Source organism: Emys orbicularis, chromosome 2, assembly GCF_028017835.1.
Source record: "Emys orbicularis isolate rEmyOrb1 chromosome 2, rEmyOrb1.hap1, whole genome shotgun sequence".
Classification (NCBI taxonomy): Eukaryota; Metazoa; Chordata; order Testudines; family Emydidae; genus Emys; species Emys orbicularis.
Window position 1 is genome coordinate 3,055,020 of NC_088684.1, and position 59,553 is coordinate 3,114,572.

General features: G+C 49.5%; 1 protein-coding gene across 1 annotated transcript; it reads right to left on the reverse strand.

The window, feature by feature from the left end:
- Positions 1-724: 724 nt before the first annotated feature.
- Positions 725-31,803, reverse strand: LOC135875189 (uncharacterized). Its single transcript, XM_065400183.1, has 10 exons — positions 31,719-31,803; positions 30,354-30,636; positions 27,028-27,188; positions 26,288-26,573; positions 20,620-20,780; positions 19,863-20,163; positions 15,225-15,385; positions 14,496-14,799; positions 8,694-8,814; positions 725-763 (listed from the first exon to the last, which is right to left on the reverse strand). The coding sequence occupies exons 1-10, from the start codon at positions 31,801-31,803 to the stop codon at positions 725-727; spliced, it is 1,902 nt and encodes a 633-aa protein (XP_065256255.1).
- Between the last annotated feature and the right edge of the window lie 27,750 nt (positions 31,804-59,553).

Below are 59,553 nucleotides of genomic sequence, written 5' to 3' on the forward strand. Positions count from 1 at the left end.
CCTCCTGCTCCCTAGCAGACCCCGCTGGTCAGCGCTTCCCCCTCCCTCCCCATGCCTCCCACCCACCACAATCAGCTGTTTTGCGGCATGCAGGAGGCTGAGGGGGGGAGAGGGAGGAGTGAGAACGCGGTGTGCTCGGGGGAGGGGGCGGAATGGGGCAGGAAGAGGCAGGGCGGGGGTGGAGCAGGGGTGGGAAGAGGTCGGGCATGGGCAGGGCAGGGGTGTGGCCTCAAATGAAGGAGTGGAGTGGGGGCATGGCCTGGGGCGGAGCCAGGGGTCAAGCACAATGGAAAGTCGGCACCTGTGGTTGAAGTGATGGAGGAATGGACAACAGGAGCCTCAGCCCCAGGTTGGGAGAAGGGGCAGGGGAGCCAGAGAGCGGGTTGTACTCAGAGGGGGGAGCAGGCTGGGGAATGGGCAGTGGGCGTTGGGAGGAGGGAAGGGCTGGAAGCAGCAGCAGAAGAACTGGATTAACCCAAAGCCCATCTGGGGTTTGGAGCCGAGGCCTCTCTGGCTTCTGTGGGATCAGAACCACGTTGCCTGTAGGGGCAGGGAAGGGGAGGGGAGATATGGGTGATGGAGACAAACGACAGGAGAGGTGCAGGAAGGGACCAGTAGAGTTTATTAGGGGACAGCGGCTTATTCCACATCAACCCCCTCTTCCCTTGCCCCCAGCACAGGGAGAGGTGCTTCCTCTCACCATGGACTGTGTTACTCCCGCTTTCTAGCACGTATCCCCCAACTGGGTGTCGTAGACCTCGACCTCACACAGGGTGAGATACTCCGCCCTGCCCGGGATGGTGAGTCTGACCTAGTGGCCCTCCAGCTGAGGGATCCTGGTGTGGTGTCGGTGATGGTCCCGCAGCTGAAAAGAGCAGAAGACAAGAGCGAGAGGCTGAGATTAGGGAGCACAGGTGAGTTGGCAGCAGGGCTGACGACCCTTTAACTCTGAGCCTGCAGAGGCTAAAGCACAGAGTGAATGACAGACTGTAAGAGACGGGGGTGTGTCCCTGTTCCCGTCACAACCAAATTCCAACTAGAAATAAGGTTCACATTTCATCAATCAGGGTCATTAACTGCTGGAGCAGATTACTGAGGGACACAATTGATTCTCCTTCTCTTGCAGTCTTTAGATGAAGACTGGACGTCGGTCTAAAAGATACACTGCAGCTCACACTAAAATTATGGGCTCAGGGTAGAAAAAATGGTTACTTACCTCTCATAACTGTTGTTCTTGGTGATGTGTTGCACATGTCTGCACATAGTCTGGTCCTTTCAATATAAAATGCCAGAGCCCGCCTGATGTCCAAGAAGAGCAGGCTCTGCTCCTCCCTAGTGGTGTGAGGTTTAGGGTAAAAGACTGGCAGAAAGACCGGCTGGCTATAATGGAATTGGGACACAACCTTTGGACGGAATTTAGGGTGCGGACGAAGCTGTACCTTGTCCTTAAAGAAATCTGTATAGGATGGTTCCACCGTAAGGGCCCAAAGTTCTGAAAAGTAATCGCCACCAGAAAGGCTGTCTTGTCTTCCATGAAAGATGTAGGAGTGAGCATGTCTCCATGGGTTCCAACGGCAGCCCCGTCAGTTTTGAGGGGACGAGGTTCAAATCCCATGGAGGGAGCGATTCACTCACTTGAGGGAATGCCCTCGCCAGACCTTTGAGGAAGCGAGTTACCATTTCATGTGAGAACACTGACATATTGTCGACCCTCGGGCGGAATGCTGAAATGGCCGCCAGGTGGACCTTTATGGATGAAAGGGCTAGGCCCTGTTCCTTCAAAGATAGGAGGTAGTTCAGGATAAGTTGGACCAAAGAATGCATTGGTGGGACCTCACGACCAGACAACCAGAGAGAAAAATGTTTCCAGCTTTGCAGAGTGAGCTGTCCTCGTGGAAGCCTTCCTACTGCCCAGGAGAACTTTTCGGACCTGCTCTGAACAAGCCTGCTCATCGGGGCTCAGCCATGAAGATACCAGGCGATCAGATGGAGAGAGTTGAGATTTGAGTGGAGCAACTGACCGTGGTCCTGTGAGATCAGATCTGGGTACAGTGGAAGCTCGATCAGGGTCTTGCGAGAGAGGCGAACGCGTGAGTTGTACCGATGCTGTCTGGGCCACGCTGGAGCTATCAGAGTGACCCGAGCCCGGTCCTGCTTGATCTTTGTCAGCAGCTTGTGAACCAGCGGAACGGGCGGAAAGGCGTAGAGCAGGTGATGCGGCCAATTCAGCAGAAACACGTCTGTTATCGAACCCGGACTGTGGCCCCTCAGGGAGCAGAACTGCTGGCTTTTTCGGTTGGAATGCGTGGCAAACAGAGAAAACCCCACACGCGGAAGATGCTCAGTGCGACATCTGGTCGCAGGGACCATTCGTGGTGAACAGAGGAGGACCTGCTGAGGCAGTCCGCAAGCTGATTCTGCACCCCTGGTAGAAATGAAGCTTCGATTGTGACTGAACATGCGATGCAGAACTCGCATAGGCGAACTGCTTCCCGACACAGAGGGAAAGAACGAGCGTCACCCTGTCTGTTGATGTAGTACATGGCTGATGTATTGTCCATGAGGACTGAGCTGTTGTCTACGCAATACGAGGCAAGAATGCTTAGCATGCGAGAGACTGCCCTGAGCTCTCTGACATTGATGCGGAGTGCCAGCTCCTTTATGGACCAGCGCCCCTGAGTCTTGAGCACCCCCAGGTGGGCTCCCCAACCCAGCGCTGATGCATCAGAGACCAGGTGCGCAGGCGGTTGAGGTTTTGTGAAGGGAATCTCTTCGCAGACTACCCAACGGTCTACCCACCATGATAGGGAGCTGAGGATGTGTGTCAGCACCATAACCACTCTGTCCAAGGGGTGTCTAGAGGGACCGTACATCATGGCCAGCCAGGCCTGGAGAGGTCTGAGTCTCAGCCTCGCATGATGAACCACATACATGCACAATGCCATGGGGCTGAGAAGGTTCAAGCAGGTTCTGACCATCATGATAGGATGGGCCTGCACATAACAAACTAGCTCTGAAATCACCCGGAAGCAATCCTCTGGGAGAAAGGCCTTCACCAGCTGGGAGTCAAAGACTGCCCCAATGAACTCTATTCTCTGAGTAGGGACTAGTGTTGACTTCTGCATGTTGATAAGAAGGCCCACTGACTGGAAGGTTGTTTGGATGAGGGCAATGTCCGACTTCACTTGCTCACGAGACCTGCCCTTGATTAGCCAGTTGTCGAGGTATGGGAATACGTGGAGTCCTCTTCTCCTTAGAAGGGCTGCTACCACTGACACACATTTGGTGAAGACTCTCGGCGCCGCTGAAAGGCCGAATGGCAGGGCCGCAAATTGGTAGTGCCCCATGTTTACCACGAATGTCAAAAATTTTCTGTGGCCATTAAAAATTGAATATGGAAGTATGTGTCCTTTAAGTCAAGGGTGGCATACCAATCCCCTGAATCCAAAGACGGGATAATCAATCCCAAAGAGACCATGCAGAACCTCAACCTCTTGAGAAACCAGTTGAGACGACGCAGGTCTAGGATAGGCGTACGACCTCCCTTGGCCTTGGGTATCTGAAAATAACGGGAGTAGAACCCTCTTCCCTAGATGTGGTGGAACCTCTTCCACAGCTCCCATCCTGAGGAGGGATTGAACTTCTTACTCCAGCAGAAGCTTGTGAGAAGGGTGCCTGAAAAGGGATGGGGAAGCGGGGTGGGAGGGTGGGGTGGAGGTGAATTGGAGGGTGCAGCCAACCTCCACTGTGTTTATGATCCAGATGTTGGAAGTGACCCATTTCCAGGCCTCGAGGAAATGGGAAAGACAGTTGGAAAAAATAGGGGTATCTGAATCCTGGGAAAGTAGAATTGGAATGCTGTCCTCAACAAACCCATCAAAACAAGTGCTGTGAGGCCCCCCCGCTGAGAAGAAGGAAGGTGGATGTGGCTTGCGCCAAGAGCTTCTATTCCTTCATCTGCTCTGGTCATATCTCTGGTGAGGATAAAAGTGACCAAACTGCTGTGGCCTATATGGTCTACTGGGCTGAAACTGGGACTGCAAACCCAGGGACTTCAGAATTGCTTTAGTGTCAGAGGAGCCTGGCATCAGTTTGTTCAGAAAAAAGCGAGGGCCCCTCGAACGGCAGGTCTTGCATTGCTTGCTGGACGTCTTGCGGGAACCGTGACACTTGCAGCCATGAGCTCCTGTGCATAGTGACTGCCGTGGCCATAGATCTGGCCACTGAGTCTGCGGCGTCAAGGGATGACTGTAAGGAAGCTCTGGCAAGTGTCTTGTCCTCATCTACCAGATGTAAGAACTCCAGATGGCTTGTCGTTAAACTTTGTCATCCCTTCCCATATGTTGTAGTCCTAGAGAGTCAGCAATGCCTGCTGGGTTGCTCTGCTCAGCTGGAGTCCTCCCGTAGCATAGGCCTTCCTTCCCAGAAGGTCCATCTTTTTCGACTCGTTTGGCTTTGGAGTCGATTCTTTATTGCCTTGACAGTCTTTCTCCTTAGCAGCCACTACAATGAGACCCCCAGGCGCGAAGGGTGAGAAAATAGAAACTCCCATCCCTTGGCCGGCACAAAGTACTTTCTCTCAGGTCTCTTGGCCATGGGAGGGATGTGTGACACTGCACCCCATATTCTTCATAGAGATATTATTATGATATGATTATAACACAATCATAATGCATTTTATGCAAGTCGGATCATGTGAGATATCACTGGAAAGGTTATGATTTACTGAATATGCTTATCCTATTTGTATGCATGTATCGTTATTGTAGAAGTTAGGAATAGTGACTATGTATCAATATTACAAAGGTGTTTACACCTGGGGAACGCCCACTAGACAAAAGGCTCCCAGTCTAGATGGCTGGCTGGGAAGGGCCCATTCAAGTTAATGAACCATTAGGGAGAACAGTAGGCCTTAGAAGAAGCTTATTGCCCATGGGGGGTGGGGAGGAAGCCTTCCTGGGGATGCTACAAACAGCCTCTGACTCATGGCTGCTGTGACACTACAGGGACATGTGACCAGGTCACCTGGTGCTGGTCTCCATCTTGGGATATCAGTGTTTTTCCACAGACTGGTCTGGGAACCAAGCTGTGAAACAAAGGGTTCCCGCCATATGCAAAGGCTACATAAGGCAGGGGAGTGACATCATCATAGTTCTTCACTGACTCCCCACCCAAAGAGACTCCTGGAAACAGCTGAGGAACAAAGACTGAACTGGGGGAAGTGCTGGACCCAGGCCAGAGGGATTTTTAGCCTGTGAATGGAACACCTGGGGGTTCCAAGCTGTAAGTCTGTGCAGCTTGCCCCTTAAGAACGTGCAACCTGCTGGTATCATTTAGGGTGAGGATTTGCTATTCATATCCAATCTCTTTAGTATATTAAGTTTAGTTTGCGTTTTTGCTCATTTGCTAGGTAATCTGCTTTGATCTGTTTGCTCTCCCTTATAATCACTTAAAATCTATCTTTTGTAGTTAAACTTATTTTTGCTTTATCTAAAAACTGGGGGCAGAAAGCTGTTGTAGATTCCTCTCCACATTGAGGGAGGGGGGCGAATTTCATGAGCTTACGTGGTACAGTTCCCTGTGGAGCGCACGACATATAATTTTGTGTTTACACTCCAAAGGGGTGTGTGTGCCTGAGCAGCTGGAAAGTTCCTTAGCTGAAGCCTTCCCATGCAGAGCTGATCACAGCATCGGTATGTAACTGCAATTGGGTGTGTCCTACATGTATGTCTGCTGGAGGGGGCTTGAGGGCCTGTCACGGCAGTACAGTGTAAAGGGAGCCCAGGCTGGTGGCTCAGGCGGGCGAGATCAGTCAAAGAGGTTGCCAGTTTGTTATTTTCTGTTTGCTTATTTTGGGCAAGGGAAGTAGGGACAGAAAAGCAGGAAAATGAGTGAAAGTGAAACCAGTAAGAAGCTGGAGCTGTGCAGACTGCAAGTGGAAGAGAACGAGAAGGAACACAAACAACATAGGGAATTACAGCAATTGCAGATTGAAGCAGAAGAGGCCAAGCAAAAATCTGCATACCAGAGGGCCATGGAGGCAGAAGAGGCCAGGCAAAAAGCTGCCCTGGAACTGCAAGCCAAAGAAATGGAGGCCTGGAAGCTAGCCATGGAAGAGAGGGAAAAAGAGAGGGAAGCATGAACTGGACTTGACAGAGAGGTGGAACCCCACACACCAGGGAGTCCCACCGCTCCAAAAATCCACAAATGAGAATGGTTGTGTCCTGCATACAGTGAGACAGGGGACATTGCTGAATATTTCATCACCTTTGAGAGGCTGTGTGTGCTCCAGGAGATTCCTGAAGACCAAAAGATGCCCACTTTGGTTGCAAATTTGTCTGGGAGAACTCTGGATATATTCAATAAGATGCCAATTAGAGATGTTTCAGATTATGGTAAATTCAAGGAAATGGTTTTAAAACAGTTTCAGATTACACCTGAAACGTATAGAAGCCTTAAGAGGGGTGCTGGAATGAGTAATGTGGCATGTAAACCAGATGAGAGATTTGATGGATAAGTGGGTAAAGGGAAAAGCTTTAAGAAATGTGTCATCTGGTGGCTCAGGAACATTTCCTGAGTATATGTAGTGATGCTGTAAAACAGTGTTTATGGGATAAAAAGGTGAAAACGGTTGATGAACTTGCTACTCTAGCTGATGAATTTGAACAAACCCAAGCATCTACTAGAAATAGATTACAGGCAGAGGGGTTTAAGTTTGGATGGATGCTGGGTTTTGCCAAAGGGTCTTTATTGGCCCTATAATGAAGCTATGCAAGGGGAGAGCGACCCTTGCAGGGTCTGCATCCGTCAAAATGTCCAGGAAACCACAGACATCTCCCTGACAACCTCCGCCTGAAGGCCCAAATGAGAGGCGATCCGGTTAAGGAAGTCTTGGTGGGCTCTCAGGTCATACTGGGGAGGAGAAGACCCCTTAAGCATTAACTCGTCTTCTGGTGATGAGGAGGAGAAGGCATGTGCTGTCCCAGCCTCCAGGGGAATCTCCTCCTGGCCAGCTTGCACCTGCTGGCCACTACTGGTACTGGTGCCCGCCTTGGTACCTGGAGTGTGACGGATTCAATACCAGGTCCTGTACTGGGGCCGACTCTGGTGTCGACCCCGGAGTTCGGCTCAGGAGTCTCTTGGTGCTTCCCACACCGAATAGGAGTGCCTCGAGCTGGTCCCTTGGCCCAGGGGAAACCCCCATGTGTTCAAAAAAGGCCATTGGATCAGTTCTGGGCCCCATGGGCCAGGCGCTTTGAGGTATCGTGGCTGTCCGGGCTACCAAAGTCAGAGATGGGTGGGGGGATTGGCGACAGTGCCTCGAAGTGTCAGACCCCGAATCAGACCCTGAAAATGAGGAAGAGCTGGACGACCAAGGCGACCATGGCAGTGCCAATCCTCGTTGTGCCGGGGACTAGTGCCATGGGGACATCTCTGGTGAGGTAAAAAATGGAGGCTTTCCCTTAGAGGCTATTCTTGAGATTGGCCTGAAAGTGGTAGGTTTGGTGCCGCTTCAGGTGCCTTAGGGGAGCTCGGTACCGGCAGAATCATCAAGTCTTTAGCGGCAGCATAAGCCTCCGGGGTCAATGGAACCACAATGTCATCCCCTGTTGCCGGGCGGGGTGTAGCACCTCACCCCTGGGCATTTGCAGCGCCAGAGGCTGCCATGGCGCTGGCGAGGGAGAGCAGCCAGGCACAGTACTTGCTCTATCCCTATCTGGCCATTTGCCTGTCTTCGGCGCCAGGGAACTGGTCTTCTCCTGATGTCCTCTGTGCTTCTTCTTGGGCCCCGGCGAGGGAGAGCGGTGCCACGAGCTCTTAGGGGCCAGCGGTGTGCTCTGCACCAATGCAGATGTACTCGGTGCCGAGTCAGAAGGAACAGCACTGCTTAAACCCCGGCGACCGAGGCATGCCCCAGTACTGGGGTGACACGGACTCCCTCTGCAGACACGGAGAGCAGTCCTAACTACTGTTCTATCCTATTTACAACTAGTACAATTACACTAACTAATAAAAACTATTTACCGAATGTTTAACTAGGAAAACCACTAAAATACTTTGCAAAGGCAAAGGTGGGGAGCTCCAACAGCCGCCACAGGCGAGTGGGGGCTCAGCGGGGCCTCTTATACCGGTGCTATGTGCACGCGGCACCAGGGGGCACCAGAGCCAAGCTGACAGATACCACTAGGGGGAAAATCTCCGAGAACTGTGCTCAGGGCACTCGCACCCTAAGTTGGAATGGACATGTACAAGCACTTGAAGAAGAATCCCACGTGGAACCAGAGCTGCTTCCTGGCAGTGACACACAAACCAGCCACTGCATGAGAGCCAGGTTCATAGTGGGAGCCATGGCCCCAGGGGACAGGAGTGACAGCAGGTCAGTGATGGGGTCTCAGTCTGGTCATATCCTCTCGTAGCCCCCCCATGTCCCATACCCAGCTGGAACTGCTCCCCAAGGCAGGGATGGGGCAGGATGTTCAGATGGAGCCTCCTCCATCTGCCCCTGCCAGCTGGAGCCCCTGCCCAGGTCAGTGGTGGGAAGGGAAGAGTCTCCCAGGGTTTCTGCTGTCTCACTAGGCAGAGGTTGGGGCAGAAGGGAATGGGGTATAACATAAAAGAACAAGTTTCCATTCACGTTGTGCCAGCTCCTTACCTCCTGGTGGTGGGGCACAGCCATGAGCTATGACCTCGACCTCACACAGGGTGAGATACTCCGCCCTGCCCGGGATGACGATGGTGACGTAGCGGCCCTCCAGCCCATAGCAGCAGATGATGCTGACGGATCCCGGTCTGGTGTCGGTGATGGTCCCACAGCTAAAAACAGAGCAGAAGCCAAGAAGACCAACTAAGATAGATGTATTCAAGTCAACACGGCCTGATGAAATTCACTGTAGAGTACCTAAGGATCTAGCTGAAGCAATCTCAGAACCATTAACGGTTTGTTTGAGAACTCATGGAGGACAGGTGAGGTCCCAGAGGACTGGAGAAGGGCAAATATAGTACATATCTTTAAAAAGGGGAACAAAGAGGACGTGGCAAATTCTAGACCAATCAGCCCAACTTCAGATACCTCGGAAGATACTGGAACTCAAACAATCCATCTGTAAGCACCTTATAGCTAAGGCTAAGATTTTTTCATGGTTATTTTTAGTAAAAGTCAGGAGCAGGTCATGGGGAATAAACAAAAATTCAGAAGCCGGTGACTTGTCCATTACTTTACTTTAAATAAGCGGGGGCAGGGCTAGGTAGGGGGAGGAATGGAGTCCCATGGGGAGGGGGGACTGTTGGGCTGAGCCTCCCGCCATGGCGGGAGGCACAGCCCCGACTCCAGTGGCCACAGCAGGGAGCACAGCCATGGGGGGCACACAGCCCCTGGACAGGAGTGTGTGGCCCCAACTGCAGCCCCCTCCAAGCCCTGGCTGCGGGGGGGCACATGGCCCTGGGAAGCCAAAAGGGGGGCACATGCCCTCAGCTGCAGTCCCCGGTGAAAGCCATGGTGCTGGGGCACACGGCCCTGGCTGCAGCTCCGCCAAGTCCGGGACGCCGCGGGGCTGGGGCGCACGGCCCCATCTGCAGCCCCCAGTGGGGGGCTAGGGCTGCAGGGTCCTGGTTCCAGCCAGCCCCAGTTGCAGGGCAGGGGCGCACAATCCCACCTCCTCCTCTTGAAGCCCTAGAAGTCAAGGAGGTGTGGTACAGTCACGGAATCCGTAACTGCTGTGACCTCCCTGACTAAATTGTAGCCTTAATGATAGCTATCATGGATTTGTGAGGAACAAATCATGCCAAGCCAATCTAATTTCCTGCTTTGACAGACGAACCAGCCTAATGGATGGGGGGAAGCGGTAGATGTGATAGGTCTTGATTTTAGTCAGGCTTTTGGCACAGTCGCACATGACATTCGCATAAGCAAAGTAGGGAAATATTGTCTAGATGAAATGACTATCAGATGGTTGCACAACTGGTTGAAAAACCATACACCGAGAGTAGTTAGCAATAGTTTTATGGTCAAATTGAGGAGACGTATCTAGGGGGGGTCCTGTAGGGGTCTGTGCTGTATTGGGTACTGTTCAATGTTTTCATTAATGACTTGGACGATGGAGCATAGAGTACACTTATACCATAACTCCTCACTTAAAGTCATCCTGGTTAACGTTGTTACGTCACTGATCAATTAGGGAACATGCTCATTTAAAGTTGTGCAATGCTCCCTTATAACGTTGTTAGGCAGCCGCCTGCTTTGTCCACTGCTTGCAGAAAGAGCAGCCCGTTGCAGCTAGCTGTTGGGGGCTTGGAACCAGGGTGGACTGACAGCCCCCTATAAGCTCCCCACTCCCCTAAGTTCCCTGTGTGGCAGCCGCCTAGTTGCCAGGCAGTTCAGCTGTCCGTCCCCCCACTGCCCTGTGCTGCTCCTGCCCTCTGCCTGGGAGCTGCTCCTGGGAGCCTCCTGCTTGCTGTGCAGAGCCAGGGGGGGAAGAGGGGTGCTCATGTCAGGGTGTCCCCCTCCCCCCGCTCCTGCCCCCTGCTCCTGCCCCCATCTCCACAGAGCGGGGGGGGGGGGGGGACGACACACGACTCAGGGTGGAGGGAGTTTGCTGGCAGCAGCTGCTGTCTCAACTTGCTGATCTACTTAAAAAGGCAATGTACTTAGAGTGGGGTCAGCGTACTTAAAGGGGCAATGCGTGTCTCTCTCTGCCATGCTGTCGCCCCTCCCTCCATTCCTGCTGCCTTGTAGAGTGTGAGGCTACATTAACAACAATGTGTTAACCCTTGAGGGCTCAGCCGAGTGCTAGTTCATCATTTAGCAGTAAGGCATTCCCTGGAAATATCCCACCCTCTGACTTCACCACCTCAACCCAGCTTCACAATGTACAGTATTCAATTGTTTGTTTAAAACTTATACTGTGTATATGTGTGTATATGTGTATATATATATATATATATATATATATATATATATATATATATATACACATATATATATATATACACATATATATATATATACACACACATATACACAGTATAAGTTTCATAGAAGAGGAACAGCATCTACATATATATCTATATCTATATATATATATATAAAAAAATAGTCTTTTGTCTGGCGAAAAAAATTTCCCTGGAACCTAACCCCCCTTATTTACATTAATTCTTATGGGGAAATTGGATTCGCTTCACATCATTTTGCTTAAAGTAGCATTTTTCAGGAACAGAACTACAACAGACATTACTCTCCTCGAAACTCCCCTCCGCATCCCAATCGAGAAAGGCATAAAGCAAAGAGATACGATTTCACCAAAACTATTTATCGCCTGCCTTGAAATGGTTATGAACAAGATCAATTGGAGGAGTGGTGTTAATATAAATGGAGAACAATTATCTCATCTCAGATTTGCAGATGACATCATACCAATTGCCGAAAGCACCAACCAACTGCAGAGCATGCTACGACGACTCGACAAGACAAGCAGTCAGGTCGGTCTGAAAATGAACCGTTGCAAAACAAAATACATGCGATCAGACGTCTTAAGAAAAGCCCGAATAACGGTAACAGGAGAAGAAATTGAAGAAGTGTAACAGTATGTATATTTGGGCCAAGAAGTTAATATGCGCCAAGACATGAACAGAGAACTCTCGCGAAGGATTCGGGCAGGATGGTGTGTGTATAATTCCATCAAGGACGTCCTCAAAGGAAAAATCGACAAGACCACACGTACAAATATCTTCAATTCAACAGTGCTGCCAGCCATGCTGTATGGAAGTGAAACCTGGGCACTGACGAAGAGAGAAGAACAGCGGCTGTCGGTAGTTGAAAGGGCAATGGAATGAGCTATGTTGGGAATTTCCCTTCTGGATCGTATCCCAAATGAAATGATTAGAGAACGCAGCAGTGTGAAAGATATTGTCATGGAAAGCAGATATAATAAGATATGATGGGTGGGCCACATAGCACGGTTCACGGACAATAGGTGGACCGCAATCATTACTGAGTGGTACCCGCGAGAACAGAAAAGACCACCTGGTCGGCCTCCAAGAAGATGGGAAGATGACATTGTTAAACGTTTCGGACGAACATGGAGAAGAAAGGCAAGAATGCGAGAAGAATGGCGGATGTGTTGTGATCGGCGCAGTCTTAACGACAGCTGAAGACCGATCGATCCAGGTGATCCAGGTGATAACTACAACGTTAAGTGAGGAGTTATTGTAAAATTTATGGGTGATAACAAGCTGGGAGGGGTTGCAAGAACATTGGGGGAAAGGATTAGAATTCAAAATGATCTTAATAATGTGGCGAATTGGCCTGAATCTAGAAGATGAAATTCAATAAACACAAGTGCAAGGTACTGCACCTAGGAAAGAAAAGGCCCAACTACAAAATGAGGAGTGACTGGTGAGGCAGTAGCACTGCGGAAAAGGATCTTGGGTTATAGTGGAGCACAAACTGAGGCTGAGTCCATAGTGTGACGCTGTTGTGGAAAGGGCAGGTGTCACTCTGGGATGTGGTCACAGAAGTGTTGTATGTAAGACATGGGGGGTAAGTGGCCCACTTTACTCAGCACTGAGGAGGCCTCCGCTGGGCACTGTGTCCAGCTTTCAGCACTGCACTTTAAGAAAGATGTCGAAAAATTGGAGAGACTCTAATGGGCAGCCACCAAAATGATACCCTGACCTCTGAGAAAGGCTGAAAGAATGGGATGTGTTTAGTCTAGAGAAGAGAAGGCCGATGGGGGATGTGATAACAGTCTTCAGACAGGTCACAGGTTGTGTCAGAGGGTAGCAGGATCGTGAGGAAGTCAGGCACCCAGCCTCCCCGTGACAGGCTCCACTAAGGAGAAGGAGCCAACCCAGATCTGCCCGTGAGCAGTTAATTCCCCAGGTGGCAGCGCATCAGGCAATTAGCTAAAGAACACCTGGCACTAATAAAGGTCTGCGAGGGCTCAGTCAGGACGCACAGATCACAGAGGAAGCTGCTGAGAATTGCACTTCTCTCTCAGGGGGGCTGGTTACGGAGCTCCCCAGGAAAGGGGACCTAGGAAAAGTGGCCTGGAGGGAAGAGGTTCCAAAAAGGGAGAGCTACAAGTGGCAAGCACCTAACAGGGAGCTGGTCCTAGTGAAAACCCCCATTCCCAGGCAATGGCAGGTGCTCCAGATCACAGAGTAACCACATGGTGCTCTGGAGACGAGCTGCAGTGCTTTGACCTCTGCGGGGGCCCTGAGCCCAGAGTGGGAACCGTTCCCAGCTGTGGGCAGGAGGCCTGACTCCAAAGGGGGATCGTGAGTCGAGTGGGCCTTACTGGTAAGGAGCCTGATGGAGAAGGTGGATGGACTCTGGTGGGGCAGACACACTAAGATTAACTCGCCTTCCCCCACCCCAAGCTAGGATGCTGGGGTGAAGGCTGGCTTGTGTACCACGATTTGGCCTTTGGTTAAATAAATCAACCCCTGAAGGGGCACTGTACACCATATAACAGCCACATTGAACTCATGGAAAGCCCACAGCGGGAAACTGAGGCAGGGACACAACCACAGTTCTGCACTGGGCCAGCAAGTGGTGCGCCACACATGTGTACCCACCAGAACAAGTTGTTACAAAGAGAACGGTGATCAATTGTCCACCCGGTGTAGGACAAGAAATAATCGGCTTAGTTTGGAGCAAGGAAGATTTAGGTTGGATATTAGGAAAATCTTTCTGGCGATAAGGATAGTTCAGTATTGGAATAGGTCACCAAGGGAGGTTGTGGGATCCCCATCACTAGAGGGCTTTAGGAAGAGGTTAGATTAATACCTGCCAGGGATGGTCTAGGTATATTTGGCCCTGTCTCAGCATGGGGAATGCACTAGATATACTCTGGAGATCCCTTCCTGCCCTACATCTCTGGGTATCTGTATGGTGTGAATGGAACACTGTGAGAGACCATGCCTGTCCTCGTCCCCATCACAACCCAATTCAGACTAGACATAAGGTTCACGTTTTTATCGGCGAGGGCCATTTACCACTGGAGCAGATTATGGGGGGACACGGTGGATTCTCCTTCCCCTGGAGTCTTTAAATCAAAACCGGACGCCTGTCTAATAGATACACGGCAGCTCCCAGGGAAATTGTGGGCTCAGTGCAGAATCACTGAGAGAGACTTTCTGGCCCGTGTGATACAGGAAGTCAGACTAGATGATCGGAAAGGTGACTCTTGGCATTAGAAATCTATGGCTCCCAGAAAAATCAGTTCCTGTTGCCTTGGATGAGATGATTCTATGCGAGGAGCAGCTGTGAGGGCAGAGAGAGAACACGCAGGGGCCTGGAGAGAGATCGGCTCTACCCTGGATTGCCCTGCAGGGGTCGCTGTGCTCTGTGACATGTGGTTCCCGTCCATCCACGAGCTGAGAACACAGGGAGCTCGGAGGGGAAGAGACCAAGCGCTGGTCCCAGCGGGCAATGATACCCCTGTGTCTGAGCTGGCAGGAGTCATCTCACTCCAGGGGATGGGAAAGCAACTCACATGGGGTTCTGCTTGCCATGGTCGGCCAGGGAGTCTCCCACGTGGATCTGGGCTCCCCTGATTCTCTCCCCACAGCATTCGTCTTCCCAGTTCTTCACGATCACCGCGGAGACAGACTGACGACTGCCCAAGTCCACGCTCCACCACGGCTCTGTGTCGAGCTGCGTGTGGCTGCAGGAGCCTTGTACCCACTTCCCATCGCGTTTTCCATCCACGGCCTTTCCAGCCACGGCATTTCCAGTCCCATCGTTATCGACGTACGTGGAGGACTGAGTGGCCGGGCGCCCTAGCGCCAAGTTCCGAGCTGGAATCAGAGGGCGAGAAGAGGGGAGTTGGGACGTGCCCATCGCTGGGGGGACTGTAGATGCCCTTTGTCCCACATGGAGCCAGAGCCGCTTCCCGGCACTGACACACAAACCAGCCACTGCATGAGAGCCAGGTTCATAGTGGGAGCCATGGCCCCCGGGGACAGGAGTGACAGCAGGTCGGTGCTGGGGCCTCAGCCATACCCAGCTGGAGCTGCTCCCCAAGGCAGGGATGGGGCAGGATGTTCAGATGGAGCCTCCCCCGTCTGCCCCTGCCAGCTGGAGCCCCTGCCCAGGTCAGTGGTGGGAAGGGAAGAGTCTCCCAGGGTTTCTGCTGTCTCACTAGGCAGAAGCTGAGGTAGAAGGGAATGGGGTAGAACATAAAAGGGAACTAGTTTCCATTCATGTTGTTCCAGCTCCTTACCCCCTGGTGGTGGGGCACAGCCCTGAGCTAGGACCTCGACCTCACACAGGGTGAGATACTCCGCCCTTCCCGGGATGACGATGGTGACGTAGCGGCCCTCCAGCCCGTAGCAACAGATGGTGCTGACGGATCCCGGTCTGGTATCGGTGATGGTCCCGCAGCTGCAGAGAACAGAAGACCAGAGTGAGAGGCTGCGATTAGGGAGCAGAGGGGAGTCAGAAGCAGGGTTGGTGAGCTTGTTACTCTGAGCACACAGCACTGGAGACCACAGCAAGATAGATCTATTAAAGTTGGTAGGGCCTGATGTAATTCACTCTAGAATACTAAAGAATAGCTGAAGCAATCTCAGAAACATTAACAATTTGTTTGGGAACTCATGGAGGATGCCTGAGGTCCCAGAAGACTGGAGAAGGGCAAACGTAGTAGCTATCTTTAAAAAGGGGAACAAAGAGGGTGTGGGGAATTCTAGACCAATCAGCCCAACTTTGATACCTGGAACGATACTGGAACAAATGATCAAACAATCAATTTGTTCAAACCTAGAGGATAATAAGCAGATAAGTAATAACCAACATGGATTTGTCAAGAGCAAATACCAAACAATCTAATTTCCTTCTTTGTCAGCAGTCCAGTAGATGAAGGGGAAGTGATAGATGTGGTATATCTGGAGATTAATGAGGCTTTTGATGCAGTCAAATATGATAGTCTCATAAGCAAACTCAGGAAATACTGTCTAGATGACATTACTATAAGGTGGCTGCACAATTTGTTGAAAAACCATACTCAAAGAGTAGTTATCAATGGTTCCCTGTCGTTTTGAGGGGACGTATCTAGGGGGGTCCAGTAGAGGTCTGTCCGGTTTTGGGTACTGCTAAATATTTTTATTAATGACTTGGATGATAGAGTGGAGAATACACTTATAAAATTTACAGGGGACACTGAGCTGGGAGAGGTTGCAAACGCTTTTGGGAAAAGGATTAGAATTCAAAATGACCTTGACAAATTGGAGAACTGGTCTGAAATCCACAAGATGAAATTCAATAAAGACGAGTGCCAAGTACTGCACTTAGGAAGGACCCCAGAGGTTGCAGTGCCTGGAGCAGGGAGGCGAGCCCAGCCAGCCCCATGGGACAGGAGCTGCCACATGACCCTTTGAAACATTCTGGTGACCCAATTTTGGGTCCCAATCCCCGGGTTGAGAAACCCTTGTTTAGACAACCTGACCTCTCAGGAGGGTGAAAGAACGGGGTGTGTTTAGTCTAGAGAAGAGATGGCTGATGGGGGACATGATAGTCTTTAAACAGGTCACAGGGTAGCAGGTCCCTGAGGAGGTCAGGCACCCAGCCTCCCCGTGACAGGCTCCGCTAAGGAAAAGGAGCCAACCCAGATCCCCCTGTAAGCAGTTAATTCCTTAGGTGGCTGGGCATCCGTCAATTAGCTAAGGAAATCCTGGGCCTAACAAAGGGTTATGAGGGCTCAATCAGGACACACAGATCACAGAGGAAGCCAAGTCCGGAGGGAGAGCTGGTCCCAGAGAAAGGACCTTTCCAGACAATGGCAGGTGCTCCAGATCGCAGCGGAACTACAAACTGCTGTGCAAAAGAGCTGCAGTGGTTTGACCTCTGCAGGGGACCTGAGTCCAGAGTGGGAACATTTCCCCGGGTGATAGCAGGAGGCCCGACTCCATAGGGAGGCCCCAGGATGACAGGGCCTTCCTAGTAAGGAACCTGGACAGAAGAGAAGGATGGAGTCAAGTGGGGCAAACCATTTATTCCCCTCCTCCCTGATCTAGGATGTGTGGGGATAAAAGCTTGCTTGTGTACTTCTTTTTGACCTTGGGTTAAATCAGTTAGACCCCTGAAGGGGCACTGTTCACAGCATCAAAGCCTCATTGATCTCACTGAAATCCCATATGGGGAAACTGAGGCAGGGACACCACCACTATTCTGCTCTGGGCCAGCAGGGGCGTTCCAAAAGTCAATGTTAGGTTGTTACAAAGAGGACTGTAATCAATTGTTATCCATGTCCATCATGGGCAGGACAAGAACTAATCGCCTGTACATGGACTTGGAGAAAATGAGATTTAGGTTAGACATTGAGAAAAGCTTTTGAACCAGAAGGATAGTTAAGTACTGGTATAAGTTACCAAGGGAGATTGTGGCATCCCATCACTGGAGGTTTTGAAGAACAGGTTGACCAAGCCCCTGCCAAGGATGGCCTAAGTATGAATATGAATTGACAGTGTGATGTTGTTGCAAAAAAGGCAAATGTCATTCTGGGATCGATTAGGAGTGTTGTATGTAAGATAGGGGAGGTAACTGTCCCACTTTATTCAGCGCTGGTGAGGCCTCAGCTGGAGAACTGCGTCCAGTCCTGGGCACTGCACTTTAAGATAGATGTGGAGAAACTGGCGAGAGTGGGGGGATCGAGTAGATGACTTTTGAGATTGTTTCCCACCCTACATTTCTGTGTCTCAGTGGAGCAAATGGAACACTGTAAGAAACATGCCTGCCCAAGTCCCCATGACAACTGAGTTTAGAATAGATATAAGGTACACACATTTATCAGTGAGGCCTATTAACCGCTGCAGAATATTAATGAAGGACATAATGGATTCTCCTTCCCTTGGAGTCTTTAAATCAAGACTAGACATCTGTCTAAAAGATACACTACACATCACACAGAAATTATGGGATCAGTGCAGAATCACCGTGTTAGTTTCTTTGGCCTGTGTGATAGAGGAGGTCAGACTAGATGATTGGAAAGGTTTCGTCTGGCCTCAGAACTCCATGGATGTCAGAAAAATCAGTTCCTGTTTCTTGCATGAGATGATTCTACCTGGGCAGGAGCTGTGAGGGCAGAGAGAGAGAACACACAGGGGCAGGAGAGATTGGCAGACTAACACGGCTGCTACTCTGAAACCTGGCTTTACCCTGGATTGCCCTGCAGGGGTTGCTGTGCTCAGTGACATGCAGTTCCCTTCCATCCACGGGCTGAGAGCACCGCCAGCACAGCGCTCCCAGCCCCAGGGAACTCCAAGGGGAGGGGACTACAGCCTTAACCTGGCTGGCAGCCATAGAATCAAACCATAGGCTTTGAAGGGACCGCAAGGGACATCTAGTCTAACCCCTGCCAAGATGCAGGATTTGTTGTGTCTAAACCATCCAAGACAGATGGCTAGAGAGCCTCCTTTTGAAAACCTCCAGTGAAGGAGCTTCCATGACCTCCCTAGGTGTCTGTTCCGCTGTCCTACTGTTCTTACAATTAGGAAGTTTTTCCTGAGATTTAATCTAAATCTGCTGTGCTGTGGTTTAAACCCATCACCTCTTGTCCTGCCCTCTGTGGCAAGAGAGAACACCTTTTCTCCATTTTTTTTATGGCAGCCTTTCAAGTATTTGAAGATCGTATTACGTCCTCCTTTAATCTCCTCTCTTCCAAACTAAACATACCCAGTTCCTTCAGCCTTTGCTCATCTGGCCGGCATTCCAGCCCTTTGATCATCTTTGTCGCTTGCCTCTGGATCCTTTCCAGTTTCTCTACATCCTTTCTATACGGCGGTGGCCAAAATTGGACACAGTTCTCCAGCTGAGGCCTAACCAATGCTGAGTAGAGCAGTACTCGCCTCCCGTGACTTGCATGCTGTGCCTCTGTTAATGCAACCCAGAATTGCATTTGCTTTTTTTTCAATAGCATCTCATTGTTGACTCATGTTGAGGCTGTGATCCACCACAACTCCCAGATCCTTCTTAGCAGTGCGGCTGCCAAGCCAGTTATCCCCCAGTCTGTATTTATGTATTTGGTTTTTCTTCCCTAAATGTAGCACCTTACATTTGTCTTTGTTGAATTTCATTTTCTTGTCTATATCCCAGTTCTCCAATTTATCAAGATCTCTTTGAATTTTAGCTCCATCCTCCAAAATATTGGCAACCCCCCCAGCTTTGTGTCATCTGCAAATGTGATCAGTATGCTCTCTGTTTCTACATCCAGGTCATTAATAAAGATGTTAAATAACACTGGATCCAGAACAGATCCCTGTGGAACCCCACTTGAGCTCTCCCTCCAGTCTGACATCATCCCATTAATAGTTACTCTTTGTTTGTGGTTGTTTAACCAATTATGTACCCACTTAATGGTAGTTCCACCAAGCCTGCATTTCTCCAGCTTACCTATGAGAATGTCATGTGGGACTGTGTCAAAAGCCTTGCTGAAGTCCAGGTATATTGTATCCACCGCATTCCCCCATCCACCAAACCAGTTACCTTGTCAAAGAAGGAAATCAGGCTGGTTTGGCATGATTTGTTTTTAGTAAATCCATGCTGGCTGCTAGTGATCGCCCCTTCAGCCTCCAGGTATTTGCAAATTGAATGTTTTATACAATTGTTCAAGTGGCTACCCAGGTATTGAGGTCAGGCTGACTGGTCTATAGTTCCCCAGCTCCTTCTTTTCCTCCTTTTTAAAGATGGGCACTACGCTAGCCCTTCCCCAGTCTTCCAGAACCTCTCCTGTCATCCATGAGTTTGCAAATATTATTGCCAGTGGCTTCAAGATTCCTTCAGAATTTAGGATGAATAACAATATGACCCCTGTGTCTGAGCTGGGAGGAGTTATCTCACTCCAGAGGATGGGGAAGCAACTCACATGGGGTTCTGCTTGCCATGGTCGGCCAGGGAGTCTCCCACGCGGATCTGGGCTCCCCTGATTCTTTCCCCACAGCATTCGTCCTCCCTGTTCTTCACGATCACCGCGGAGACAGACTGACGGCTGCCCAAGTCCACGCTCCACCACGGCTCTGTGTCGAACTGGGTGTGGCTGCAGGAGCCTTGTACCCACTTCCCATCGCGTTTTCCATCCACGGCCTTTCCAGCCACGGCTTTTTCTGTCTCTTTATTCTCGAACGTGGAGGACTGAGTGGCCGGGCGCCCCAGCGCCAAGTTCTGAGCTGGAATCAGAGGGCGAGAAGAGGGGAGGTGGGACGTGCCCATCACTGGGGAGCTCTAGATGCCCTTTGTCCCACACGGAGCCAGAGCCACTTCCCAGAAGTGACACACAAACCAGCCACCGCATGAGGGCCAGGTTCATAGTGGGAGCCATGGCCCCAGGGGATGGGAGTGACAGCAGGTCTGTGCTGGGATCTCAGCCCAGACAGAACCGCTTTCAGCCCCTCTCGTCCCATATCCAGATGGAGCTGCTCCTCAAGGCAGGGATGGGGCAGGATGTTCAGATGGAGCCTCCCCCGTCTGCTCCTGCCAGCTGGAGCCCCTGCCCAGGTCGGTGGTGGGAAGGGAAGAGTCTCCCAGGGTTTCTGCTCTGTCACTAGGCAGAGGTTGGGGCAGAAGGGAATGGGGTAGAACATAAAAGGGAACAAGTTTCCATTCACGTTGTGCCAGCTCCTTACCCCCTGGTGGTGGGGTGCAGCCCTGAGCTATGACCTCGACCTCACACAGGGTGAGATACTCCGCCCTGCCCGGGATGACGATGGTGACATAGCGGCCCTCCAGCCCGTTGCAGCAGATGGTGCTGACAGATCCCGGTCTGGTGTCAGTGATGGTCCCACAGCTAAAAAAGAGCAGAAGCCAAGAAGACAAAGGAAGATAGATGTATTCAAATCAACAGGGCCTGATGAAATAAACCCTAGAGTTCTTAAGGAGCTAGCTGAAGCTTTCTCAGGTCCATTAACGATTTTGTTGAGAACTCATGGAAGACGGTTGAGATCCCAGGAGAATGGAAAAGGGGAACAAAGAGGACATGGGGAATTCTAGACCAATCAGTCCAACTTTGATACCTGGAAAGATACTGGAACAAATTATCAGACAATCAATTTGTAAGCACCTTAGAGGCTAATAAGGTGATATGCAATAGCCTAGTTAAATTATAACTGGGTTCAAAAAAGAATTAGTTAAGTTCATGGAGGATAGGTCCATCAATGGCTATTAGCCAAGATGGTCAGGGATACAACCTCATGCTCTGGGTGTCCCCAAACCTGTGACTGCCAAATGCTGTGACTGGCGAACAGGGGATGGATCACTCAATAATTTCCCAGTTCTGTTCATTTCCTTTGAAGCACCTGGCGTTGGCCACTGTTGGAAGACAGGATACTGGGCTAGATGGACCATTGGTCTGACCCAGTATGGCCGTTCTTATGTAGCCAACGTGGATTTGTGAAGAACAAATCATGCCAAACCAATCTAATTTCCTTCTTTGACAGGCTAACTGGCCTTATGGATGAGGTGGAAGCGATATATGTGATATATCTTCACTTTAGTGAGGCTTGTGACACAGTCCCACATGACACTCTCATGAGCAAACTAGGGAAATATGGTCTAGATGAAATTAGCATAAGGTGGGTACACAACTGGTTGAGAAAACATACTCAAAGAGTAGTTATCATTAGTTCACTGTCAACCTGGGAGGACGTATCTTGTGGAGTTCCCCATGGGTCCATCCTGGGTCTGGTACTATTCAATTTTTTCATTAATGACTTGTAAATCCAGGATTAGACTCACTACCCATGTGAGAAGCCATAGAAACAAATAAACTCAGAACTCAAGTGTAGCGAGGCGGTGGGATACCCCACAGCCCCGCGAAGGGACGAGCCTCCCCTAGCACCAACGTGGGCGGAGCCAATGGATCCTGCGCCCGCCCCCCAGAGGTCATGGCGCAGGACAGGAAGTAGAAAAGCCCAACTGCAGAGCTCACTTGAACGTCAGCTGCTGGAGAGGCCAGATGCCTGTGGCCTAGCTCCGGGTTGGGGAATGCTGGCAGGCCGCGGCTGACCCGAGGACTGGCCGGGCCAGCCTCTCGCCAGCTACCCCGAGGAGCCGCCGGGCCTGCCTCTCACCAGCTACCCTGAGGAACAGCCGAGCCTACCCCTCGCCAGTTACCCGGAGGAACCGATGGTCCTGGAAACCCCCGAGGACACCGCCCTAATCCAGCTACCGTACGAGGGGGAGTCCGGAAGTAGCCCGGGGGCAGCCGACCCTGGTCTGGCCGCAGCACTGCCAGAACCAATGTCAGTGTGTTGCGGTTAGGATCCCCACTGACAGCAGCGAGTCTTCTGCTGCTGCTAGGGCCCCGGGCTGGGACGCAGTGGAGTGGGTGGGCCTGCGTCCCTCTGTCACCCCACTCACGGGTGGCAGTCTCCCCCTCGCACCAGATGCTCAGCCCCTGCCTAAGGGCCTGAGCGCCTGACTGTTTGTTTGCTGCCCCGCCCGGATCCAGGGCCTGGGCCCATAGGGAACTGTTGCGAGGCGGTGGGATACCCCACAGCCCCGCGAAGGGACGAGCCTCGGCCGAGCCCTTTTACATCAAGTCAGCACTAGCTGAAAATTCATCTGTTGAAGGAATGGGAGAATCCATCATCCATCTAATTAATGACTTGGATGATGGAGTGGAAAGTACACGTATAAAATTTGTGGGTGACGCCAGGCTCAGCACGGTTGAGACCCCTTTGGGGGAAGTGATTAGGATTCAAAACAACTGACAATTTGGAGAATTGGTCTGAAATGAACAAGGTGAAATGCTGTGAAGGTACTGCACTTAGGAAAGAAAAATCAAATGCCCAACTATAAAATGGGGTGTGACTGGTGAGGCAGTAGCACTGCGGAATAGGATCTTGGGTTATAGTGGATCACAAATTGAATCTGAGTCAACAGTGTGATGCTGTTGTGAAAAAGGCAAATGCCACTCTGGGATGTTTTAAGACGTGGAAGGTAATTGGCCCACTTTACTCGGCATTGGTGAAACCTTAGCTGGAGAACAATGTCCAGTTTTTGACATCACACTTTAAGAAAGATGTGGAAAAATTGGAAAGAGTTCAGAGGGGAGCAACATAAATGATGAAAGGTTGAGACAACCCGACCTCCGAGGAAAGGTTGAAAGAACCGGGCATGTTTAGTCTACAGAAGAGAGAGCTGATGGGGGACATGATAACAGACTTCAGACAGGTCACAGGTTTTGTCCCAGGGTAGCAGGCCCCTGAGGAGGTCAGGCACCCAGCCTCCCCATGACAGGCTTCCCTAAGGAGAAAGCCAAACCAGACCCACCTGTGAGCAGTTAATTCCCCAGGTGCTGGGCAGCTGTCAATTAGCTAAGGAATACCAGGGTCTAATGAAGGGTTGTGAGGGCTCAGTCAGGATGCACAGATCACCGGGGAAGCTCCTGAGGATTGCAATTCACAGGGGAGCTGTCTGCTGGAGCAGGTTACACAGAAATGATGGGCTCCGTCAGAATCACTGCATGAGGTTTTCTGGCCTGTGTGATAGATCAGTGGTTCTCAACCTATTTACCATTGTGGGCTGCATATGCAGCTCTCTATGTGTTATGTGGGTCGCATCCACCCAATATATGTGCTACCTGTACATCTACGAAAGAAATAAGGTTTAGTATTTGTTATATGACAGCAATATGATTCAAATCGATATAGCACCTTTCATTTCAAGACTGGCAAATGTCTACCAAGAGCGTTTTAAATTAGCAAAATAAGTCAAAGCATTAACTGTTAAAACGAATTAATTTACTGTAAGGGTGGCATGGTGTATTGCGACCCTCCCTTTCGCACTGCTGCTGGCGGCACAGCTGGGCACACGGAGAGTGTGGCTATGGAGTCTGTCTGCCCCATGCACACAGCCCCCCAGTCAGGGACTGTCCCCCACATGTGCCTGCCCTGCACAGACATGATGTCCAGTCCAGGGCAGAACGCCTCCCCCTCAAAGGACTGCCCCCACCAGCATCCAGTGCCCCACCTAGGGACTGCCCCCAGCACCCCCCAGCACTCAACCCCTCATCAAGTGACTGTCCCAGTACCTAGCCCCACATGCAGGGACTGCATCCAGTCACCAGTCCCCCCCACCTAGAGTCTGTGCCCCATGCACCGGCTGCACCCCCTTCCCCACAACCCTAGCTCTCTGCATGTCTCCCCTCACCCCAGACCCTTGTACTCCCTCCCCATGTGGCCCTAGTGCCCTGTACCCCTGTGACGTTATGAGTGTAATATAATATTTCATTGGAAGGTGACAGGGCCAGAAAGAGTTAATTACCTCACAGACTGACCTGAACCATGGCCCAACTTTAGTGACTGGTTAGGAAGATCTGTAAATGAATAGAGCTTTGAAATGCAAGTCTGCATTGTTAGAGGTAAAAGGGTAGGTGTTTGCTTAGGGCCTGTGATGTAAGCAAACAAGTCTTGTCTATTAGTATAGCTTTGATTCAAAGATCAAAAAAGGAGTATCAGTATTTAGGAAGACACTTGAAGGAAATAGTATTATTGTCTATATGTCTCTTTGAAGGTTGTGGTAACCTGTATCTGAACTGTTTAATGGATCAATTACCCTGTGCTAATTGCCATAATGTTTAGAAGAAGGAAAGTTGAGCCTATTGTTTTCTCAGGCCAAAAGGCTGCTGGAAATGTATAAGAACCTTGGGACATGATCCTACTTCATCTCAGATCTGCTTTGGGTTTCAAGAGGGGGGAACCTTAAGCCATAAGGATTGAGATCCCCAGTCACTGACTGGAGCCACCCTGAATATGGACATTGGACTATAACCTCTGGACTATTTCTAAAAGGACTTTTGGCAACTGCAAGCTCACCTCTGCTATGTATCTGAACCTCAAGAATTGAATTCAAGTCTGTCTGTATATTGATCTTTTAACCAACTCTCTCTCTCTTTTCTTTTTCAATAAATTTTAGCTTAGTTAATAAGAATTGGCTCTAAGCGTGTATTTTGGGTAAGATCTAAGTTATAATTGGATCTGGGTGTGTGGCTGATCCTTTGGAGTTGGAAGAACCTTTTCTTTTACATGATGAGATCAGATTTTCAGTAATCATCATCATATCTGACGTGTGTGTCTGGACAGAGGCCTGAGGCTGGGCACTTTAAGGGAACTGCGTTGTTTGGACGTCTGAGTAACCAGTGAGGTACTATAGAAGCTGTTTTGTGCTGGCTTGGTAAATCTAAGGCCTGGTCTACACTACCTGCCTGAATCGGCGGGTAGAAATCGATCTCTTGGGGATCGACTTATCGCGTCTCGTCAGGACGCGACAATCGATCCCCGAATCGACGCGCTTACTCCACCAGCGGAGGTGGGAGTAAGCGCCGTCGACTGGGAGCCGCGGCAGTCGATTTTGCCGCCGTCCTCACAACAGGGTAAGTCGGATCTGATACGTCGAATTCAGCTACGCTATTCGCGTAGCTGAATTTGCGTATCTTAAATCGACCCCCCCCCTGTAGTGTAGATGTAGCCTTAGTATTGGAATATCCACCAGTGTTTGGGGTTAGTCTGCCCCGTTTTGTTCGCAGTTCGCCCTAATGGAGTGACCTCAGCTGGCTCCCATGGGCAGCACCGTCACAACCCCCCTCCCTGTGCCTGCGGGTCTCCTCCCTCAGCTGCACGTAGCTCAGCCGTGCAGCCCGCCCTGCCCTCCTGCAGTTACAGTCCTATTGCCAGGGAGCCTGCTCCAGCTGGGATCACTGGACCCGCAATCCTGTGGTTTGGAGGGGTGCTAAGCATCCTGGCCTCCTGCCAATGCTGCTGGGGGTGGGGGGAGCTGCTGCTTAGCCTGCTCCTCCACTGCCACATTTTTGCATCCCCCTGCTGGCTCTGCACCAAGGGCACGTGCCCCTCCTGCCCCGCCCTGAGAATGTCACATGGGCCGCAGCTCTGAGCTGACTGGATCACAAGCAGCCCACAGGTTGAGAACCACTGAACTAGATGATGGGAAAGGTCGTGCTTGGACTAAGAAGTCTATGGAACTTGGAAAAATCAGATCCTCTTGCCTTGAATGTGATGATTCTATGGGAGGAGCAGCTGTAAGGACACAGGAAGAACACACAGGGGTCTGGAGGGATCGGCTCTACCCTGGATTGCCCTGTAGGGGTCGCTGTGCTCAGTGACAGGCAGTTCCATTCAACCAGGAGCTGAGAGGACCAGCAGCACCGCGCTCCCAGCCCCAGGCAGCTCCGAGGGGAAGAGACCTCGCCCTGGCCCGGGCTCTGGCTGGCAATGATCCCGCTGCTTCTGAGCTGGGATGAGTGGTTTCACTCCATAGGATGGGAAAGCGACTCACATGGGGTTCTGCTTGCCCTGGTCAATCAGCGAGTCTCCCACGCGGATCTGGGCTCCCCTGATTCTCTCCCCACAGCATTCATCTTCCCTGTTCTTCACGATCACCGCGGAAACAGACTGAGGACTGCCCAAGTCCACGTTCCACCACGGCTCTGTGTCGAGCTGGGTGTGGCTGCAGGAGCGTTGTTCCCACTTCCCATCGCGTTTTCCATCCACGGCATTCCCAGCCATGCCAGATGTGAGCGTGGAGGACTGAGTGGCCGGGCGCCCCAGCGCCAAGTTCTGAGCTGGAATCAGAGGGCGAGAAGAGGGGAGGTGGGACGTGCCCATCACTGGGGGGCTCTAGACACCCTTTGTCCCACACGGAGCCAGAGCCGCTTCCCAGCAGTGACACAAACCAGCCACTGCATGAGAGCCAGGTTCATAGTGGGAGCCATGGCCCCAGGGGACGGGAGTGACAGCAGGTCTGTGATGGGATTTCAGGCTAGACAGAACCACTCTCAGCCCCTTTCGTCCCATATCCAGCTGGAGCTGCTCTCCAAGGTAGGAATGGGGCAGGATGTTCAGATGGAGCCTCCCCTGTCTGCTCCTGCCAGCTGGAGCCCCTGCCCAGGTCAGTGGTGGGAAGGGAAGAGTCTCCCAGGGTTTCTGCTGTCTCACTAGGCAGAAGCTGAGGCAGAAGGGAATGGGGTAGAACATAAAAGAGAACAAGTTTCTATTCACGTTGTGCCAGCTCCTTACCCCCTGGTGGTGGGGCACAGCCCTGATCTAGGACCTCGACCTCACACAGGGTGAGATACTCCGCCCTGCCTGGGATGACGATGGTGACGTAGCGGCCCTCCAGCCCGTTGCAGCAGATGGTGCTGACAGATCCCAGTCTGGTATCGGTGATGGTCCCACAGCTAAAAACAGAGCAGAAGCCAAGAAGGCAAACCACTATAGATGTATTTAAGTCAACAGGCCCTGATGAAATTCACCCTAGGGTACTTAAGGAACTAGCTGCAACTTTCTCAGAACCATTAACGGTTTGTTCTAGAATTTCTGGAGGATGAGTAAAGTTGCAGAGGACTGGAGAAGGGCAAACATAGAACCTATCTCTAAAAAAGGGGAACAAAGAGGATATGGGGAATTCTAGACTAATCAGCCCAACTTCAATACCTGAAACTATACTGGAACAAATTATTGAACAATCCGTTTGTTCAAACCTAGGGGATAATAACGTGATATGCTATAGCCAACATGAATTTGTCAAGACCAAAACATGCCAAACAATCTAATTTCCTTCTTTGACAGTGCCTAGTAGATGGAGGAAATGGTAGATGTGATATATCTTGACTTTAATGAGGCTTTTGACACAGTCCCACATGACATTCTCTTATGTAAACTAGGGAAAAGTGGTATGGATGAAATTACTATAAGGTGACTGCACAATTGGTTGAAAAACCATACTTAAAGAGTATTTATCAACAGTTCATTATCAAATTCAGAGGCCGTATCTAGGAGTGTCCCAGAGAGGTCTGTCCTGTGTTGGGTACAGTTCAATATTTTCATTAATGGCTTGGATGATGGAATGGAGAGTAAACATATAACATTTATGGGTGACACCAAGCTGGGAGGGATTGCAATCACTTTGGGGGAAAGGATTAGAATTCAAAATGACCTTGACAAATTGGAGAATTGGTCTGAAATCAAGATGAAATTCAATAAAGACAATTGCAAGGTACTGCACTTTGGAGGGAAAAATCAAATGCATAACCACAAAAGGGGGAATAGCTGGCTAGCTGTAGTACTGCTGAATAGGATCTGGATTATCATGGATCTTAAATTGAATATCACTGAAGAGTGTGATGTTATTGCAAATAAAGCAAATGTTATTCTGGGATGTGTTAACAAAAGTGTTGTATGCAAGACATGGGAGGATGGGCGTAGTTTGGGGGGGAGACAGAGGCGGCATTGCCCTATGCCTCAAACTGCAAGCTTCAGGCAGGCATGGAATTTGCCCCTCCCCCATGGCCCCGTCGGCCTGACTGGAGCTGCCCCTCCTCCCCCAAATATCGAAGTGAAACTATGGCTATGCATGGGAGGCAATTGTCCTGCTCTACTCAGGACTGGCGAGGCCTCAGCTGGAATATTAGATCCAATTTTGGGCACTGCACTTTAAGAAAGATGTGGAAAAAATTGGAGAGAGTCAAGTGGCCAGCAACAAAAATGATAAGAGGTTTACACAATCTGACCTCTGAGGAAAGGCTGAAAGAACTGGGTGTGTTTAGTCTAGAGAAGAGAAGGCCGATGGGGGTCATGATAACAGTCTTCAGACAGGTCACAGGTTGTGTCCCAGGGTACCAGGCCCCTGAGGAGCTCAGGCACCCAGCCTCCCCGTAACAAGCTCAGCTAAGGAGAAGGAGCCAACCCAGATCCCCCTGTGAGCAGTTAATTCCCTAGGTGGCTGGGCGTCCGTCAATTAGCTAAGGAAATCCTGGGCCTAACAAAGGGTTATGAGGGCTCAGTCAGGACACACAGATCACAGAGGAATCTCCTGAGGATTGCAACCAACAGGGGAGCTGGTTAGGGAGCTCCCCAGGAAAGGGAACCTAGGAAAGGTGTCCTGGATGGAAGAGATGTCAAAAGGGGAGAGCTACAAGTGCTAAGCCCCTACTGAGAGCTGGTCCCAGAGAAAGGACCTTTCCAGACAATGGCAGGTGGTCCATATCACAGAGGAACTACATGCCACTGTGGAGAAGAGCTGCAGCGGTTTAACCTCTGCAGGGCCTGAATCCAGAGAGGGAACTCTTCCAAGGTGATGGCAGGAGGGCTGACTCCAGAGAGGGGCCCAGGTCAAGGGGGCCTTACAAGTAAGGAGCCTGGATAGAGGAGCTGGATGGAGTCAGGTAGGGCAGACAGACAAAGATTTACTCCCCCAATCCCCCATCTAGCATGTGTGGGCATGAACGCTGGCTTGTGTACCATGTTTTGGCCTTTGGCTAAATAAATTAGACCCCTGATGGGGCACTGTTCACTACATCAAAGCCTCAATAACTCTCTGAAAGCCCACAAGGGGAAACTGAGGCATGGACACAACCACAGTTCCACACCCAGCCGGTAAGTGGCGCTCAAGGGATGTGTAAGCATCAGAAGAGGCTGTTACAAAGAGAACAGTGATCAATTGTTCTCCACGTCCACTGAGAATAAGACAAGAATTAATTTCCCTAGTTTGGCACAAGAAAGATTAGGTTGGATATTAGGAAAAACTTTCTGGCGATAAGGATAGTTCAATATTGGAGTAGGTACCAAGGGAGGTTGTGGGATCCCCATAACTGGAGGGCTTTAGGAAGAGGTTAGATTAAGACCTGCCAGGGATGGTCTAGGTATATTTGGCCCTGCCTCAGCATGGGGAATGCACTAGATATACTCTGGAGATCCCTTCCTGCCCTACACCTCTGGGTATCTGTATGGTGTGAATGGAACACTGTGAGAGACCCTGCCTGTCCTCGTCCCCATCACAACCCAATTCAGACTAGACATAAGGTTCATGTTTTTATCAGCGATGGCCATTTATCACTGGAGCAGATTATGGGGGGACACGGTGGATTCTTCTTCCCCTGGAGTCTTTAAATCACGACTGGATGTCTGTGTAACAGGTACACGGCAGCTCACAGAGAAATTGTGGGCTCAGTGCAGAATCACTGCATGAGGTTTTCTGGCCTGAACGACTCAGGAGGTCAGACTAGATGAATGGAAAGGTCCTGTCTGGCCTCTCGAAATCTATGGGTGCCGGAAAAATCAGTTCCTGTTGCCTTGGATGTGAGGATTCTAGGTGAGGAGCAGCTGTGAGGGAGGAGAGAGAACATACAGAGGCCTGGAGAGATTGGCTCTACCCTGGTTAGCCCTGCAGGGATTGCTGCCCAGTGACATTTCAACCAGGATCGGAGACCACCACCATCACAGCGCTCCCAGGCCCAGGCAGCTCTGAAGGGAGGAGACCACGCCCTGGCCCTGCCTGGCAATGAGACCCCTGTGTCTGATCTGGGAGGAGTCGTCTCACTCCAGGGGCTGGGGAAGCAACTCACATGGGGTTGTGCTTGCCATAGTCGATCACTGAGTCTCCCACACGAATCTGGGCCCCCCTGAGTCTGTCCCCACAGCATTCCTCCCTGTTCTTCACGATCACCGCGGAGACAGTCTGACGACTGCCCAAGTCCACGTTCCACCACGGCTCTGTGTTGAGCTGCGTGTGGCTGCAGGAGCCTTGGTCCCACTTCCCATCGCGTTTTCCATCCACGGCTTTCTCAGCCACGCCAGATGGGAGCGTGGAGGACTGAGTGGCCGGGCGCCCCAGCGCCAAGTTCTGAGCTGGAATCAGAGGGCGAGAAGAGGGGAGGTGGGACGTGCCCATCACTGGGGGGCCCTAGACACCCTTTGTCCCACACGGAGCCAGAGCTGCTTCCCAGCAGTGACACAAACCAGCCACTGCATGAGAGCCAGGTTCATAGTGGGAGCCATGGCCCTCAGGGACAGGAGTGACAGCAGGTCTGTGCTGGGGTGTCAGCCCGGACAGATACGCTCTCACCCCCACACGTCCCATACCCAGCTGGAGCTGCTCCCCAAGTCAGGGAAGGGGCAAGATGTTCAGATGGAGCCTCCCCCATGTGCCCCTGCCAGCTGGACCCCCTGCCCAGGCCAGCGATGGGAAGGGAAGAGTCTCCCAGGGTTTCTGCTGTCTCACTAGGCAGAGGTTGGGGCAGAAGGGAATGGGGTATAAAAAGGGCCCTACCAAATTCACGGCCATGCAAAACGCATCACGGATGGTGAAATCTGGTCTTTTGTGTGGTTTTACCCTATACTATACAGATTTCATGGGGGATACCAGCTTTTCTCAAATTGGGGGCCTGACCCAAAAGGGAGTTGAGGGGTGTTGCAAGGTTATTTTAGGGGGGTCGCAGTATTGCCACCCTTACTTCTGCACTGCCTTCCGAGCTGGGCAGCCAGAGGGTGGTGGCTGCTGACCAAGGTCCCAGCTCTGCAGGCAGCAGCACAGAAGTATGGGTGGCAATATCATACTATGGCATCCTTACTTCTGCGCTGCTCCTTGCAGCAGTTCTACCTTCAGAGCTGGGCTCCCGGTCAGCAGCTGACGCTCTCCAGCCACCCAGCTCTGATAGTGCCGCCGCCAGCAGCAGCGCAGAAGTAAGGGTAGTAGTACTACAACCTGCCCTACAATAACCTTGAGACCCCTCCACAACTCCCATTTGCATCAGGACCCCTGCAATTACAACACCATGACATTTCAGATGAAAATATCTGAAATCATGAAATGTATGATTTTTAAAATCCTATGACCTTGAAACTGACCAAAATGGACTGTGAATTTGGTAGGGCCCTAAGTATAAAATAAAAGAGAAGAAGTTTCCATTCAAGTTGTGCCAGCTCCTTACCCCCTGGTGGTGGGGTGCAGCCCTGAGACATCCCAGTCCTTGCAAGGATCCCGATCATCATCAACAGACGCCAGAGAAACTCCATCCTTGCACTGTCAGCATAGGAGATCACGTGAATGTTCTATTAAAAAAAAAAAAACTACGGCCATAGCAAGTTTCAGATGAGCACCTCACACAGCCAATGGTCCTCATTTTACAGAGAGGGAAACTGAGGCACAGGGAACCAGCAACTTGTCTAAGATCCTGAAGCAGGTAAGGAGAAGACCTGTCAATAGAACCATGGTCCACTGAAGTCTATTCCCTTCTTCTGTCCACTAGACCATCCTGAATCAGTGAACCTGTCTCAGGGTGGCTAGATCCTTTTGTGACATTCTATACCTTGGGGGAGCATCCTGGAACCCCCATATTCCTCATTTTTATATAATTATGAGCTTACATATAAAGCACGCCTTGTAAGGTATCAGGGGAAATGTTGTGATCTGCTGAAAGTCATTTCTCTATCCATATATGTATATCTTTAATGCATGTGAAGTTATGAGAATTGTGTTGTATGGTGATCACTAAAACATGCTGTAAGTTGGGGAATCAGCCAGATATTAGCTCCCCAGAGGCAACAGCAAGGAAAGTAGCCAACACCCAGGCAGGGTATCAATCAACCCATCAACAACCATTGTCCAGCAAGGGAGCTACAATGCAATGACTCACCTCATGAGGCCACACCAGGGGAATTGCTCAACCTTGCCTGGAGACCCAGCAATGCACCCAGACATGCCTGGACTTGTGTTTTCCAAGCACATGGACTGAGGGTATAAAACCGAACACAGGGGGCCCATGTGGGGCCTTTCTCCTGCCCCCACCCATGCTGCAAACAACAACGACACTGAGAAGAAGACTGAAGACTCCAACAGAGGAGACTGGCCCAGATTTAAGGGACACATCTATATATTAAGGACTGCAATAACCAGTGGGGTGAGAAAAACTGCTTAATCTAGTTGCTGCCCAGTCTAATAGGGTTGAGAGTTTAGACTGCGTGCTTATATTTTATTTCTTTTGGTAACTAACTCTGACTTTTTGCCTATCACTTAAAATCTATCTTTTGTAGTCAATAAATTTGTTTTATTGTTTATCTTCACCAGTGAGTTTGCCTGAAGTGTGTGGTAAATCTGCTCAGCTTTTGCAAAGGCTGGTGTATGTCCACTCTCCACTGATGAAGTGGTGAACCAATTAATAAATCTGCACTGCCCATCTTGAGCAGTGCAAGATGGTATATTCCTGAGGTACAGTGCTGGGGGTATTTGGCTGGTGCCTTTCTCTGTGTGAATCATGAATGGCTCTGGGAGCATTCATGCAATCTAGCTGGGTGTGGGGTCCCTACATGTGGTTGTGCTGAGTGATAACAGTATCTGGAGGGGTTTGCTGCTGGTCACTAGCAAGGCATTGTGAGAGACAGCCCAGGCTGGAGAGAGTTCAGGGGGCACAGTGGTCCCACAGTCGCAGGCTGCACCCCAGGGATCCCGTCACACCTTTAATACAGGTCCTTATCCATCTGGCAATCAGGCTTTGTATTCCAATCAAATTATGGGATGGTCAGTGACAGCTCAGCCAAAGATCATTCGAAAGTTAGAATTGAGAAACTTTATCAAATTATTTCTAGTATATCTGGAAATTCACCTGTTAGTAGAATCACAGGTACTTTAGTTAATGTTGAGAGCACATATCAGTCATTTAGGTAAAGTACATTACAGAGCTGTTATGATGATCCAAAAAACAAACCTTAAAAACACAGGAAATTCACAGCTAGGGTTAAATATAAAAAAGATCCACACATGTTAAGGTATGAAAATGCACAGTTAAGGCACCCAAATAATCTTAACTCTAGCTTGTAGTTGTCCGTGAGGAAAAAATAAGAATTTTTTTTTTTTAACAATCAGTTTAATGTTATCTGGGCTCCCACCCACTAAAATGTCTTAATCATAAAGGTATGGGTTTGCATGGCACCATGGTAGGGCAGAATTATGCTGACAAAGAATGTTTTTGCAATAAAGAATAATGGGAAAAAGCTATAATTAATCATATACTAGACTATTCAAATGTAGCCCTGGCACAAGATTGCGGTGAATTTTAACTGTATGGGAAGTTGGAAGAGTTTGTGGCGGGCAGAGTTAAGGTTGTTTGGGTACTGTCATAAACATAGAGAGAAGGGTAGCATACAATCCCTCCTTGGCAGCTGTACTGAATCGCTTTACCTGTAAGGGGTTAAGAAGCTCAAATAACCTAGTTGGCACCTGACCAGAAGGATCAATGAGGAAAGAAGATACTTTCAAATCTTGTGAATTTTCTTGCTGTAGCTTAACTACTCTGCTTTCAGGCAAAGAAAAAACAAACAAACTCCAGCTGCTCTCAGCTTAAAAAAAAAAGTGCCCTTTTAAAATCCTGAGGTCTGCACTTCTGGTTCAAAATGATCCCACTTTTACCACGTCAGGGTCCCCCCCCACTCTGAACTCTGGGGTACAGATTTGGGGACCCTCATGAAAGACCACCTAAGCTTATATTTTACCAGCTTAGGTTAAAACTTCCCCAATGCACAAATTCCTTTCCTTGTCCTTGGACAGTATTGCTGCCACCACCAAGTGATTTACACAAAAATTCAGGGAAGGGTCACTTGGAATCCCTATCTCCCCAAAATATCCCCCCAAAATATCCCCACAAACCCCTTCACCCCCTTTCCTGGGGAGGCATGAGAATAATATACCAATCAATTGGTTAGCAATGTGAGCACAGAACAGACCCTTTGTCTTTAGGACACTGGAAAATCAATCAGGTTCTTAAAAGAAGAACTTTATTTATAAAGAAAAAGTAAAAGAATCACACCTGCAAAATCAGGATGGAAGGTAACTTTACAGGGTAAACAAAAGTTTTAAAACACAGAGGATTCCCCTCTGGCTTAGCTTCACAGTTACAAAAACAGGAATAAAACTACCTCTGTAGCATAGGAAAATTCACAAGCTAAAACAAAAGATAATCTAATGCATTTCCTTGCCTACTTACAATTTCTGTGGTTTTAGATCTATTATTCCAGGTATATTTTCAGGAGATGTTGTACCTGCTTGGTCTCTCCTTCCATCCGGAGAGGGAACAACAAAGAGAGAGCCACAAACAAATCCTCCCCCCCAGATTTAAAAGTATCTTCTTTCCTCATTGGTCCTTCTGGTCAGGTGCCAACTAGGTTATCTGACAGGTTTCAGAGTAGCAGCCGTGTTAGTCTGTATCCGCAAAAATAACAGGAGTACTTGTGGCACCTTAGAGACTAACAAATTTATTAGAGCATAAGCTTTCGTGGGCTACAACCCACTATATGCATCCGAAGAAGTGGGTTGTAGCCCACGAAAGCTTATGCTCTAATAAATTTGTTAGTCTCTAAGGTGCTACTTAGGTTATCTGAGCTTCTTAACCCCTTACAGGTAAAGTGATTCAGTACAGCTGCCAAGGAGGGATTGTATGCTACCCTTCTCTCTATGTTTATGACAGGTACCCTAATGTGACCTTAACATATTTGGATTTCTTTTCAGTTTAACCATAACTGTGAATTTCCTGAGTTGACGACACTTGGTTTCCAGATAATAGCATTGTCCCTGTAATGTGGTTTACCCTGCATTACTGATACGCTCTCTCAACTGCAACTCTAAGGTAGTTTCCGACTGGAATTTCCTTGTTTTTTTTTTAAATAAAAAGTGTCGTACATGATGTAACGAAGAGGGAATTGTCTGTAATATTTCTATGAATGAGATGCGTGGCAGTGACTGACTCGACTAGGGACTGTTACCCAATGGGCACAAAAGGCTTAAAAAGCTGCTCTTGGGGCAGAGTAGGAGATGTGAGGTGCTGGGTCACTAGCTGGCCGGGGTGGTGTGAATTGGTCCTTAAAGGACTGGGTGAAACCCACCCAGATCAATGGAGGATCTGGAAAGACAATGGAGAACCCCAAGGACTGAACAGTTGGCACCTATCCACAGGGCCTTCCAGCAGGTGGAACTTGCGAACTCAGCATGAGTCTACAGGAAGAGTACAATGGACCAGGAGGTGGCAGGTGGCTAGGATAAGACCTGGTCTTGGGAGAATCAGGAGCCCTCACCTGGGCCTGAGACACAAAGGAACTGAGACAGAGAGGGGATCCCAGGATGGTTCCTTTAGCAGCATGGGTCAAGGGAGCCCTGACTTAGCCAGCAAGGACTATGTGTTCGCCTTTGCTTCTCTCTGCTAACGTAAGGACTTCCCCATGCTATTCTCCAGTTGACTAATAAAGCCTGCTCTGTGCTGAAATGCTGCCTGGTGTCACTGCCAGTACTTGCTGAGTTGCACTGATCCCTGGAGAGGGCAAAAGTCTCTGACCAGGAGTCTATCTCAGTTGGACTCGCAGGGCAGAGCTCACAGTGGGAAACAGAAGTGCTGGAGCCCAGACGCTCAGTCTCAGAGGCACTGAGGCACGTGGCCCACACTTAAGGAAGAGTGGGACTCCTTGGGATCTGGCACACCAGGGACATTTAGAAGCTGGGGCAAAGCACAGATCCTGTGGGTCCCTGACAGCTAATGGCAGGGGTGGGGCACTGAATGCACCAGGAGTATTGTGCAGTGAGTGACTTGCAGCAGTACAAACAAGGCTAGTCAAAGGAAACAAGCAAGAAAATTGCAGGTACCTGCCTCCCTGTGGAGAGCATCACAAAGCTGTGCAGGGAGAGAAGATTAAGTGTTGGGAAATTCAACCAGGTGCAGCTGATTGCACGGCTGGAGAAGGTAAGTTCCCCACAGAGTCCGGGACGACAGAGGCAGCAGCCGTAGCAGCAGCATGGCTCCCTCACAGCCCAATTTTCCATCCCCAGAGTTGGGGCAGTGAGAGTTGGAAACGAGGAAGCTGGAAGAACAGGGCCGGCTCCAGGCACCAGATTGGCAAGCAGGTGCTTGGGGCGGCCACTCCGGAGAGGGGCGGCAGGTCCAGTTATTCGGCGGCAATTCGGCGGACGGTCCCTCACTCCCGCTCGGAGCGAAGGACCTTCCGCTGAATTGCCGCTGCAGATCGTGATCGCGGCTTTTTTTTTTTTTTTTTTGGCTGCTTGGGGCGGCCAAAACCCTGGAGCCGGCCCTGTGGAGGAAGGCCTCAAAAGGGAAAGAGCTGATTGAGAGAAACAGTGAACGCATGAGGAGGAGCAGCGAGAGCACCAGGTGCAACAGCAGAAAAACCAGGACACGCAGGGACAGCATGAACTGGATACGGAGAAGAGGAGAGCAAGAGGTCCCATCGAGGAGTAAGTGTGGAGAGACCATGGGAAGCCAATTCCACAGGGAGCCTAGATACCAAATTGCTGCCCCAGTTTAAGTGGGGGTGATATAAATATCTCCCTGCCTTGGGGGAGGCTTGCGATTTGAACCATGTTGACCCTGTGGACTGGCTCCGCTGTCTCACCCCCTTACTGGATCCCAAAGCGACAGAGACGTACAGCCAGATGGGTGGCGTTGGTACAGGAGAGTACTAACAGTTCAAAAAGGCTCTACTGCTTAAGTCTGAATTGACAGCTCAGACTCCCCGGTAAAGGTTTTGGGGTGTGAAGAAGACCCAACGTGTGATGTGTATAGAAGCCACCACCCTGCTGGGAGAACATCTCCACAAATGGGGTAAAGGTGCAGGTGCAGGTGTCACTATATGACCTGGTAGGATTGGAGCTATGGAATATGTCCCCATGAGCTTAAAAAGTGGTTAGTGGACAGGGAGCCTAAGGCTCACAGCACAGGCCAGTTGGCAGATGAATTTGTGGACAGTGCGTCTTGTGGTGAGAACAAAACAAAGGCCCAGGTTAGGGTCCCAAGGGGGGGGATCATATTGGGGGGCACCACAAAGTGGGATTCAAATAAATCCAAACCAGGAGTGGATGCGGGTAGACCACCCTTAAGGATTCCCAAAAACCTAAGCTGTAGTATCTGTAACCGGACAGAGCATAAGTGGGTATACTGCCCAAGGCTTGATGAAATGGGGTTTAAACCAGACCCTTGAAGGGTTAGCGTGGTGAAAACCCAGCTGGAGAAAAGTGGTCACACAGCCAGCTTCTTGCCTTGTCTTCTGACTGGCTTGAGCACTGGCCAAAGATGTGAGAGTTGGAAGTCACGATCCTTCCTAGACAACAGGGGTTAACCTGTCAAAAAATCCTGCCAGAAAACCTTGTGCATCTATGTCACTTAGGGATAGGATGACCATATTTCCCTATGCTGACTATGGGACGCCTGGTAAAATTACTCATATTCAAGCGAGTTCAACAGCAATCAATTAGAACTATGCAGTACAAACATTCAAATTAACATCAAGTTGACTGAGTCCCTGTTAAAAAGAAATACTGCGTAGTTGGATTCTTTCTATTTACCTTCTGATCTTTAAGGCTTTAGGGTTTACACAGGGAGGGGTGACACCCCCCCCCCAACCCCCACATACAAACACACGGAGAGATGACACACCCACACACCTCTCACAAAATGGGGGGGTGACTGACCAACCCAACGCTCCCTGCCCGGCGCTCTCTGCCCTCCATGCTCTCTGCCCCACCCCAGGATGGACCTGCCTCTCCTGGTACCTGGCGCAGTGTCTTCCTGAGGCAACATGTGTGTGTGTGTGTGTGGGGGGGGGAAACAGCACACAGGGTCATATGATCCCCTCCCCAGATTTTTGCCAGGGTTCACACCAGAATGTGGCCAGCAACAGCCTTTCGGCCCTGTGCGGGAGGGAAGGGACGGGAGCTGCTTCCAGCCACGACGGAGGGCCTGGCCCGTGTCTTTGCCGAGCTCATCTCTTCCCCACCCCTACTCACCTGAGGCTGGAAGCAGCTTGTCCCTTCCTGCCTGGGTTGTCAAAAGGCAGCTAACACCTCCAGACGGCTGCTGGCCACTGATGTAAACAGGCCGCCGACATAATCCAGCTGCCTCCAGCGCAGGCAGGAAGGGGTTAAGCCCTAAGGGCGCATTGTGCACCAGGGCCCAGGGAACCTGACTGCAGGGGATTCAGGGAACCTGGCCAGAGGGGTGGCTCAGCAGGGGAGGGTGCCTAGGGGACGGAGCAGCCCTGCGCTCCCTGGGCAGGACCAAGGGTGGGGCTGTGGGAGGTGAAGATGGTGCTAAGCCCCTACCCTGGGGGCTGCTATGGAGCCTGCAGGTTCGGGGTGTGAACAGGCCAGAAATAGCTCCCCCGGGCCACTCCACAGCTTAGCTGAGGGGCGGAGAGGTTTCCCCGTGCCGGTGCTGTGTGTGGGGCTTTGGCACACGCAGGGCTCGGTTTCTCCTGGTCAGCGCCCCGGGGCAGAGGGTCTTGGGCTTTCCCGGGACACCGGCCCAGCCAGAGGCAGGGGGGGAAGCAAGGAGCCTGCTAGCCAGGCTGCTGGTTCTCCGCACAGCGCTGGGAGTGAGACGTGCCCCACGTCTCGGGGGTGGGCGGGGATATGGAAGAGCAGTGGGGCTGCAGGGACGAAGGGGCAAGGCAGGAAGAGGAGGGTGAGAGGGGGAGCACGTAAAGGGCCGGTGGGTGGGCAGCAGAGGAGACACATAGCTGGCCACCGCCTGGCGCCTGCCCACACACACCAGCCTCTGCAGCTCGCAACGTGCAGCCAGTGCTGGCCAGAAACGGAACGGTGGTTGGGGCCCTGCTGGCCGAGAGCTGGCACGCAGCGGGGGCTGCGCCGATGAACCAGCAGAGGAGTGGCCGGCCCCATGTGCTGCATCTTCGCCCCGCCACTAGCCTTCCTTGCACACCCACCCCAGTTGTCAACCACTGGACCGCCCCCCGCACTCACCGCTGGTGGGCGGGCAGCTGGCAAGCAGGGATCTGACTAGCAGCAGGAACTGCCAGTACTGATGGGGGAGGGGGGGGGAGACAGAAATATGGGACAATATGCCCATTTTTAAAGAAAAAGTTAGGATACCTGCAGGAGGGCTTAAATATGGGACTGTTCCTTTAAAAACGGGAGGTCTGGTCACCCTACTTAGAGAGAAACTCCCTTGGGCAGACGCCCAATCACCATTGCAGTCCCACTGCCTCCCTCGTTTGAGGACTCAGCTGGAGCCTGGCTCTGTTGCTGGCTCATGGCACTGGGGTGAATTGCACCCTCACTGAATTGCTAGCTCGGTGCACGTCCTCTGGGAAGGGTTGACATTAGGAGGATCATGTCCTCGCTTGGCTGAAAGGGAAGGCAGGTACAAAAGCTACTGACCAGCTGGGGAAAAGGTGAAGAGGGACTCTCCAGCTCACCTGGGCGGCTCAGTCACCGATTTTGTGAGATAGGCAGAAACTTCAGTTCGCTTCCAGGTGGTTCAACAGCTACAGCCTTGTTCTCCGATATTGCCACGGTCTGTGGGCGACTGAGCTTGGGAAGCGAAGTCCAGCTGCTTTTATTCAGTTCCCGATGGGTGGTACGACGACTGGTTAGTACTTTAGAAGTTGACATGGACTAATGAGGATGTGACCTGTGCTTCTAATGAAGAATCAAGTTTGCCTAATTTGAATACAAGCTGTCCCCGCCCTGTATGTAACCCTTCTACCTTGTGGTTAACAGTATAATAAGGGCTGGGTCCAAATAAATCAAATGTCTTGTATATCTTGCCAAACTAAATCCAGTTGAGACCCCAGAAACCTGGTGTACCAGTTTCCCAGAAACCTGAGAAAACTAAACACACCCCCATGACAAACAACTACCTCTGCTTGATCCTCCAGAAACCTGAGAAAACTAAATGCACCCTTCCCAGGTACCATTAACTGGCAGCCCTTCTCCAGTTACAAACAGGTGAGGAGTGTGCAAAAAGGACATCTTTTTCAGGGGGAAGGAACCAGTCAGACATTTTCCTCTAGGTCAGATTGGAAGGGACTTAAGTGTTTTTTGCCTTCTTATGCACCCGTGGCCCTCAACAGTGTAGTTTCCTGAGGACTAAAATCTCAAGTAATGAGGCTCAAAATAGGGTGTTTGGGTGATATACAGGAGGTCAGACTAGATGATCTAATGGTCCCTTCTGGCTTTAAACTATATGAAGCTATGAATATCTTTGGAAAGAAAGACTGCAACAGAATATATATGCAAATAAATAGCAAAATACCCATGCCCTTCCAGTAACTCTAGCAGCCGTCCATCTAACTCCCTTCCCATCTGCCAGTGAGAATGTCCATCAGGTCCCTTGGCTGCACCACCTCTTTCATCCACCAAGCCCCACTCATGGGATCAGAGAGTGGCAACGTCCAAGTCTCTCTTTGCAACTCTGTCCCTCGTGCTCAGGAAGCTGCTTGCACAGAGGTGCCACCATCTAACCCAGGTTACAAAACTGGATTTTTTGTGGATACCGACTAACACGGCTCCCCCATGACACTTAACCCAGTTTAGTGATTCAACTTTACTGAGGCCTGGTCTACACTACAAAGTTAGGTCGCTGGAAGGCGACTTACAATCATGCATGTGTCTACCCTCACATTTTTCTCCAACCAATGTAAGACCTGTTACAAGAATTGCAGTAAAACCACTTCTTCAAATAGCACAGAGCCATGGTGAACCTACTGATATCGACGCAGTGCGAGTGTAGACACTGCATGGCCTGGGTTGACTCTAACAGTCCTCCAGCCGCTGTCCCACAATGTCCCATTCTCTGCGATAGTGACCACTCTGGTCACAGTTTTAAACTCTACTGCCCAAGGATCACACAGACCAGAAGCTACACCCCCGCCTGTCCCCTTTAAACACCCCCATTTAATTTTGAAATGACTTTTCCTGGTTCCCCAACTTGGCGAGCACACCTAGCAGCTCACCCTTGTGTTCAACTGCCCAACTGACCATGGTGGCTCCACACACAAAGACAAGTACTAGACGCTCCCCTGCCTGAGGGAGCACGGGCAACCCCCTGACTCTCTCCCCCAGCCTGAGGGGAGCACAGGCGATCCCCTGACTGACTCCCCCAACCTGAGGGGAGCACGGATGACCCCCTGACTCTCTCCCCCAGCCTGAGGGGAGCGCAGGCGATCCCCTGACTTTCTTCCCCTGCCTTGTTGGTTCACGCACTACAGAGGTGCCAGAAGAGTGCACAGACAAGGTATCAGGCTAGTCATAGGGGTAAATACCTGGTTGTGGGCAGTCGAAACCACACAGGGAGGCACAGGAGGGTTCCTGACTCCCTTAAACAGTCAGGTGGAGGCACCAGCAGTTAGTGTCTAAGAACCCAGGCCACTGAAACCATCTGTGGCCAAAGCAGACGGACACCAGATAAGGGTTCCTGTTGAATGATGATTAGTTGCATGAGGATACAGGCAAAGGGGTGCGACAGGGATCAGCAGCAGTGCCACATGAAAACGAAGGAACTTCCCCTGGGATACCTCAAGGCCAGAGAGTGCAACAATAGATCTGGTGCTTTGTCACAGACCTGCCACTTCTAGAAGGAACTGCATGCTAAACTTGGCTTACAGACCTCACAGGAGCCACAGACAGACGCCTGCCATGAACAGCAAGGAGGAGGAGAGGCAGTGGGGGACTCCGGACAGGCCACAAGCCAGGTCCTGTTTGAGTCTCCCCCACGATATAGCCAGTCCCTCCAGAGGAGCTCGGATGAGCCCGATGAAGGGGAAGGGAACTCGGGTGTGCACATGCATTTTTCCTTACAATGTCTACATGCAAAGATGGCACCTAGCCCATTCTCAGGTTAATTACACAGTGGTGTCGACTTTTCATGGTTTTACTTGGGTAACCCCCCTCCTGTTCACGGTCCCAGGATGGGGTTGTTCAAGACAGGGGAAGGCTGCTTTGTGGCTTTTTATCCAACTTTTGCCAACTGGGCCTGAGGCTTCTCAACGTGCTCTGCATTGTGTGTCAGTGTGTGTTCCCCTCAGCCCAGACCCACCCCGACAAGCCACCAGCAAGAAAGTTTTAGTCTGTAAGGAAACAGAGCAGGATTGCAGTCGAGCTGCCCCCTGTCTGCTTGCTTGCCTCATGCCCCCAGCTTCAGTCAGTGCCGAAACTTCCTGCTGGGAGGGCAGGAGGCAGGAGTGCTGGAAGTTCCCTAGAAGTGGGGGGGCCACTGATGCCCAAACCATAACCCTGCCCTCTACTCCGCCTCTTTCCCCCGAGGCCCTTTCCCCCATCGCTCGCCCTTAAGGCAGGTAAGGCAGGCATGACACCCTGGCCTCCGTCCCCTGTCTGGCGCCCCTGGAGGGGGGCACTTCCTGGCAGGAATGAGGAAGTTCTCCCAATGGTCAGCAGTTTCTGGTCCAGAATTTGCAGCTCCCATTGCTGCTTCTGAAGCACACTGGACCTTGTGCTACATGTGTATGAGAAGAGGTCATGATACAACCAACAGAGGTAGAGTTGGTATCATTTAAGGCCAAAGGGACTGTCAAGGCTGTATCCCCACTTTGAACTTTAGGGTACAAATGTAGGGGCCTGCATGAGGACTTCTAAGCTTAACTACCAGCTTAGTTCTGGTCCGCTGCCACCATTCCCTACCCTGGGAAGCTTTTAGAAAACCTCTCACCAATTCCCTGGTGAATACAGATCCAAACTCCTTGGATCTTAAACAAGGAGAAATTGACCCTTCCCCCCTCCTTCCTTTCACCAACTCCTGGTGAATACAGATCCAAACCCCCTTGGATCTTAAGACAAGGAGAAATCAATCAGGTTCTTAAAAAGAAGGCTTTTAATTAAAGAAAAAGGTAAAAATCATCTCTGTAAAATCAGTATGGAAAATAACTTTACAGGGTAATCAAACTTAAAGAGCTCAAAGGACCCCCCTCTGTCTTAGGTTCAAAGTATAGCAAACAAAGATAAACACTCTAGTAAAAGGTACATTTACAAGTTGAGAAAACAAAGTAAATCTAAGACGCCTTGCCTGGCTTTTACTTACAATTTTGAAAATAAGAGAGACTTGTTTAGAAAGATGGGGAGAACCTGGATTGATGTCTGGTCCCTCTCAGTTCCAAGAGCAAACAACCCCTTAAAACAAAGAGCACACACACAAGCCTTCCCCCCCCCCCCAAGATTTGAAAGTATCCTGACCCAAAGTATTGGTCCTTTGGGTCAGGTGTCAGCCAGGTTACCCGAGCTTCTTAACCCTTTACAGGTAAAAGGATTTTGGAGTCTCTGGCCAGGAGGGATTTTTAGTACTGTACACAGGAGAGCTGTTACCCTTCCCTTTATAGTTATGACACGCCCCCCAAATCACAGATAGTGTTGGACATTTGGTTCCACACTGGCTGTGATTTCTTCCTGGAGTTCTAGGAGAAAACAGAGTTAATAAGACACATGTACCTTTAAACATACTACTGATTATATAAAAACTAACAATATGTTTCATTTCAAGAACAATTGTTAACCAGTTAACTCTGGGAAACTTTCCCGGGAGAGTGCATCAGCCACTTTGTTAGAAGCTCCCGAAATGTGTTGTATTTCAAAATCAAAATCTTGGAGAGCTAAACTCCACCGAAGAAGTTTTTTGTTATTTCCCTTGGCGGTATGAAGCCACTGTAGCGCAGCATGGTCTGTTTGTAGTTGGAAACGCCGTCCCCAAACATATGGGCGTAGCTTTTCCAGCGCGTACACAATGGCGTAGCATTCCTTTTCGCTGATTGACCAGTGGCTTTCCCTCTCAGACAGTTTCTTGCTGAGAAACACGACAGGATGGAATTCTTGATCCGGTCCTTCCTGCATTAAAACTGCTCCCACGCCTCGCTCGGAAGCATCTGTGGTTACTAGGAACGGTTTGTCAAAGTCTGGGGCCCTTAGCACAGGGTCAGACATGAGTGTTGCCTTAAGCTGGTTAAAGGCCTTTTGACACTTATCAGTCCACTGAACTGCATTTGGCTGTTTCTTTCTGGTTAGGTCTGTCAGCGGGGCGGCGATTTGGCTGTAGTGTGGTACAAATCGCCTATAATATCCGGCCAAGCCTAAGAAGGATTGGACCTGTTTCTTTGACTTTGGAACCGGCCACTTTTGGATAGCATCCACTTTGGCCTGTAGGGGATTTATAGTTCCTTGACCCACCTGGTGCCCCAGGTACGTCACTCTGTTTTGGCCTATTTGACACTTTTTAGCCTTAACAGTTAGTCCTGCCTGCCGGATGCGCTCGAAGACTTTTTCCAGGTGCTCCAGGTGTTCTGTCCATGAATCAGAAAAAATGGCCACATCATCGAGGTAGGCAACTGCAGATTCTCCCAATCCCACTAGGAGACCATCTACAAGTCTTTGGAAGGTGGCGGGTGCATTTCGCAACCCGAAAGGGAGTACATTGAATTCATACACCCCTGCCTGGGTGACGAAGGCGGACCTTTCCTTAGCGGGTTCATCTAGTGGTACTTGCCAGTACCCCTTGGTTAAGTCTAAAGTAGAGATGAATTGGGCATGTCCCAATTTTTCCAATAGCTCATCTGTGCGTGGCATTGGATAGTTGTCAGGACGAGTTACAGCATTTAGCTTACGGTAGTCCACGCAAAAGCGTATTTCCCCATCTGGTTTGGGAACTAGAACCACTGGAGATGCCCATGCACTGGTAGAGGGGTGGATTATACCCATCTGTAGCATGTCCTGGATCTCCCTTTGTATAGCAGCTTGGGCATGAGGTGACTCCCGGTAGGGTGGGGTTCTAATTGGGTGAGCATTACCTGTGTCAATGGAGTGGTATGCCCGTTCGGTCCGTCCTGGAGTGGCTGAGAAAATCGGTGCAAAGCTTGTGCACAGCTCCTTGATCTGCTGTCGCTGCAGACGTCCCAGGGTCGTGGAGAGGTTCACCTCTTCCACGCCACCATTCCTTTTTCCTTCGTAGTAGACACCTTCAGGCCACTCCGCGTCATCTGTTTCCTGGGCTGTAAACTGGCAAACGTTTAGTTCTCTGGAATAAAAGGGCTTAAGAGAATTAACATGGTATACCTTAGGCTTTATGTTGGAGGTGGGGGAGGCTATGAGATAGTTAACAGCTCCTAGGCGCTCCTGGACCGTGAATGGTCCTTCCCACGACGCTTCCATTTTATGGGCCTGGAGCGCCTTTAAGACCATGACTTGGTCTCCTACTTTGAAGGACCGTTCTCTGGAATGTTTATCATACCAGGCCTTTTGCTCTTCCTGAGCATCCTTTAGGTTTTCTTTAGCAAGGGCTAAAGAGTGTCGGAGGGTGCTTTGTAGGTTGCTTACAAAGTCTAGAATGTTAGTTCCTGGAGAAGGCGTAAACCCCTCCCATTGTTGCTTCACCAACTGTAATGGCCCCTTAACCTCGCGGCCATACACAAGTTCAAATGGTGAAAACCCTAAACTGGGATGTGGTACAGCCCTGTAGGCAAAAAGCAACTGCTGCAACACTAGGTCCCAATCATTGGAGTGTTCATTTACGAATTTACGTATCATGGCCCCCAAAGTTCCATTAAACCTCTCCACCAGACCATTGGTTTGATGGTGATGAGGGGTGGCAACCAAGTGATTCACCCCATGAGCTTCCCACAGGTTTTTCATGTTCCCTGCCAGGAAATTAGTTCCCGAATCTGTAAGTATGTCGGAGGGCCACCCTACCCTGGCAAAAATGTCTGCTAATGCCTGGCACACACTGTTAGCCCTGGTGTTGCTTAAGGGTACAGCTTCCGGCCATCGGGTAGCAAAATCCATGAAAGTCAGTACGTACTGCTTTCCTCTGGGTGTCTTCTTTGGGAAAGGACCCAGAATATCCACAGCTACTCGCTGAAATGGGACCTCAATTATGGGTAGTGACTGGAGAGGGGCTTTAACCTGGTCTTGGGGCTTTCCCACTCGTTGGCACACCTCACAAGACCGGACATAATTAGCAACGTCCTTGCCCATTCCCTCCCAGTGGAAGGACTTCCCCAACCGGTCTTTGGTTCTGTTCACCTCAGAATGGCCACTGGGATGATCATGGGCTAAGCTCAAGAGCTTTACCCGATACTTAGTGGGAACTACCAACTGTCTTTGAGGATGCCAGTCTTCCTGGTGCCCACCAGAAAGAGTCTCCTTGTATAAAAGTCCTTTTTCTACAACAAACCGGGATCGGTTAGAAGAGCTGAGAGGCGGTGGGGTGCTCCGTGCTGCCGCCCAAGCTTTCTGAAGGCTGTCATCTGCTTCCTGCTCGGCCTGGAACTGTTCCCTTGATGCTGGAGACATCAGTTCCTCCTTGGACTGTGGACTGGGGCTTGGTCCCTCTGGAAGCGATGCAGGTGCTGGGGCTGTTTCCATTGACTGTGAACCGCTGTCCGCTGGTGCACTATGTGGTATTTCAGGCTCTGGCTGAGCCTCTTGGGTAGGGTTATCTGCTGCTTCCACCAGTTCAGACTCGCTGGTGCCCTCTGGCATTGGAGTTGTAGACGGGCTTGCAAGCGCTGGACTCAGTGCTGGCAATGGTTCTGGTGCTGGTTGCGTTGCCAGTTCCGGTTCTGGGACTGGCTTTGGCTGGGTCTCTGGGACTGGATCCACTACGGCTGTTGCAGTCGTTGGCAGGGGATCCGGTTCCACCACCTTTGTTTGGGTCTCTGGTAACACAGACGGGGCCCTGGTGGACGGCTCAGGAACAGGGATGGGGGTGAAAGCTTGCTTAGCCTGGCTGCGGGTGACTATTCCCACCCTCTTGGCTAGCTTCACATGGTTGGCCAAGTCTTCCCCCAGCAGCATGGGAATGGGATAATTGTCATAGACTGCAAAAGTCCACATTCCTGACCAGCCCTTGTACTGGACATGCAACTTGGCTGTAGGCAAGGTTACAGACTGTGACACAAAGGGTTGAATTGTCACTGTAGCCTCCGGGTTGATGAGTTTGGGGTCCACTAGGGATTGGTGGATAGTTGACTCTTGTGCCCCAGTGTCCCTCCAAGCGATAACCTTCTTTCCGCCCACTCTCAAGGTTTCCCTTCGCTCCGAGGGTATGAGAGAGGCATCTGGGTCTGGGGATCTTTGGTGTGATTGGGGTGTAATGAACTGTAATCGGTTGGGGTTCTTGGGGCAGTGAGCCTTTATATGCCCCAGTTCATTACATTTAAAACATCGCCCTGCTAAGGTATCACCGGGGCGATGTTGGTTGGTGGAGACTGGTGGGGTGGGGTAAGAAGGCGTCTGGGGTTTCCCTTGGGATGTGGGTGGGGCCTTGGGTTGTCCCCGGTGATAAGGTTTTGTTTCGGCTTGCCCCTTCTGATATTCGCTCCACCTGCTACTAGCTTTTTTCTTTTCTGTCACCTCCACCCATTTGGCTCCAATCTCCCCCGCCTCGGTTACAGTTTTGGGCTTCCCATCTAGGATGTACCTTTCTATTTCCTCAGGAACACCCTCTAAAAACTGCTCCATTTTTACTAGGGAAAGCAGATCTTCCAGAGATTTAACATTTGCTCCTGATACCCAGGCATCACAATTTTTGTCAATGTGGTAGGCATGCCGGGTAAATGACACATCTGGTTTCCACCTTAGGGCTCTGAACCGCCGACGGGCATGCTCGGGTGTTAGCCCCATTCTGATTCTGGCCTTGTTTTTAAAAAGTTCATAACTGTTCATGTGTTCCTTAGGCATTTCAGCCGCCACCTCTGCTAAGGGTCCACTGAGCTGCGGCCTCAGCTCTACCATGTACTGGTCTGCAGCGATGCTGTATCCAAGGCAGGCCCTTTCAAAATTTTCTAAGAAGGCCTCAGTATCATCGCCTGCCTTGTAGGTGGGGAATTTTCTGGGATGGGAAGTGGTACCTGGAGAGGAGTTGCTAGGATGGTCTGATGCATCCTGCTTAGCCCTTGCTGCTTCCAGTTCATGCTTCCTTTCTTTTTCTCTCGCCTCCTCTTTGGCTTTTTCCAGCTCCATCTCTCTCTTGTGGGCCTCCTCTTTGGCTTTTTCTTCTCTTTCATGGGCCTCCTCTTTGGCTTTCTCTTCTCTTTCATGGGCCTCCTCTTTGGCTTTCTCTTCTCTTTCATGGGCCTCCTCTTTGGCTTTTTCCAGCTCCATCTCTCTCTTGTGGGCCTCCTCTTTGGCTTTTTCTTCTCTTTCATGGGCCTGTATTTCAAGTTTTTTAATTTGAAGCAGTCTCTGATGTTTTCTTTCATTTTCTTCTGCTTCTAGTTTGGCCAGTTCTATTTTGTTAGCTACTTCTTTGGTAGTCATTTTCCTGTTTTCTTGTGCTGGGTCACACCCCTCTGCAGTTGACAGAAACTGGGATGTACTTAGCTCTGGCTGTTGCTGAGTTAACAGAGACTTTCTAACTAGCTACTCACGAGGATGTAAAAAGAAAAAAAACAATTCAGCTTGTAAATTCCTTTTACCAGTCAAAGTTTTCTCACTTTGAACCCTTCTCTTAACAAAGGCCCTCGTTAAAAAAAACTTAACACCTCTGCCTTCAGGCAAGGAGAGATAAGATATGCATCTACCTTCAGCTCTGCTTTCCAAGCAGCTAGAAGGAAAAAAAAAATCTCTTACTGGCTTTTGGGTTTAAAACGATCTCCACCGCTGTGCCACCATGTCAAGGCTGTATCCCCACTTTGAACTTTAGGGTACAAATGTAGGGGCCTGCATGAGGACTTCTAAGCTTAACTACCAGCTTAGTTCTGGTCCGCTGCCACCATTCCCTACCCTGGGAAGCTTTTAGAAAACCTCTCACCAATTCCCTGGTGAATACAGATCCAAACTCCTTGGATCTTAAACAAGGAGAAATTGACCCTTCCCCCCTCCTTCCTTTCACCAACTCCTGGTGAATACAGATCCAAACCCCCTTGGATCTTAAGACAAGGAGAAATCAATCAGGTTCTTAAAAAGAAGGCTTTTAATTAAAGAAAAAGGTAAAAATCATCTCTGTAAAATCAGTATGGAAAATAACTTTACAGGGTAATCAAACTTAAAGAGCTCAAAGGACCCCCCTCTGTCTTAGGTTCAAAGTATAGCAAACAAAGATAAATACTCTAGTAAAAGGTACATTTACAAGTTGAGAAAACAAAGTAAATCTAAGACGCCTTGCCTGGCTTTTACTTACAATTTTGAAAATAAGAGAGACTTGTTTAGAAAGATGGGGAGAACCTGGATTGATGTCTGGTCCCTCTCAGTTCCAAGAGCGAACAACCCCTTAAAACAAAGAGCACACACACAAGCCTTTCCCCCCCCCAAGATTTGAAAGTATCTTGTCCCCTTATTGGACCTTTGGGTCAGGTGTCAGCCAGGTTACCCGAGCTTCTTAACCCTTTACAGGTAAAAGGATTTTGGAGTCTCTGGCCAGGAGGGATTTTTAGTACTGTACACAGGAGAGCTGTTACCCTTCCCTTTATAGTTATGACAGGGACACATAACACTTTGCCTTCTGCAGCTCCTTGGGCATGGCTATTGCCAGCACTTGAAAACATTCCCTCCCAACCCACCTGCGTGAGATCGTCATCCCCATTTCATAGACAGGGAAACCGAGGCACAGGGAAGTTAAATGTCTTGGCCAGAGTTTGTTTGTTTGTTTCCATTGAAGTAATTATACAAGACACCCAGACAAGCTAGATGACCTCCTGAGGTCCCTTCCAACCCTGATATTCTATGAAGCCAGGTTTCAGCTGCTCTAACCTGCCATTCGTACTGCAAGAGAAGCCGGCACCAGGGCAAACTCCTGCCAGCCAGCCACCTCCAGCCAGACTCCTTTCCACCCTCACATCAATGTGGGCAGCAAACCCTCGGCCCTCTCCAAAGCCCTGTCTCACAGGTGGCTTTTGCAGGGTGTCAACTGGAGCCCTAAGCTCACCCCCAGGCTGAGCATTTCCTGCTGCGTTTAAAGGAGGAGTTTCCTCTCATGGCCCATCTCCTGCGACATCTGCAGTGAAACCAGCCCTCTGGATTGGACGCTGGTCTGGTGCCCGCTGACTGGGCAGGTGCTGATCCCACAGCAGGGGAGCCCAAGGTGAGGGACGGGTGAACTTGGGTAACTGGTGTTAAATGAGGATATTCCTATGACAAGCATCCCAGAAACTTGGCGGAATGAGGATAATCAATGGCACATGGTCTTACCAGGGTACAAAATATATCGGAATGACAGAGTAGGCCATGCTGGTGGGGGAGTGGCACTATAGTAAAAATCTTAAATGACTCAAGCTGTGCCATAGAATCTTTCTGGATAGAAATTCCCTGCTTGAATAACAAGAACAGATCAGTAGGAATATCCTACCGATCACCTGACCAGGATGGTGATTGCAAAACGCTTCTGGAGATTAGAGAGGCTAGAAAAATAGAAAAGTCGGTAATAATGGGGGATTTCAACTAACCCAGTGTTGACTGCGTACATGTGACTGCAACCCCACAACCCATTTGCGGCTTTCTGCCCCCACTCCCCCCCGCATGGAGCCCCGAGACTGGAGAATCTCTGTTCCCCCGCCACAGCAGGGAGCGAGACCTTCGCCAGCCCCAGGGCCTATGCGAGGGTACAGGCACTGGGGTTCCCCAGCCCCACCCACCTGGCACTTCTGTCAGGGCTCTGGGCTTCCACTACCCTATGGCAGATTTCTACTGGGGATGGGGTGCCCATTTTTCCACGGCCCCCCAATTGGCCGAGACCCCTAGGCATAGGCCTCGCAGGCCCATTGAATAACACTGGTCTACAATTTTTGAGAAGTCGTCTGCTTCAGAGATAAAATGTGCTATTTATTATGTATTTTGATGTGCTGAATTCAAATATGACAATTAAAACAACTGATTGGCTACTGTTTCTAAGATATTTAAGTTTTTACATTTTATGTCTATGTATATTGTGTAGATAGTAGAGTTTTAATCATAAATTGTAAACCTAGGTCTTTTCATCTGTTTATGGTTGCTTTACATGATAATATTTCACCTGTCTTGTTTATGTAACACTTTAAAAATCAGCAAAAGGGTTATATAAATAAAATTTATTATGAAACAAAAGGCAAAAAACTATTATGTACATAGTTTAGTCCTATTCAGTGTCTACTCGGCGCTTTTTGGCTTGTCTCTTGTATTCATTAAATGGAGCATCTCTTGTCACTGTCCAGCAATAGTCTGCAAGCATTGATGGGCTCCATTTGCCCTGATAGCGTTTCTCCATTGTTGCAATGTCCTGGTGAAATCGCTCGCCGTGCTCGTCGCTCACTGCTCCGCAGTTCGGTGGAAAAAAATCTAGATGAGAGTGCAAAAAATGTATCTTTAGTGACATGTTGCAACCAAGGCTTTTGTATGCCTTGAGGAGGTTTTCCACCAACAACCTGTAGTTGTCTGCCTTGTTGTTTCCGAGAAAATGTATTGCCACTAACTGGAAGGCTTTCCATGCCGTCTTTTCCTTGCCACGCAGTGCATGGTCAAATGCATCATCTCGAAGAAGTTCACGAATCTGAGGACCAACAAAGACACCTTCCTTTATCTTAGCTTCACTTAACCTTGGAAATTTTCCACGGAGGTACTTGAAAGCTGCTTGTGTTTTGTCAATGGCCTTGACAAAGTTCTTCATCAGACCCAGCTTGATGTGTAAGGGTGGTAACAAAATCTTCCTTGATTCAACAAGTGGTGGATGCTGAACACTTTTCCTCCCAGGCTCCAGTGACTGTCAGAGTTGCCAATCTTTCTTGATGTAGTGGGAATCTCTTGCACGACTATCCCATTCGCAGAGAAAACAGCAGTACTTTGTGTATCCAGTCTGCAGACCAAGCAAGAGAGCAACAACCTTCAAATCACCACAAAGCTGCCACTGATGTTGGTCATAGTTTATGCACCTCAAAAGTTGTTTCATGTTGTCATAGGTTTCCTTCATATGGACTGCATGACCAACTGGAATTGATGGCAAAACATTGCCATTATGCAGTAAAACAGCTTTAAGATTCGTCTTCGATGAATCAATGAACAGTCTCCACTCATCTGGATCGTGAACGATGTTGAGGGCTGCCATCACACCATTGATGTTGTTGCAGGCTACAAGATCACCTTCCATGAAGAAGAATGGGACAAGATCCTTTTGAGGGTCACGGAACATGGAAACCCTAACATCACCTGCCAGGAGATTCCACTGCTGTAGTCTGGAGCCCAACAGCTCTGCCTTACTCTTGGGTAGTTCCAAATCCCCGACAAGGTCATTCAGTTCACCTTGTGTTATGAGGTGTGGTTCAGAGGAGGAGGATGGGAGAAAATGTGGGTCCTGTGACATTGATGGTTCAGGACCAGAAGTTTCATCCTCTTCCTCTTCCTCATCTGACTCAAGTGAGAATGATTCTGGTGCATCAGGAACCGGCAGTCCTTCTCCGTGGGGTACTGGGCGTATAGCTGATGGAATGTTTGGATAATGCACAGTCCACTTTTTCTTCTTTGACACACCTTTCCCAACTGGAGGCACCATGCAGAAGTAACAATTGCTGGTATGATCTGTTGGCTGTCTCCAAATCATTGGCACTGCAAAAGGCATAGATTTCCTTTTCCTGTTCAATCACTGGCGAAGATTTGTTGCACAAGCGTTGCAGCATATGTGTGGGGCCCACCTCTTGTCCTGATCTCCAATTTTGCAGCCAAAATAAAGGTGATAGGCTTTCTTAACAATAGTGGTTATACTGCGCTTTTGTGATGCAAAAGTCACTTCACCACAAACATAGCAGAAGTTATCTGCACTGTTCACACAAGTACGAGGCATCTCTGCTCACTTTGGCTAAACAGAAATGTGTCCCTTTGCAAAATCAAACACTGACAAATAAGAGAGCACGACACTGTATGATTTCAAGAGCTGATATAGGGCAATTTGTTCAGCAGAGTGATGTAAGCTTCGTTATGATTGCATCATCCATGACTTCTAGGAATAACATGATGCAGTTCATATCATGTATGACGCAATACCAGCTTCAGATTGCATCATTCATTGTTTTGCCTAAAAAGCAAGTACTGTCCAAACCCAGTCATAGATTTATTCATAGATCCAGTCAAAGATGTATTTTAGTCATTTCTGGTTTAAATTGAGATCCCTTCCCTTTATAACTCACTTATCCTCCGCCATTCCCAAGTCAAGGGTCGTATATACTGACCCAATAGCATATCTTGCAAACTAGAGCCAATCAACAATTTTAAGCATCATTTTCGTTCTCAGTGACCCAGAATTAGTAAAGTTTGACTACATTTATTTCAGAAGCATTTTGGCTGTAGAGCAGTGTAATCTGCCACTGGGCACAGCTGGAGTGCCTGGTACACCTCTACCCCGATATAATGTGACCCGATATAACATGAATTCAGATATAACGCAGTAAAGCTGTGCTCCAGGGGGACAGGGCTGCGCACTTCGGCGGATCAAAGCAAGTTCGATATAACGCGGTTTCACCTATAATACGGTAAGATTTTTTGGCTCCCGAGGACAGCGTTATATCGGTGCAGAGGTGTACATTTCAGCATCTAATGGAGAAAGTTGTGGGACACATGAACTTGTTGCAGGTATTGGTCTATCTGGTGACCAGATTCTATGTAGGAGACGTCTGAAGGAGCATGAAGAAAGTCTCCTGGAAGTGTTAGACCAGCTTGGAGCCCACGGACTAAAGCCGTCAGCTGAGATACAGCAGTTCTGCAGAATGTCCATCATGTAGTTGGGACATAGTCTCACAGGAGGGTGTAAGTACAACCCCTGATCAAGTAGAGGCTCTTGCTACACGGCCCTGCCTGCGAAGTGACCGAGAGCTCAAGCCCTTGCTAGGATTTAATGGCTACTACCTCAGATTCGTGAAGAATGACGCTGCTATTACACGCCCATGGAATGACCTCAGCAGCGGATACCAGTCCAGCAACGAGAAAAGGAAATACAAGACAAATCTTAAAAAGTCCACAAAGTACTCCTGAACAGAAACCTCCTCATCCCTTGCAGGCTTTTGGGAACTGATGGGCTGAGAGGCATGTATCTGTATGGAGCTCAGTTCCAGGTGTGGACAGACAACGACCCATTAGTTTATGTGTTGACAAATGCCGAGCTAGATGATACGGGGCGGACATGGATGGCTGCATTGGCTAGCTATGAGTTCAGCATCCAGCGTGGACTGGAGAGAAGCCATATCGATGCTGATGCACGATCCCGTCATCCAGGAGCTCCAGAGCTGGCTGTAATTCTGGCTCACGGAATAAGAACGAACTCCCTAATTTGAATACAAGTTCGACTCCAATCCTCTGTCCCCCTTCTGCCAGGTGGCTAACACAGCAATAAGTGGGTGAATACATGTAGTGTCCCTCTTGGCAAACAACTAAACCCACTCAAGGTCCCACCCAGAATTCTGGGGAAATGAAAAACAACCTCCCTCAGTGCCCTGAACATACAGAACTTCGCCACTTACAAGCTGCCTAAGACTTTGTGCAAACAAGGAACTCTTTATCAGGGGAAGGAGAACAGTCCAACATGAAATAACACAGTCACAGGATATATACACAAATAAAGAGTAAAATGCCTGCTCTGCCCTCCAGTAATTTTGGCAGCCGTCCATCTTACTCCCTTCCCACGTGCCCGTGAGAAGGTTTCCCAGGTGACAGCCCCTTGGCCACACCACCTCACTCATCCACCAAGCCCTGCTCATGGTTGGCATCAGGGAGTAGCAGGCATCCAAATGTCTGTTTGCAGCCCTGTCTCCAGTCCCAAGACAGCTGCTTGTCCAGAGGCGTCACGACCTAACCCAGATTAGTGATTCAGCTTTATTAAGATGCTGGCTGGGTAGGGAGGGCCTCACCAGAGTCCACCCCCCTCTCCTGCAGCGGCTGTGCTCTGTGTTCTTTCTTGCCCCAAAGTCCCCGCAACAGCTATTGCAACAAACTCCTCCCTCTTTGTTATCTCTCACAGCAAAATCTCCAGAGACGGGAAGACAAGAGCACATGGGACTTTTCATCAGACTCCTAGCTGCTTGTAAATGAACATAAGAACGGCCGTACCGGGTTAGACCAAAGGTCCATCTAGCCCAGTATCCTGTCTACCGACAGTGGCCAATGCCGGGTGCCCCAGAGGGAGTGGACCAACAGGCAATGATCAAGTGATCTCTCTCTTGCCATCCATCTCCATCCTCTGACAGACAGAGGCTAGGGACACCATTCCTTACCCATCCTGGCTAATAGCCATTAATGGACTTAACCTCCATGAATTTATCCAGTTCTCTTTTAAACGCTGTTATAGTCCTAGCCTTCACAACCTCCTCAGGTAAGGAGTTCCACAAGTTGACTGTGCGCTGCGTGAAGCGTGAAGAACTTCCTTGTATTTGTTTTAAACCTGCTGCCTATTAATTTCATTTGGTGACCCCTAGTTCTTGTATTATGGGAATAAGTAAATAACTTTTCCTTATCCACTTTTTCCACATCACTCATGATTTTATATACCTCTATCATATCCCCCCTTAGTCTCCTCTTTTCCAAGCTGAAAAGTCCTAGCCTCTTTAATCTCTCCTCATATGGGACCCGTTCCAAACCCCTAATCATTTTAGTTGCCCTTTTCTGAACCTTTTCTATTGCCAGTATATCTTTTTTTAGATAAGGAGACCACATCTGTACGCAGTATTCGAGATGTGGGCGTACCATCGATTTATATAAGGGCAATAATATATTCTCAGTCTTATTCTCTATCCCCTTTTTAATGATCCCTAACATCCTGTTTGCTTTTTTGACCGCCTCTGCACACTGCGTGGACATCTTCAGAGAACTATCCACGATGACTCCAAGATCTTTTTCCTGACTTGTTGTAGGTAAATTAGCCCCCATCATATTGTATGTATAGTTGGGGTTATTTTTTCCAATGTGCATTACTTTACATTTATCCACATTAAATTTCATTTGCCATTTTGTTGCCCAATCACTTAGTTTTGTGAGATCTTTTTGAAGTTCATCACAGTCTGCTTTGGTCTTAACTATCTTGAGCAGTTCAGTATCATCTGCAAACTTTGCCACCTCACTGTTTACCCCTTTCTCCAGATCATTTATGAATAAGTTGAATAGGATTGGTCCGAGGACTGACCCTTGGGGAACACCACTAGTTACCCCTCTCCATTCTGAGAATTTACCATTAATTCCTACCCTTTGTTCCCTGTCCTTTAACCAGTTCTCAATCCATGAAAGGACCTTCCCTTTTATCCCATGACAACTTACTTTACTTAAGAGCCTTTGGTGAGGGACCTTGTCAAAGGCTTTCTGGAAATCTAAGTACACTATGTCCACTGGATCCCCCTTGTCCACATGTTTGTTGACCCCTTCAAAGAACTCTAATAGATTAGTAAGACACGATTTCCCTTTACAGAAACCATGTTGACTATTGCTCAAGAGTTTATGTTTTTCTATGTGTCTGACAATTTTGTTCTTTACTATTGTTTCAACTAATTTGCCCGGTACCGACGTTAGACTTACCGGTCTGTAATTGCCGGGATCACCCCTAGAGCCCTTTTTAAATATTGGCGTTACATTAGCTAACTTCCAGTCATTGGGTACCGAAGCCGATTTAAAGGACAGGTTACAAACCTTAGTTAATAGTTCCGCAACTTCACATTTGAGTTCTTTCAGAACTCTTGGGTGAATGCCATCTGGTCCCGGTGACTTGTTAATGTTGAGTTTATCAATTAATTCCAAAACCTCCTCTAGTGATACTTCAATCTGTGACAGTTCCTCAGATTTGTCACCTACAAAAGCCGGCTCAGGTTTGGGAATCTCCCTAACATCCTCAGCCATGAAGACTGAAGCAAAGAATCCATTTAGTTTCTCCGCAATGACTTTATCATCTTTAAGCGCTCCTTTTGTATTTTCATCGTCAAGGGGCCCCACTGGTTGTTTAGCAGGCTTCCTGCTTCTGATGTACTTAAAAAACATTTTGTTATTACCTTTGGAGTTTTTGGCTAGCTGTTCTTCAAACTCCTCTTTGGCTTTTCTTATTACACTCTTGCACTTAAGTTGGCAGTGTTTGTGCTCCTTTCTATTTGCCTCACTAGGATTTGACTTCCACTTTTTAAAGGAAGTCTTTTTATCTCTCACTGCTTCTTTTACATGGTTGTTAAGCCACGGTGGCTCTTTTTTAGTTCTTTTACTGTTTTTCTTAATTTGGGGTATACATTGAAGTTGAGCCTCTATTATGGTGTCTTTAAAAAGGGCCCACGCAACTTGCAGGGATTTCACTTTAGTCACTGTACCTTTTAACTTTTGTCTAACTAACCCCCTCATTTTTGTATAGTTCCCCCTTTTGAAATTAAAGGCCACAGTGTTGGGCAGTTGAGGTGTTCTTCCCACCACAGGGATGTTGAATGGTATTGTATTATGGTCACTATTTCCAAGCGGTCCCGCTATAGTTACCTCTTGGACCAGCTCCTGCGCTTCACTCAGGATTAAATCTAGAGTCGCCTCTCCCCTTGTGGGTTCCCGTACCAGCTGCTCCATGAAGCAGTCATTTAAAGTATCGAGAAATTTTATCTCTGCATTTTGTCCTGAAGTGAAATGTTCCCAGTCAATATGGGGATAATTGAAATCCCCCACTATTATTGGGTTCTTAATTTTGATAGCCTCTCTAATTTCCCTTAGCATTTCATCATCACTATTACTGTCCTGGTCAGGTGGTCGATAATAGATCCCTAATGTTATATTTTTACTAGAGCATGAAATTTCTATCCATAGAGACTCTATGGAACCTGTGGATTCGCTTAAGATTTTTACTTCATTTGAATCTACACTTTCTTTAACATATAGTGCCACTCCTCCCCCTGCACGGCCTGTTCTGTCCTTCCGATATATTTTGTACCCCGGAATGATTGTGTCCCATTGATTGCTCTCAGTCCACCAGGTTTCTGTGATGCCTATTATATCTATATCCTCCTTTATCACAAGGCACTCTAGTTCACCCATCTTATTATTTAGACTTCTGGCATTTGTGTACAAGCACTTTAAAAACTTGTCCCTGTTTATTAGCCTGTCTTTTTCTGATGTGCCAGATTCTTTTTTATGTGACTGTTTATCATCTGATCCGGCCCATACATTATACTTTTCAGTCCTCTGCTCCTGACTATAACCTGGAGATTCTCTATCATCAGACTCTCCCCTAAGAGAAGTCTGTGTCCGATCCACACGCTCCTCTGCAGCAGTCGGCTTTCCCCCATCTCCTAGTTTAAAAACTGCTCTACAACCTTTTTAATGTTTAGTGCCAGCAGTCTGGTTCCACTTTGGTTTAGGTGGAGCCCATCTCTCCTGTATAGGCTCCTCCCATCCCAGAAGTTTCCCCAGTTCCTAATGAACGTGAACCCCTCCTCTCTACACCATCGTCTCATCCATGCATTGAGACTCTGAAGCTCTGCCTGCCTACCTGGCCCTGCGCGTGGAACTGGGAGCATTTCTGAAAATGCCACCATAGAGGTCCTGGATTTCAGTCTCTTCCCTAGCAGCCTAAATTTGGCTTCCAGGACATCTCTCCTACCCTTCCCTATGTCATTGGTACCTACATGTACCACGACCACCGGCTCCTCCCCAGCACTACACATAAGTCTATCTAGATGCCTCGAGAGATCCGCAACCTTCGCACCAGGCAGGCAAGTCACCATACGGTTCTCCCGGTCATCACAGACCCAGCTATCTACATTTCTAATAATCGAATCTCCCATTACTAACACCTGCCTTTTCCTAGAAACTGGAGTTCCCTCCCCCGGAGAGGCAACCTCAGTGCGAGAGGCAACCCCAGAACCATCTGGAAGGAGGGTCCCAACTACGGGAAAGTTTCCCTCTGCTCCCATTGACTGCTCTACTTCCCTGGGCCCTTCTTCCTCCTTAACAGCACAGGTGCTGTCTAAGCGGAGGTGGGACAATTCTACAGTGTCCCGGAAAGCCTCATCAACATACCTCTCTGCCTCTCTCAGCTCCTCCAGTTCCGCCACCCTGGCCTCCAAAGTCCGTAC

Bases quoted from the DNA above. Each gene is read 5' to 3' on its own strand.
- LOC135875189 (XM_065400183.1), bottom strand. From the start codon at position 31,803: ATGGAGTTTCTCTGGCGTCTGTTGATGATGATCGGGATCCTTGCAAGG. The intron at 30,637-31,718 runs GTAAGGAGCTGG...CTCTGATTCCAG, and splicing joins CTGCACCCCACCACCAGGGG to CTCAGAACTTGGCGCTGGGG. The intron at 8,815-14,495 runs GTGAGTTGCTTT...CTCTGTTTTTAG, and splicing joins CATGGCAAGCAGAACCCCAT to CTGTGGGACCATCACCGACA.